The sequence below is a fragment of the Herpailurus yagouaroundi genome, unplaced genomic scaffold (genome assembly GCF_014898765.1).
Source record: "Herpailurus yagouaroundi ecotype Mexico unplaced genomic scaffold, PumYag 210, whole genome shotgun sequence".
Lineage (NCBI taxonomy): Eukaryota > Metazoa > Chordata > Mammalia > Carnivora > Felidae > Herpailurus > Herpailurus yagouaroundi.
Window position 1 is genome coordinate 27,083,754 of NW_024412441.1, and position 72,089 is coordinate 27,155,842.

Consider the following 72,089-nt stretch of genomic DNA (forward strand, 5'->3'; position numbering starts at 1 on the left):
AGAGCATGAGTGGAGGAAGGGTATAGAGAGAAGGAAACACAGAATCTGAAGCAGATTCCAGGCTCTGAGCTGTCAGCACAGAGCCCCATGTGGGGCTTGAACCCATGAACAGTGAGATCATGACCTGAGCTGAAGTTGGACGTTTGACTGAGCCATCCAGGCACCCCTAAAATGGGAAAAGGAATAAATTTAACCAAGGAACTTAAAGACCTTTACTCTGGATACTATAAGATATTGATGAAAGAAATTGAAGACAACACAAATGAATGGAAAGATATTCTGTTCCCACAGATTGGAAGAATTAATATTCTTAAAATGTCCATACTATCCAAAGCAACTTATATATTCAGTGAAATCCTTATTAAAATACCAATGGCACTTTTCACAGAACAGAACATATACTCCAAAAATTTCTATGGAACCGCAAAAGATCCCAAATAACCAAAGCAACGTTGAGAAAAAGAACAAAGCTGGAGATATCAAATCCTCTGATTTCAAACTATACTAGAAAGCAAGTAGTAAAACAATATGGTACTGGCCTAAAAACAGACATACAGATCAATGGAACAAAATAAAAAGCACAGAAATAAGCCCACACTTACATGATCAATTAATACATGACTAACGAGGCAAGAATACACAGTAGGAACAAGACCAGGGCATCTGGGTGGCTCAGTAGGTTAAGCATCCAACTCTTGATTTTGGCTCAGGTCATGATATCATATTTTGTGAGATCAAGCCCTACATCAGCACAGAAACTGCTTAGGATTCTCTCTCTCCATCCCCCCCCCCCCCCCTCTCCCCTCTGTGTCTCTCTCTCTCTCTCTCTCTCTTGCTTTCAAAATAAATAAATAAACATTTAAATATATATTTTTTAAAAAGGGAAAAATACCATCTCTTCAATAAATGGTGTTGGCAAAACTAGATAGCTACATGCTAAAAAATGACACTGGGGCCACTTTCTTACACCATATACAAAAATAAATACAAAGTTAATTAAAGACCTAAATGTAAGACCTGAAACCATAAAACTCCTCACAGAAAATATAGACAATAAACTCTTAAACACTGGTATTGGCAATATTTTTCTGGATCTGTCTCCACAAAGCAAAGGAAACAAAAGCAAAAAATAAGGAATTGGGACTACATCAAGCTAGAAAATTATTACATGGTGAAGGAAACCATCATCAAAATGAAAAAGCAACCAACAGAATGGGAAAAGATATTTGCAAATGATACATCAGATAAGAGGTTAATATTGAAAATATTTAAAGAACTCACAACTCAACACACATAAACACACACACACACACACACACACACACACACACACGCAAACTAAAAAGTGAAAAAAGGACCTGAAAAGACATTTTTCCAAAGAAGACATACAGATGACCAACAGGCACATGAAAATGTGCTCAACATCAGGGAAAATCCAAGTCCAAACCACAAAGAGATATCACCTGACTCAGTCAGAATGGCTAGGATCAAAAACACAAGTTAGGCCTCTACTCAAGATGGTAGCCCTGGAGAGCATGGCCACTGATTCAGAGGTCCCAAAGAGGTGCAGAATTAGGGTGGCCACTGATGAGAGGAGCTGGGAGGAGAAGGAAGAGGAAGAAGAAGAGGTAGAGAGTTGGTTTTGGTGGAATTGTCTGGAATTATTGATTCAGACTTTCTATCAAAATGTGAAAATAAATGCAAAGTTCTAGGAATTGACACTGAGAGGCCCATTCTTCAAGTGGACAGCTATGAAGAATAGTATGGAGAGTATGAAGACACTCTTGGGACCTGGATTGTATCTGAAGAAAATGTTGAATATGATGATACAGAGGGCAATAAAAAAAAAACAGTGCTAAGATAAAATGCCATACAATGAAGAAACTCAGCATGACAAGGACTCTTCTGACAGAAAAGAGAGAAGGAGAAGAAAACAGGTGATGTGGAATGGCTACAAATCAAGGACAACGATTTCTTCTATAGACCCAACATGATTTTAGCTTTCTGCATGAAAATGAAGATAATGAGCCTTCAGCCTCAGACAAACCTTTGGAAGTGGAAGAGGAAGAGATTAAAATGAAAGATAATTCAAACCTGAGTTATGAACAGGGGAAACCACTGAACTTGGAAATAGAGAAGCCTGGTCCTCTTATTGATATCCCTTCTTCTGAGACAGAGGTTCTGTTTTTATGGAAACTCATAAACTCATAAAACTCACTTCTATTGCCTTAGAAATCACTCCTAGAAGAAATGTTTCTTATAACAACTACTAATGAACTTTTTGGAGTTTTTATATAAAATTATCGTGTAACTTTCAGTTTTTTACTATTTTACTAGTTTTGTTGGCTATACACACATTTCCAATATAACACAGTTTAATATACCAGAATCATTAAGGATGAGATATGAGTTGAAAGTTTAAAATTTGGTATAAATGACTATAGGGACCCATCACTGATAAGTCCTTTAGATTGGAAGTTTTATTAAGGTAAGTGTAAAAGTTTTTTTGTTTTTGTTTTTGTTTTTGCTTTTGTTTTTCAGCCATCACAAATCACCATGAACTTAGTGGCTTAAAATGACAGAAGTGTATTATCTTGCAGCTTTGTAGGTCAGCCATCTGACATGGGCTGGGCTAAAATTAAAGTGTTGACAGGACTTCATTCTTTTTTGGAGGTTGGGAGTGGGGAATTATATTTCCTTGTTCATTCAGTTGCTGGCAGATTTCAATTCTTTTCAATTGAAGAATCCAGGTCCCATTTTCTTGCTGTCATCTGAGAACTGTGCCCAGCTTCTAGAGCCTGCCTACATTCCTTGGCTCTCTTCAAAACCACTAATGGTCAAGTCTCTCTCACTCTGACTGTCTCCTGTTTCTTCCATCATCCTATCTCTGACCCAACTTACTAATTACCTCACTCAATATCTGTTCTTTCTTTTTTGGGTTTGTAACAAAATCCCAGAATTATTCTGGTTAGCGATGTGTATATGTGGTCACATGGCTAAGTTCTGGCCAGTGACATGGAATTATAAGTATTGAGTGATAAATGCTTCTGGAAAGCTGCCTTAAACTTTAAGGCATGAAGGGAAATGGGCCAGTTCATCTTCTCTTTCTTCTTGCTGAAACATGAACATGGTGGCTAGATATTCAGGAGGCTTTTTGGACTATAAAGTAACCTTGGAAATAGAAGCTATGAATGGCAGAGCAATAGATAGAATATTGGACTCTGTAGTACTTGGATGGCTCAGTCAATTCAGGGTCCAATTTTGATTTCAGGTCAGGTCATGATCCCAGGGTCATGGTATTGAGACTCACGTCAGACTCTGCACTAAGTATTCTCTCTCTCCTTTTGCCCCTGACTTCACTCTGTATCTCTGAAATTAAAAATAATAATAACAATAATAATAATAGTAATTAATAATAATAATGGATCTTGATATGATAGTGTCCTGTACTGACAAGAATAAAGAAGGTTAATAATAACCTTTAATAGATTAATAATAATCTTTTTCTTCCTGGTAAAATGACTTCAAGATTACCTTTTGGCATTGTTTTCTCTGGAAATCTACTAGATAAAATAACAATAGAATGTCAACTGCGATGTCAGGCAATAGTGTTTATAATTAAAAATATCCCCTTATTGGTAAACTGTATCTAGACCAAGAAGGCTATGACAACTCTGCCTATTGGAAAATATGGACTTTGGGCTTCTTTAAGTGCTGTGTTTCTTATTACAAAATCCCTGGAAACTACACTCATGGATGTTACAAGAAATATTGGTTCTTGAGGAGACTGAAGTTTCTAAACCAGTGTGGCTTGTGCACCCACCCAAATCATCTTGTTCCCTTACACCTGAACTGACAATTGGGTGCCAGAGTAGAGCCTCCTATTGCAACAATCCTCAAGCTGCTGTGCTGGTTCCTATGAAATTAAGTGAGCCTGGTGCCGGGTTCAGTCCCATGAAGCCTATTGGGTACTGTAAGCGTGAATACCATTACAAACCTGTGACTACTGCTGCTGTTCAGGTAGATAAGGCACTGCAACTACCTACTTCTGGCCTTTTATGTAAGAGAGAAGTAACTTTTCTCTTCTTTAAGTCACTCTGTATTAGCCACACATAACCCTACTTAATTCATTATGCATTTTGAAAAATAGAGAAAAGTCCAAGGAAGTAGAATGGAAGATTCTTGAGATTTGTAATCTTGCAAAAGGAACTGATCTAGACTGCAGTGTAGTTCTACCTTATTGGGGAGTAAGGTTAGGAATTCCCTGAGCCTGCACCAATGGCTTAACACAGTTTAGGACGAAAGCGTCCAAGAATAGACAAACAGAGAAAAAGTGCCCCCAGCATAGAACAAAAGCAGAAAGCTGCTTCCACAGGATAAAAGCATCTGAGAAGTGGTAAACAGGGCAATAGACCACAGCAGACAGGGTGAAATTGCCTGGAGCTAATTAGCAAAAGAAAAGTGCCTTCTTGACCCTGAGGTAGCATGCTCTATCTATCTTACCCCCTAGGCAAGTTAAGATAAACAGACAGGATGCCTGGTGCCTGCCATAAACAGCCATCTGCTCAACACCAGGGTTTTGTTTTGTATTGACCCAAACCCTTAACACCACATATCTTCAAAACCCCCTTTCTCTCACACACTGGAGTTAATGATCATTGTTTTATTGACTCTTTCTGAACATCCATCACATTTGTAAGCCTTCTGATCCTAATAAATAGGGAGCAAGGACCCATACTCGGGGTTCTTGTCTCCTCCCAGACATTAGCCTCTCTTATATTTAATTCTGCATCCGCTGTCTTGCTGGACAAGAGAGAATTCCATACTCAAAGTCTTCAACATACCTTACATTGAAGAAGTTAATAAAGTCTTATATTCTGAAGAAGAAGAAAAAAAAAAAGACAAGATATAAGTGTTGGCAAAGATGTGGAGAAAAAAGAACAGTCATGCACTGTTGGTAGGAATGTAAATTGGTACAGCCACTGTGGGAAACAATGTGGAGGTTCCTTAACATATTAAAAATAGAGATACCATATGATCTAGTAATTCCACTTCTGGATGTTTATCCCAAGAAAAAAAAATGCTAATTTTAAAAGATATGTGCACCCCTGTGTTATTGCAGCATTATTTATAATATCCAGAGTATGGAAGAAATCTGTCTATTGATAGATGAATGGATAAAGAAGATTATATATATAAAGTATATAATGGGATGTGTATACACACATATATACACATTACATTATATATATTATATATATATATGTATTCTGTTTAAAAAAAAACAGAAATAAAATCATAAATACAGAGAACAACCTGGTATTGACAGAGGGAAGGAGGGTGGGATGATGAACCAAATAGGTGAAAAGGATGAAGAGGGACAAACTCTCAGTTATAAAACAAATAACTCACAGAGATGTAAAGTGCAGTATAGGGGATGTAGGTAATATTGTAATAACTTTGTATGGCAAAAATGGTAACTACACTTGTGGCGAACATTTTATAATGTATATAATTGCCAAATCACTATGTTGCACATCTGAAACATAATATTGTAAGCTAACTATACTTCAATTAAAATTTAAAAATATGTTTTAAAAACAGAGAGACAAGTCCAGTATTTGGATATGAAAGCATCATATATAGCAAAATTCTTTGGAAGAATATACCAAAATCCAAAATCTGTCATTCATATTATCCAAGATACAAACCAAACTACTCAACATAATTAATAATGAAAAAAAATGTGAAAAATTCCCAGTAGAAAAGATAGTAACAGGAAATAAACTGTAGGTGACCCAGATGCTGCCATTAGCAGACCAGGACACTAACATACCTATTTTTAACTATGTTTGACTACATAAAGAAAATATGTCATACTGGAAAGATAGGAAATTCAGCAGAGATAACAATTTAAAGGGAACAAGTAGAAATACCAGAACTATAAAATACAATGTGTGCATTTTAAAAAAAATATTGGATAGAGTAAAAGTACAATAGAGATGACCCCCCCCACACCAAAATTCCAAAAGTCAGTGAACTTAAATGTATCTCAATAAGAATGATCTATTCTGCAATACTAAGGGGATAAACTGAAAATACAACTAGAATCTTAAGAATCTGAGTAATAAATTTCAAAAATCTTTCATGGAGACACAGATGTGGAAAAAAGAGAGATTGGGGCAGAAAAAAATTTTAATAATGTAAAATTTCCTGATACCATACACAAAATTAATTTGAGATAGATTATAGAACTAAATGTAAAAGCTAAAATTGTAAAGCTTTTTAAAGAAAATATTAGAAAAGATTCTTTGGAGCTATAAAGTCTTAGAGGAACAAAAGAAACTAAACAAACTAGAAACTAAAAAAAACTACTCAACTACTTTAATAAAACTAAAGAGAAAAATTAGATTTGATCAGAATGAAAAACTCCTGATCTTCAATAAATAAATAGATATATAGGGGCACTTGGGTGGCTCAGTCTGTTAAGCATTTAACTCTTGATTTTGGCTCAGGTCATGATTTCACAGTTTGTGAGATCGAACCCAATGTCAAGCTCTGTGCTGACAGTGTGGAGCCTCCTTGGGATTTTCTTTCTCCCTGTCTCTCAGCCCTTCTCCCACTCATGCTCACGATCTTTCTCTATCTCTCTCAAAACAAATAAATAAACATTTTTAAAAAGGTAAAATAGATATATAAAGAAGGTCTACAACAAAATAATTTTTTTAAAAACAAGTAACTCATCACAAATGGAAACAAAATTGAATGTATATTGCACAAAAGAAGACATACTATTTTTTTTAAAAGATTTTCTTTTTTTAAAGTAATCTCTACCCCCAACATGGGACTGGAACTCACAACCCTGAGATCAAAAGTCACATTCTCTATTAACTGAGCCAGCAAGTACCCCAAAAGAAGACATACTATTAATCATTAAGCACATCAGCAAAATGAAAAATAAAGTCACAATGACACATCTCTACATAAAGCCAGAATGGCGAAAATTAAAAGGAAAAAAAAAAAATATATATATATATATATATATATGATATGAAGCAAAATCTTATACGTTGTTGGTGGGAGTGTAAAATGGTACCTCTACTTTGGGAAATGATCTGGCATTAAAACAAAATCTAAGTATACATTTTCTGTGACCCAGAAATACCACTTTTAGGCATTTACCCAAGAGGAATAAAAACCTGTACCCACAAAACTAGCTGTTCATAGCAGCTTTATCCATAATAATCAAAAATTGAACACACCCAGACGCCTATCAATAGATTATCAACTGTGATATATTCACACAATGGAAAATTACAGCAAAAAAGGAGCACATTGCTTATTCAGTCAGCAATGTTGATGAATCTCAAAAAAAAAAAATGCTGGGTGGAAGTACATACATTGTGGTTCCATTTACATGAAGTTTTAGAATAGGCAAAATTAATTCACAGTAGAAGAAAATTTAGAACTTCACTTGTCTTTTTGGAACAATGGCAAGGATTGATTCAGAAGGGGTATAAGAGACTTTCTGGGGTGCAAAGTAATGTTTTATATCTTGATCAGGGCCTGGTTACACTGGTCTTTGCTTTTACCAAAAATCAGCTAATACACTCTCAAGATTCATGAATTTCAGTGCATGTAAATTTTACCTCCATAGGAAAGGAAACAACTGTAAACAATTGGTGAAATCTAGTTAATGATATGTTTGTTCAGGGGGGATTGTACTTATGTCATTTATTTTCAAATGCATCAAACAAATGAGATAAATTGATGAATAGGTAGAAGATAGATATGATAAAAAGAAATGTTCTGAAAGAATCTAAATTGTGGCTATACAAGTATTAACTTTGATATGTGTTTCAACTTTAATGTTTTTTTGAATATTTTCATAATATAATGTTAGGAAAAAAACATAAGGAAAAATGTCTTCTGCTACTACCAAGAATAACAATGGTTTCACAGAATGACTTTGACACCACCAATAGAGGGTGACCCTAAAATACATTACTCATCACTGTTATACTTTTAAAAACTATGATGAGGCTATACAATTATATAATTCCCATATAACTTCTTGTTTCAAATATATGAAGATTTAGTCATCATGTGCCATTTATCATAAGGATAGAAGGAAAAAACTTGGCATTTGCTAGCAATTGCATTTGAATCTAATTGATTTGTTTCCAAGTGATTAATTTGAGTGTTATTGTCAGCACATGGAGGTCTATTCTAATGCACTCAGGTCTCCATTTACTTTGAGTCTCAATTTTCCTTCTGTAAAAGAATAAGGCAGTTCAGCTCAACTAAATTTTTGACTAGTAGTATTCCAGGCACAGTGCTAAGTGTGACTAGATAAAATTTATGGAATGTGATCTTTCCCTTCACAGAGTTGGCAGGCTAATAGAAAAATAAACATATGCTCTGTTGACCATCAGTAGGTAGCAGTAAGTGCCATGGGAAAACAGCCTGGAAGAGGGACATACCACTCTGGCTACATGTAGACAAAGGATCTTGGAAGTTTCTCTTGGATTCATGTCTGAGCTGGATCTAAATGAAAAGGGGTTAGCCTTATACAAGGTGACCAAGGTGAAGAGGGTTTCACTGAAAAGTTTCTGGGGACTGTTGGTGAGGACTGAGTGTCAGGAAGATGATGAAGTTGGATGTCTCTTCCACATGTATCTCTATGAAAGTGAATTTTTACCTGCCCTTCCAGCCCTACCTACAAAGGCATAAATTGGCTTTAGCTAAAAATGGATCAAGAAGTAGAATCTGCACCTTAGTCTGTGATGTAGTGAAAGGGTGGGCCTACGCCAGCCGACTCCATCTTGTTCTGTGTCCTTCACCTTGACCACACCTCCTCCCCTTGAGTAACCCCCCCTCACCTGCCTAACAGGACTCGGACCCTTCCCCAGGACCCTTCCCCAGCCAATCGGCTGAGGCCATAGCCATTACCTCACCAACTGCCCCCAGGCCCCAATAAAACCTTTGTCCTTTTGAAACTCGCTCTCTTTCCCTGGTATCTCACCGCTGCGTCGGTGCAGGTAGGGGATTGAGCTCGAGCTAGCTCGAATAAAGGCTCTTTGCTTTTGCATCGGACTCAGCTCCCTAGTGGTCTTTGGGGATCACGAATTCTGGGCATAACATTTGCGGGCTCTGCCCGGGATCCCCAAGACCCCCGAGGGACCCCCGACCCGGAGAGCCTGACTGGCCACGGTTAGTGTCTGTTTGTTCTGTCTTTTCTGTGTGAGCTCATTTCTGGAATTCTGGTAGTGCCCAACGCGGTCTAAGTGGACGCACTGGAGGACCACGGGCCGGGAGTTTCGGAAGACGATCCGATTCTCCTTTCTGGAGGGACGTGGAATCCCCTCAAAGGTCTGAGATGAGGCGGGTCGCTCCCGCTGGTTGGCATGAGGCCGTCGTCTTTGGAGGGACGTGGAATCCCCTCATCGGTTTTGGAGGGACATGGAATCCCCTCAAAGGTCTAAGCTAGCTTGCAGTTTTGCTTCCATGGAGTTGGAAGACTTTCTAGGGGCCCTCTGTTTGTCTGTTTTTGTGTTTCTCTGTTTTGTTCTGTGGACTTACTGGACGGACGTTATGGGACAGACTCAGACTACTCCTCTAAGTATTATGATTGATCACTTTAAGGATGTGAGGGGAAGAGCTAACAACCTCAGTGTGGAAGTCCGAAAGGGTCGGTTGCAGTTTTTTTGTTCTAGCGAGTGGCCAACTTTCAATGTCGGATGGCCACCAGAGGGGACCTTCGACCTCCCTACCATCCACCGAGTCAGGAGTATCATCTCTCAGCCTAAGGCGGGCCATCTTGATCAGCTCCCTTACATTATGGCAGGACCTTGTAGAAGACCCACCCTCTTGGCTTAAGCCCTTCCTAACCCTGCTCCCTCTGGAGCCAAAACCCATTCTTGCTTTGCAGGAGACAGAGAAGAGGAAAAGTCTTACCCAGCCTTCAGCACCCCTCTACCCTGTCCTACAGGGGGGTACTGAAGAAGAATTAATTTTTCCTCCCCCGTATAACCCCTCTAGGATGCTGGAAGAACACCATCCTCCCCCTCCGGGGGAGGCAGACGCTGTTCCGAGAGCGGGAGGCGGAAACGCTCCAGGGGGAAGCCCGCCCTTTACCAGACAAAGGGCTCAGAGGGGGCAATCCGCCTCTGCCGCGGACTCCACTATTCTGCCCCTGCGAGCCACCGGACCCCCAGACGCGGAGGGGAATCAGCCCCATCACTATTGGCCTTTCGCCACTAGTGACCTCTACAATTGGAAAGCTCAGAATCCTAAGTTTTCCGAGAAACCGGCAGGGCTTATTGATTTATTAGACTCTGTTCTTTTTACCCATCAGCCCACGTGGGATGATTGCCAGCAGCTTTTGCAGGTCCTATTCACGACTGAAGAAAGAGAAAGAATCCTCAGTGGGGCCCGAAAACTAGTTCCAGGCGCAGACGGGAATCCCACCACCAACCAGGCTCAGATAGATGCCTCCTTCCCCTTAACTCGGCCCCAGTGGGATTTCAACACAGCAGAAGGTAAGGAGAGGCTCCGGGTCTACCGCCAGACTCTAATGGGGGGTCTCCGAATGGCTGCTAGAAAGCCAACCAATTTGGCCAAGGTAGGAAATGTACAACAGGGAAAAGATGAATCTCCGGCGGCCTTTTTAGAACGGATCATGGAGGCATTCCGTACCTATACCCCCATGGATCCAGAGGTTACAGAAAGCAAGGCAGCTGTTATCATGGCCTTTGTAAACCAATCGGCCATAGACATTAGGAGAAAATTACAGAAAATAGATAGACTAGGAGAAAAAAGTCTGCAGGACTTACTGGTGGTAGCCGTAAAGGTATATAATAACCGGGAGCCTCCTGAGGACAAGCAGGCTTGCGCCATGGTGGCTGCCAGCAGTAAGCAGACTCGAGACCTGGCCAGAATACTACTAGCTACCACTGCTGACTTCCCCGAGGAACGAGACCGCCGTCTCCAGCAGCTGGCAGACGACACAAGAAAAGGTAAAAGCACCAAGGGGGGGAAGCAGAGGCTGCAGAAGGATCAGTGCGCATACTGCAAGGAGATAGGGCATTGGGCCCGAGATTGTCCAAAAAGAGCTGGCGGGAAGGGAAGCAAGACTGATCGAGTAAAAGTCCTAGAGCTGGATGAACTAAGTGATTAGGGGAGTCAGGGTTTGGACCCTCTCCCCGAACCCAGGGTAACTCTTAAAGTGGAGGGGACCCCTATTGACTTCCTTGTCGACACCGGAGCACAACATTCGGTCCTCCGCACCCCACAAGGAAAACTAGCTAGCAAGAAGTCCTGGGTACAAGGGGCAACTGGTATGAGCCAGTATTCATGGACTACCCGAAGAACAGTAGATTTGGGAATGGGCTGGGTATCCCACTCCTTTATGGTAATACCAGAATGCCCCTACCCGCTGTTAGGACGGGACTTACTGACCAAGATTGGAGCTCAGATAACTTTCAGACAAGGGGGGCCTCAGGTCACCGATGGCAAGGGCCACCCCATCCAGGTCCTGACCATGAAACTGGAGGATGAATACCTCCTCCACCAGGAGGCGCTCCCGAGAGAGAGAATAATATAGACAGATGGCTACAAGAATTCCCCTCGGTTTGGGCAGAGACGGGGGGGATGGGACTAGCCGCTCACAGGACCCCAGTCCTGGTAGAGCTCAAGCCAGGAGAGAGCCCGGTAAGGATCAAACAATACCCCATGTCTCATGAGGCCTGGAAGGGGATCCAGCCACACATCCGGAGACTACGAAGCCTAGGGGTACTAGTTCCTTGCCAGTCTGCCTGGAACACCCCCTTACTGCCGGTCAAAAAGCCTCACACAAATGACTACCGACCGGTACAAGACCTCCGGGAAGTAAATAAGAGGGTCGCGGACATACACCCAACTGTTCCCAACCCATATACTCTCTTGAGCTCCTTAGCGCCCTCCAGGGTCTGGTATACTGTACTAGATTTAAAGGACGCCTTCTTCAGTCTGCCGCTGGCACCCCAGAGCCAACCCTTGTTCGCCTTCGAGTGGCATGATCCGGAGGAGGGCTACAATGGGCAACTCACCTGGACACGGCTACCTCAGGGATTCAAAAATTCACCCACCATCTTCGACGAGGCACTACACAAGGACCTGGGTGAGTACAGAAGGGAGCACCCTGGCCTCACCCTTCTACAGTATGTAGATGACATCCTGATTGCTGCGGACACGGCCAAAGACTGTGAGTGAGGGACCCAGGACCTGCTGGCTACCCTGGGGGCCTTAGGATACTGGGCATCCACAAAGAAGGCTCAGATATGCAGGGAGAGGGTAAGTTACCTGGGATATATCCTGGAGGGCGGACAGCAGCGGTTATCAGAAGCCAGAAAAGAAACTGTCCTAAAGATCCCTACTCGCACCTCCCGAAGAGAAGTGAGGGAATTCCTAGGATCAGCCGGCTACTGCCGCCTCTGGGTTCCAGGTTTTGCTGAGATCGCCAGGCCCCTATATGAAGCTACCAAAGAGGGGAAAACATTTAAATGGGCTGAAAAAGAAGAAACTGCCTTTAATCAGTTAAAAAAGGCCCTCCTAAGTGCCCCAGCCCTGGGCCTACTAGACATTACAAAGCCCTTCCACCTCTTTGTAGATGAACATAAGGGAATAGCAAAAGGGGTTCTAACTCAAGCCTTAGTCCCCTGGAACCGTCCAGTGGCTTACCTGTCTAAGAAACTAGACCCAGTGGCTGCCGGCTGGCCGCCATGCCTAAGAATTATTGCAGTGACAGCACTCCTAGTCAAGGATGCAGACAAACTGACCCTAGGACAGGAGATCTGGATCACGACCCCACACGCCATTGAAGGTGTCCTGAAACAGCCTCCGGATAGATGGATGAGCAATACACGTATGACTCATTACCAGAGCCTCCTACTCAACCCTCCACGAGTGCGGTTCCACCCCAGTGCAGCCCTCAATCCTGCAACCCTGCTGCCCGACCCTGACCTAGGTGCTCCATTACATGACTGTGCGGGAATCCTGGAACAAAGTACATGGATTCCGGACGGACCTGACCGACCGGCCCCTCCCCGATGCTGAGGCTACTTGGTTCACTGATGGCAGCAGCTTTGTGCGAGATGGACACAGGTATGTGGGTGCAGCGGTGGTCACCGAAACAGACACCGTATGGGTGGAGGCTCTACCCTCTGGAACGTCAGCCCAGCGAGCAGAGCTCATAGCCCTCACCAAGGCGCTGATGCTGGGAGCTGGAAAACGGCTTAACATCTACACAGACAGCCGTTATGCATTTGCCACAGCTCATATTCATGGGGCAATTTATCAGGAGAAGGGGTTACTGATGGCAGAAGGACGGACTATAAAAAATAAGCAGGAGATACTTAACCTGCTTACAGCCTTATGGCTTCCTGCCAAGCTAGCCATTATCCACTGCCAAGGGCACCAAAAAGCTGATAACCCAGTAGCTAGAGGTAATCGAAAGGCTGACCAGGCAGCCAAGGCAGTAGCCCTTACTCCAGTCCCCACCATGACCATACAACTACCAGACCCAGGAGATCCAGTTTTACCAGACCAGCCCAAATACTCCCAGGAGGAGTTACAGCGGATCAAGAAACTCCCTATGGCCCAGGAGATAAAGGGATGGTGGTATACACCTAACAAGGAGCTCGTGTTGCCAGACCAGCTCGGAGTCTCAATATTAGAGCACATGCATCGGTCTACTCACATGGGGGCCCGAAAATTAAAAGACTTAATCCGACATGCTGGAATTAAGATTCACCAACAGGACACCAAAATAGAGCAAGTTGTATCTGCCTGCAAGACCTGCCAACTCACCAACGCGAGGGCCACATCAAATAAAAAAAGAACCAGGCTCAGAGGCACCAGACCGGGAGCCCAATGGGAAGTCGACTTCACTGAAGTCAAACCAGGAAAGTATGGTTTTAAATATCTTTTAGTATTTACAGACACCTTCTCTGGCTGGGTGGAGGCATACCCAACCAAGCATGAAACGGCTCAGACGGTGGCTAAGAAGCTACTAGAAGACATCTTACCCAGGTATGGTTTTCCTGCCATGGTAGGATCAGACAATCGACCAGCTTTTATCTCGCAGGTAACACAGGCAGTAGCCAAGGCGGTGGAGGCAAACTGGAAATTACATTGTGCTTATAGGCCCCAGAGCTCAGGACAGGTAGAAAGAATGAATAGAACCCTAAAAGAGACCCTTACCAAATTAACCATGGAGACTGGCGGGGACTGGGTGACTCTCCTACCGTACGCCCTTTACCGGGTTAGAAACACTCCTTACACTCTGGGTTTTACTCCCTACGAGATCATGTTTGGCAGGCCACCCCCTGTTATTCCCAGCCTTCGAGCTGAACTTATTGCTGAGTTTAAAGATCAAGAACTTTTTCTTTCCTTGAGTGGGCTCCAGAGGGCGCACGAGGACATTTGGCCGCGCCTCCGTGCCATCTACGAGGCTGGCCCGATCCTGACACCTCATCAGTACAGGCCGGGAGACTGGGTCTACGTCAAGAGGCACCACCGAGAGACTCTCGAGCCGCGCTGGAAGGGACCCTACATCGTGGTGTTGACAACCCCCACCGCTCTCAAGGTAGACGGCATCGCGACCTGGGTCCATCACACCCACGCTCAGCCAGCGGACCCCTCCTCGATCCGGAAGGATGTTGTCACGCGATGGGCCATCAGTCGGGACCAACACAACTCGCTCAAGCTCAAGCTACAGCGCATTTGACCTACCTAATATTGGTAACTCTGTTAACTCTGCTTGTCATTGCTCATGCTGCCAGGAGTCCCCACGCCCCCCAAAACATCACCTGGCAGATCATAGACACCAGCTCGGGGACAATACTTAATCAGATGTCCCAGAGCCACCCCAGGGACACTTGGTTCCCAGAACTTTGCGTAAACCTCCAAACTCTGTTCCCCTTGTCACCATAAATGCAGCCGGTCCCATGATTGGGTCCCTAAGCTACATGACAAGGGGGGAATGAAAGGGCGGGCCTACGCCAGCCGACTCCATCTTGTTCTGTGTCCTTCACCTTGACCACACCTCCTCCCCTTGAGTAACCCCCCCTCACCTGCCTAACAGGACTCTCGGACCCTTCCCCAGGACCCTTCCCCAGCCAATCGGCTGAGGCCACAGCCATTACCTCACCAACTGCCCCCAGGCCCAATAAAACCTTTGTCCTTTTGAAACTCGCTCTCTTTCCCTGGTATCTCACCGCTGCATCGGTGCAGGTAGGGGATTGAGCTCGAGCTAGCTCGAATAAAGGCTCTTTGCTTTTGCATCGGACTCGGCTCCCTAGTGGTCTTTGGGGATCACGAATTCTGGGCATAACAGTAGTTCATGTAATATATGAGCTTCTGAAGCAGCCCTGAGGTTATTAGCAAAACATTTCTTCAACATTAGGTAAGGAAATGGTCAGGAACATTTATCCACCACAATAGTTGTGTAATTAACTGCTATCAGAGGCTGGAACATCAGCAGTTCAACAGTGAATCAAGCAGCAATAACAGAAGTTACAGCTGAGGTAGCAATTACCTACTGTGTACTGATCACCAGTGGGAAAATATGTGTTGCACTTAGTGTTTTAAAAAATACTGTCCCAATCGTTACATTCCTATGAAATCAACAATAACCTTGCACATTTTTTATTTCCATTTTAGAGGAAAATAATTAAAACTCAAAAAAGGCAAAATAATTTTCTGAAGTTCCCATAACTAGCAAATATCATCTAAAGTTGTGTGGTTTGACTTCAAAACTTTTTCTATCCTGAAAAGCAGTAGGATCCCCAACTTAACTGATTATCAAAATCACCAGGAAGGCTTCAAAAAAAAAAATTCTGCTTTCCTATATTCCTATAAACACAATGAACAAGTGGAATCTGAAATTAAAATCACAATAACACATTAGTACCCCTAAAATAATACAGATATAATAAAAAAAAATGTACAAAATCTATGGGATAAAAACTGTATAACTGATGAAAGAAGTAAGTAAATGGAGAGATATCCTATGTTCATGGATAAGAAAAGAAGACTCAATATTGTCAAGATGTCAGTTCTTCTCAATTTGATCTATACAGTCAATATAATTCCAGTCAAAATCCCAGAAGTTATTTTTGGGGATGTTGAGAAACTGATTCTCAAGTTTATATGGAGAGGCAAAAGACCCAGAAAAGCCAACACAATATTGCAGGAGAGAAACAAAGTTGGAGGACCTACACTACTCAACTTTATGACTTACTATAAAGCTACAGCAATGAGACCAAATGGTATTGGTGAAAGAATAGATAAATACATTAATAGAAAAGAATAGGGAGCCCAGAAAAAGACCCACATAAATGTAATCAACTGATAAATGATCTTTGACAAAGGAGTAAAGGCAATGTAATTAAGCAAAGGTAGTCTTTTCAACAAATGGTCCTTGAACCCACTCCCCCCCCACACACACACATGAATTGTAGTCACAGACCTTACACTCTTCACAGAAATTAGCACAAAATGGATCCCAGGCCTATATGTAAGACACACAACTATAAAAGTCCTAGAAGATAACAGAGGAAATTTAGGTAACCTTGGCTATGAAGATGACTTTTTTATATACAACATCAAAGACACAATCCATGAAAGATATAATTGATAAGCTGTACTTTATTAAATTAAAATTTGCTGCCCTGCAAAAGACATTGTCTAGACAACTAAAAAAAAACACAGACTGGAAGAAAATTTTTATGAATATGTGGGGGGCCGGGCCCCGGTGCCAGGCTGAGACCGGGTCCAGCAATGTTCCCTGTTGACTCAAGCCAACCCGGTGGTTCCCCCTCCCATTCCCCCATTTTCAAGGGCATACGAAAGCCTTGTCAAGGCTGAGAAAGTTAATTCCTGAAGACTGTGGTCTGCAGGTGTTGGCAGTAATGCTACCTCCCTTTTTCTACCCCGAGTCAGATAGAAACAAACATGGGAATTGTGTTTTGCTAGCAATCTTATCAACAGGGTCTTGTGACCCATTTAGAAAATTCACAAGGAACAGAGAACTAAATGTTTTGGTTGGCAGCAATTATGTGAAACCTGTTTATTCTTAGAATGACCTAACCCATAAGAGTCTGGTTATAAAAGATTGTGTACAGCAACAATAAAGCCGTCACTTGGGCCATCAGCCCAGAGGACCCTCCTGTTCCCAAACTTCCTCTTCTCTCCTTTTTTTCTTGCATTCCCCTACCCTCAGGACCCTGACCTCAGTGTTTGTCGCGCCGGCCGCGACAGAATACATAGGTAATAAAGATACAGATACAGAGAACTCTTAAAATCCAGCAAAAGATACAGAGAACTCTTAAAATCCAACAAGAAAATAACATTTAAAAATGGGCTAAAATATCGCTTCTCGGCCTTTTGGCTAAGATCAAGTGTAAAAATGGGCTAAAAGTCTTAAACAACACCTCATAAAGGAAGATATACAGATGGAAAATGAGAATATGAAAAGATTATCTGTGTCATATGTATCAAGGTAAATGCAAATTAAAATAAAAATATAATAGTACACATCTATTAGAAGGGCTAAACTTCAGAACACTGACAACACCAAATACTGCTGGGAGTGTGGAGCAATAGGAACTCTCATTCATTGCTGATTGGAGTAAAAATTGGTGTAGACATTTTGGAAGATAGTTTAACAGTTTCTTACAAAACTGAACACACTCTTATCATGTGATCCTGCACTCATGCCCCTTGGTATTTACCCAAAGGAGTTGAAAACTTATGTCTACACAGAAAACTGCACATAGATGTTCATAGCAGCTTTACTCATAATTGCCCAAACTTGGAAGTAAAGAAGATGTTCTTCAGTAGGTTGATGGATAAAAAAAAAAACTGATACAACCAGACAATGGAATACTATTTAGCACTAAAAAGTAATGAGCTATCAACCTATTGAAAGGCATAGAGGAAACATAAATGCACGTTACTAAGTGAATGAAGCCAACTTGACAAGGCTACATACCATTTGATTTCAACTATATGACATTCTAAAAAAGCAAAACTATGAAGACAGCAAAAAGATTACTGGTTGCCACAGGTTAGTGAGGAAGGAATGAACCAGTAGAGTACACATTATTTTTAGGGCAGTGAAACTACTCTGTATGACACTATAATGGTGGATACATGTCATTGTACATTTATCCAAACCCATAGAAAGAACACCAAGAGTGAAATCTAACATAAACAATTGACTTTTGGTGATAATTATGTGTCAGTATAGGCCCATCTATTGTAACAAATGTACCACTGGGTTGTGGTAGTGCTGAGGATGGTATTGATAACAGTGGAAGGTATACATATCAGGGAGGGAGTATTTGGGAAATACCTTCTATTCAATTTTTCTGTGAACCTAAGATACTCTTAAAAAATAGTCCATTTAAAAAGAAATTTTTGAACTCTTACCCAAGATTTACTGAATCATAATTTTTGCTGTGGGGCCCTAGGATCCACAGTTTTTAAAGTACTCTGTGACTGTTGATGATCACCCTGGTTTGCAAATGACAGGGCAAAATTATAATTGAAGCTGACTGTAATCAATTAGAAATTATGAAAGGTTCAAGTAAAAATTGTATGAGGAAACTGAGACATGATGAAGGATAATGGCTTAAAGAAAATGGATCCCTCAAAATCTCATTATGCATTGTCATTCATATCTGACTGATGTTCAATGTGTTTATACCAAGTGATGTCCTTCTCAAATTACCAATGTTATAAAAACAAAAGAAAAAGAAATAGAGATGATGTTTGACACTGTTGTTTCATGGACCATACTTTGAGTAGAAAGGTCATAGACTATAAACTCAATGAGGACAGGGCTGTCTTCATTTCAGGCTATTCACCTCACACCTTTCATAATTCCTAGCACAGAGTAGGTCCTCACATTGTGTTTGTTGAATGTATAAATCTCCCCTTCTTCCAATAACAATACCCCAGTCTTATCAAAGCCTTTTTGTTTGTTTTCTCTAAAATCTGTGTGCGTAGATATGACATGTCTTTGCCAGTATTTATAATAGTATATTCAAGTAGAGCTTTTGCTTGTTTGTTCCTGCTTTCCTTTCACTAATGATAAATTGCTTGAGGGCAGGGACTATATAATTTTCCACATGCTTCTTAGTACTCAGAACAGTGCTTGGAACATAAAAGGCGCTTAGGAAATTTCTGTTAAATAAATAAAAGATTTGGAAAGGCAAAACCTTCTTTTTTTATTGTCCAAAGCTGAAGTTGAACTTCCATTGCCATGTACTTCACATATTCTTAGAAGAGCAGAAGAAGGGGTGCATATTAAAGACAAAAGAGGAGTGGGTGTCTGGAGCAGACATCCTACAGCAGAAAATCACAAGCAGCATCCCGATCAGATCAGAAGCAGGAGCTCAAAGGGCTCAGCAAATGAGGAAATGTCTACACAGAAGTGGACTCAATACATCAGCAATTGTTATTTTCAACTGGTGCTTTCTGTCATGAAAGATAGCTGCTCTGCCAGGTCAGAATTGTTTTGGCCACCTTCAAGGTCATCGTACCTTCCCAGATCTGGCACTGAATCTAGAAGCTGGCAAATCTCGCTTCTTAAAGTGGATTAGGTGGGCCCCACAGAGAGCTTTGTGTCCTGGCTGCCTTCCTGATTCTTGTAGCTGAAAGCCATGGTGATGTTTCTCTGAGGACAGCCACCTCTTTTGTCCCTCTTTGGATTTGAGTCTAGCCCTCAGGACCTTAGCCTTGTGCACTGTTTCAAACACTGTCACTGCCCACATATGCCCTGCTACAACCACAAGATTTTTATCATTTTGACCTGAAGTGTATTCTGGTAGGAAAGACAGAAGTTACCCTGTGGTCTAAGTCCAGAATCAGAAATTGACTTATACATAACTGTCAAATACAAAATCAAGAATGAATGAATGAATTTCTATTGAAAAGCACTTGAGGGGCCCCTGGGTGGCTCAGTCAGTTAAGCATTAGACTTCAGCTCAGGTCATGATCCTGCGGTCTGTGGGTTCAAGCCTGGCATCAGGCTCTGTGCTGACAGCTCAGAGCCTGGAACCTGCTTCAGATTCTGTGTCTCCCTCTCTCTGCCCCTCATCAATTCATATTCTGTCTCTCTCATTCTCAAAAATAAATAAACATTAAAAAAACTTAAAAAAAAGAAAAGCATTTGAGTAATAATATGAAATTCCATCTATGTTTTCCTTCTATCAGTTCCTTAAAATTGCTTAAATTCATAACCCCTCATGTAAAAAAAAAAAAAAAAATGGAGTGACATTGAAAGGTTATCTAAACCTTTTCCAGAAAAGCAGTGAGCTAATCATTCAAACTAAATGAGATAACTTTTCACGCAGACCCTTCTCCCTAGTCTTAATTTCAATTTGAATTCCATGGGACTTCTTATCTCAAACAAGGTGATCTGATGTAGTTAGTGTCTATACAGAGAACAAAGAAAAGGGGTAGTGACATAAATTTGAAAGTTAACTTTCAAATCCAGCATAAGAAAATGGGGGATGGTGTGAAATTTCACCTTGCAAGAAGTGGACAGTAGTTAAGAACTACTCTTACTTATTCTATCAGTTACTAGATTTTCATATTTCACTGGTTAATACATTGACATGTTTCAACGTGGAAAGAAAGAAAAACGTGGCCAGAGGGACTTGTTGCTATTCTATCTTTTTACATACACTCACAAATGTATATAAGGGGTATACAAGGTGTATATAAGGGGTAGCGGGAGGGTCGGCGGGGGGTTGGGTGTGGGGGTGCTTGGGGAGCCCCCAGGCTGGGCCCAAGAAAGAATGTATATAAATAAGCAGGTATTTATATCTACCAATCCATCTATATATCTAGATAAATAAATATAGCTCTATGCTATGCATGTGTAACTATATCCGTTCATATGTAAATAATCTAGGCATTAAATATAGCTATCTAGGGATGGATAGATAGATAGATAAATGATAGATAATATTAAACTTAACAGCAAAATTTTTTGTGACGCTAGAATAGGGGATTTGGGTGGGTAAACAACCTAGTTACATCTACAAGGAACGCTATCTTGTCTGGCTTGTGCGATACTTCATTGTTTTGGACAACTCTTAGAGTCTTTCATTTTAACCCCATTTTTAAGCGAAAGGGATATGAATTTAAAAATGACTTGGGGGGGGGGCGCCTGGGTGGCGCAGTCGGTTAAGCCTCCGACTTCAGCCAGGTCACGATCTCGCGGTCCGGGAGTTCGAGCCCCGCGTCAGGCTCTGGGCTGATGGCTCGGAGCCTGGAGCCTGTTTCCGATTCTGTGTCTCCCTCTCTCTCTGCCCCTCCCCCGTTCATGCTCTGTCTCTCTCTGTCCCAAAAATAAATAAACGTTGAAAAAAAAAATTTTTTTTTAAATAAAATAAATAAAAATGACTTCGGAAACTTTCCTGAAAAGTCTTCTTCAGAGAACCCCTCACCAGGGCAGCTGGAACCAGCCTCCACCCAAGGCCCATGGCACGCAGTGGGAGATAGCCGCTCTACTCCGTGAGAGGCACAAGAAATCACTTCGGGCCAGTCTGGGAAGACAAGAATTCTAGACCCTTCCTGTCTGTTGGACTTCCGCTGCTCCATCTGAAAACAAGAAGCCCTGGGACCCTCCCAGTTTCCCCATCCCCTGCTTCGAACCAGAGCCCAGGGAAGTCAGAATGAGAAATGACCCTCCGGAACACGCCCTCCTTTCCGGAGGAGGGGAGAGGGAGTGGCAGCCACTTGGTCCGCTCCGCCTGAGCTCGGGATCCCGCAGAGGAGCCACCCCAGAGCCCGGGCTCCCGCCCATCCCCTCAGCCCCCGCCCCTCCTCACCCCCACACCCATCCTGCGCGCGAGGGCACTTTCCCCGGCACCCGCCCCAGCACCACTTTGCTCTGACGTCCGCCTGCCCAGCTCTGACGATCGCCCCCGCCAGCCACCCTTATAAAGGGGACTTTTGCCAATACTGGCATCGATTGCCACCTCAGCCGCGTCGCGCGCTCTGCCGGGGCGCCCACACCTGTCAACTCCGCGCGGGTCCAGGTTCTGGGAGACCTGGGGCAGGAACCCAGCCGCCTGGCGCTACTCCTCGCCCCTTGGCACCCCGGACCCTCCCCCTCCCTCGGCAGCCTTGCAGCCCCCAACCACCAAGGTGCCTGGGCGGCGAGGAGCTCCAGCCGGCGGAGCACTTCTCCGCGCGGCGACGACTCCAGGTAGGAGCAGAGCAGGCATCCCGGGCGCGTCGGAGCCCGCTCCCTCGGGGACCCGGTGGCCGCCCAGCAGGCGTTTTAGGTCGGAAGGACTCGGCTTTTGTTGCCTCTTGGTGGGGATGCGCGGGCGGGTCCACTGTCTGGCACCCAAGGCTCTTAGGCTGCAGCGGCGGGAAGTCTGGGCGCAGGAGAAGGACCGAGGGGTAGCGGGAGGGTCGGCGGGGGTTGGGTGGAGGGTGCTGGGGAGCCCCCAGGCTGGGCCCAAGAAAGAACTTCCCAGCTCGGTTGCTCACAAAGGCGGAGCTCACCCAGCCCGCCCGCGCGTCTTTTGCTTCCCCTGAATCAAAGGGAAGCTAATTCTTTCACCCAAGGACTCATCACCCACCTGCGAACACAAATACCTGCATTTCCCCCCAGAAACGTGCTTGTGTGAACGCGAGTGCATGAAATAGCCATGGTCACGAGGGTTGAAAAATAACAGAGAACAAGAATTCCTGAAGGTGAAGGCGTTAGAATTTGACATATGTCTCTTAAGAAGTCTTGTTTTTAATACGTTTGACCCCCTCTTATATATTTAGGCAATACGTATTTTTAAATCGTTTTCTTGTACCTACCATTAAGTTCAGGAGGGGGGGAGATGAAAAGAGCAAAGAACAATGGAAGAGCCAGAAGAGCAGGCTAAAAGGTGCATTCTTTAAACAATGTGCCATCTATAGTTGCTACAGTAACTTGGACCACGGCACTTGTTGAAAATTAGAGTTGATGTGCTTTTGAAACTGGTTTTCCTAAAGTTTTTTTTCCCCCAGATATTTGTATGGCACATTACTTTTGGAACCATTCCCTACAATTGTTTGAAAGGAGAGATGGAAGAATGAATGGATGACTGAATGTAAGAATATGTTAGAATTTTCAGGGTAGTCTTACAATAATTCTAGATGGAATAGTAAGTTAGTTCCAAAAGCCAGATGCATCCTCTTTGTAAATGATCTTAACTGTGACTCAGTTATGATACAAGACAAGGTTAATTTTAAATTAAAAAAATTTATTAAGCACAAAAAGTGACCATGATTACATTTGGTAAACAGCCATTTCTATTTTTTTCCCCCCTTGGAGGCTCAAAACAATGTTAAACTGTTAAATACTAATTAGAATAAAATAGTGGACATGTGTTGTCAACTGCTAGTGTCATGCGATTTCAATGTGCTTTTTCTGTAAGTGGCACAGGATCTCTCATGAGCCAGCTGGTTTATTCCCAGCTGCTTATGCATGCTTGGCTGGTTTATAACGCATTACTGTGTTTTCTTCAGAAATCTTAATGAAGTAGCTCACTGTGGAAGAATCTGGACCCCTAGATAAAAATGGCTTTCCATGTGGAAGGACTGATTGCTATCATCGTGTTCTACCTTCTAATATTGCTGGTGGGAATATGGGCTGCCTGGAGAACCAAAAACAGTGGCAGCTCAGAAGAGCGCAGCGAGGCCATCATAGTTGGTGGCCGAGACATTGGTCTGCTGGTGGGTGGATTTACCATGACAGGTAGGTTCTGATGCCTCTGCTCCATGCTGCCCACCCCTCCTTGGCTTCTCAGAGTGACAAAGCAAACATTAGCCTTTGTCCTTTGGGGATTCTTTAAGTTCATTACTTACATATCCTAAAAATAATTTTACTTTTTGAAACAAAAATAAGTGGGTGTCCACTCAGTAGAACTTGAACAAAATGATTTTATAAAAATCGCTGGACACAATATCAATGAAACAAATCTGGAGGATCCGGACAGTTCAGTGGGTGGGAACAGAATAAAAACAAAGGAGAAAAGTGTCTTAGTCTTACAAGCTATGTGATAAAATCAGTGTCTCATCATGTTCATTAACACAGGTACAAAGTTGTGAATTTTTGTTGTCTTAAATGATGAATGTCAATGAACATTAACTCATGATAGTTTTCAACTGAATAAATCAATTAGGGGCAACACAATTCCATATTGAGAGATGCCCTGTTTTGAAACCTAATCCTCCCATTTAATAAACCAATTTCCTCAGAGGAAGATAATCACATGTTAAGAATCCACAGCCCTGGGGAAAAAAAAAAAAAAAAAAAAAAAAAAAAGATTTCCAGGAGGCTTGATATAAAAGGGGGAAAGCTAGGGCGTGTCCCAACTGAAATGCCTTAGCCTGCATCTGCAGCCCTTTCCTACTCAAAACCCTTTGGGCTCAGAGAAGCTGATATCTTTCCTCCTGTTCCCAAAGGTGGTTCTGTTTAAGTGGTAACTTGTTTCTCTTTTATATTCTTATTTGTTGTTGAAAATATTTCTGAAAAACAACAATTTAAAATTATATCTTTAATATTATTTGATATATATTCACTAACAATAACATTTCACTTCTGATTCTTACTAGGTTTTTAAACATTAGCAACATAATCCAGACTAACCAGAACTCTGAGGGCCCATTGGAAAATATCCCATGAGAAATCATATCCAAATGATGCCCAGTTTCCGTCCTGATGTGCTATTTAAATATGATTCATCTGTATATGAAATAGTTTAACAGAACAGTCTGTGAAGACTGCATCCCTGCTGGCCATCTGAAACCTACAATGTTCTAGAATAGTTTATGGACTATAGGTTTTATTTTTCAGACATGCTCATTTTATGTTCCTTTAATTCTTCTTCAACTGTATATAGTTTCTTATGATCATTATGAGGCTGTTTATATGTGACCACTCTGAAAGGTCTCTGGAAGTAAGGACTGGTCTTTTGGCAGCCACACCCTGGGACCCCTCCGCAATGCACCAAGTGCAGGCCTCTAGCTGGCTTTGCTTCCTTTCTAGAATATAAAGGCACAACATTTGTAAAAAGGTCCTTTCTTACCCCCGTGTCTCAATTTTTCTATATACTCACATATATAGAACAAATTGTATTGTGCAAAATATTTTCTGTGATATCTAATATACACAGATAAGTAGGAAAACATAAAGATTAAGAATCATCCATAACCCTACAACTTGCGTATGTTTACTGAAATGTTGGTATAGATTTTCAGATGTTGTTTCCTTATTATCCTGATGAACACCATACACAACTTTACATCTTAATTTTCATTTTTCATTATAGCAACAACACTTCTTTTTTACCCTAAAGATCCAGATGTGATACTGGCATCTGAAGTGAAGCAAAACATTGTGATTATATTCCCTTCAGGTTTCTCCTATACCAAGAAAATGAGAAGAAAAGTGAAATAAAACAATAGAAACTGATTTCACTCAAAAAATTGTTGAAAAGAATAAATGAGTTGCTGTACATCAAAGTTTTTATTCATTGAAAATTATTATAGTGTTCTATGACTCTAGTTTAATATTAGATCTATTGTGTTCATAAAGATAATATTGCAGAATTTGTTTTTATGATCTAGAATGATTATTTCAACCTAACAGTTTTTTAAAGTGTATAGAAGAATTTGAATCATGATTATTTCATATGAAGTTTCATAGTCTATCTCAATTTTTAAAGATTTTTTTCCAGTCTTTAAGAACTGAAAAGAACCTTGGTCAATATCATAACTCATTTAAAATCTGAACCATATTATCTACATCTTGTCAGATTCATTGATCATATATATTTGTTAAAGAATAAAGATTAAAAAATAAAAATGCATATAGTTTAAAAGAGTTATTGTTCTCACTGATAAATCTGACATGAAATATACAAACATGCAGAGCAAATTCTGGCATAGAAGGGACTAGAGTGATAAAAATGGATGGACTTTAACCAGGATAAGTAATCAAGTCTTCACTTCTATATGTTTACAATCATTCAGACACCAATTTTGTTTTTGGATAAGGGAGAGGACATCTACACAATGAAAAATGATCACTTATAAGCTTTGTGCTCATAAGACCATTTCCTTTATGCAATGAAACATTGCTAGTGTGTTCTTAGGGGTTCCAGTTTCCTAGTTTCCAGATTCTCCTAGAATGAGGATCAAGTCTGATTCTATGACTGTGAAAATAATTTCTTCAAGTCCTAGTTAGACACCAGTGGAGGGGGAAACCCTGTTTAAATTTACAGGAGGGCTTAAAATGGGAAAAACAAATAATAGTTTTTGTTATTTATTCACAGCCATGTAAAAGCTAGCAAGCAGATGAGAGGGGCTGATATATGCATATTTGTCCTAATTTAGGGTTTTTGTATTTCCATTTAAATGTGCTTAAGATTTTTTTTCTAGGGAGATCTTTTCATGTTAACCTTTTAAAAAAAATACTAACCTTAAAACATTCCCTTCTTTGCTTGGTATCTGGATTAAACGCCAGATAAATTTTGGAATGAACACAGTAGAAACACTTGTCTTTGATAGTTTCAAATACATGTTTACTTACATTCTAATTGTGAGATTTCAGAGACTTTTTCAGAGTCAAATTTTTTTCCCAGTTGGATGATATAGCCTAGAATTCAGACTCCTATCTGATAAGCCAGCCCATGTTCCTCATAATTTTACACGCATTCTACAAGGGATTCTTTTAGATATTTTGGCAATATTCTTAAAAGGAAATAAACTATAAAGCTTTGGGGCACCTGGATGGCTCAGTTCAGTGACCAACTTCAGTTCAGGTCATGATCGCGTGGTTCACGAGTTTGAGCCCTGTGTCAGGTTCTGTATTGACAGCTCAGAGCCTGGAGCCTGCTTCAAATTCTATGTCTCCCTCTATCTCTTTGCCCTCCCCCCCACCCCCCAGTTCTTTCTCTCTCGCTGTCTCTCAAAAGTAAATAAACATTAAGAAAAACTATAAGGATTTAAGTGTTCCATTAACTTTAGCTTTTCAGGAAGAAGCATATATGATACTACCTTCTCAGAGAAAATGGTAGAGTTTATAGATCCTTCTTTGCCCAAACTTGTTTACCCAACATGTGTTTTCTTTGGATCCTTGACCTCTTCCTTCAACTGTTATGCTACAGGAGTTCTATTAAATAACATCTGAAGAAGACATATTTCTTATTATTCTCTGTGAAATATCAAATATCTTACTAAAAGACCCAGATTAGAATGAAGAATGCAAGTGGGTGTGCAGTCAACATTCAAATTCTAATATCAGCCCAGGTCCTAAGCATATGTTAGGTACTTGGAAAGAAGGAGGAAAAACATAATTTAAAGTCACTTTAGGACACCTTGGAGTAAAAGTGTCATCTCTCCTTTAATAATTTAAGAAAGTAAGTAAAATGTTAGGATGCAGAACAGCTCTGCCAAAATCCTATGTACCCAGAGTGTTTAAGAAGTGCCCCTATTAATTAAAAATAAAATTTTTAAAAAGTACATACATCTACAACTGCGAATGCCTCTCCCTGCCCCCTCCTTGAGGAAGATAATCGTGATCCATGTGAAAAGATCAATACAATTAAAACAGAAAAACCTTAAAATAAAGAAACTTGACCTCAACAAACACAAGGCAACACTGTCCAATAGAAATACAATGTGAGTCACAGAGGTAATGTTAAATTTCCTACAAACCTTTTTTAAAGAACATTAAAAAGTAGAGGAATAAGTATAATGTAGAATAACGTAATAAAAAATAAAGTAGAATGTATTTAACTCAATACACTGAAAATGTTTCCATTTCACCATATAATTAATGCAAAAACAATTATTGAGACACCTTACATTCACCTTCACATATGAAGTCTTTGAAATCCAGTATATATTTTACACCCAGAACACTTCAATCCAGACTAGCCACATTTCGGGTGCTCAGCAGTCACCGGAGGCTACTGGCCACTGTGTCAACGTGAGCAGGTCTGGGGTATGAGGAGTTTGGCAGCGTCTTTCCCTCACTCTTCATTCTATTTCAGCCACCTGGGTCGGAGGAGGTTACATCAACGGGACAGCTGAAGCAGTGTATGTACCAGACTATGGTCTAGCTTGGGCTCAGGCACCAATTGGATATTCTCTTAGTCTGATTTTAGGTAAGTGAAAATTTAAACTTTAGTGACACACTCAGTAAAGCATAAAGAACAGGAGTACAAATAACAAATGAAATAACAAGTCAAACTGTAAATAACTATTGTGGGAAAAAAATGTTACCAGAATTCTCTCAAGTAGGTGTTACCAGAAATCAGTAACACTAATGCTTAGATTATTTGATCTCTTGATTATGGAATATGTTTTTAGTCCCTTGATCTGATGGCAAGAGAATAGTCAATTTCCTAATGTATGATTTTTTTTCTTTCAAAAATAGTGTAGAGATATCATTAACAATGAATCAACTTGAATTGTACCTGAATTTCTTTTTGTAAATAAAACTAAGAAAAGGTCAAGAATATTATATAACAGAGTTCCTAAATATTTTTTGCCCTTAAAATACTTTTATTGGATTTTGTGCTTAATCAGCGTCTAAATGTTATTCTGGGTGATACAAAGGCATTTTAGCGAATGCCACGCTGGCCCATGTTTTTAAATCCACATGCCTCGGATATACTATTCAATGGCCCTTTCAATGCATACAATGACAAAACGTATTAAGAAAGTCATGTTTTGTTACTAAGTATGTCTTGGTTCTGTATTCACAGTGTATTTTAGTCTGGTTCCTCCACACATATAAATGTTCTAAAAAATGTATTTCCCTTGAGAAATTATAACATAATAAAATGTTGGCAAAGACTATTATATTATGAATTTTTTATTTTCTCATAAACACTTTAATTTCTTTTAGGTGGTTTGTTCTTTGCAAAGCCTATGCGTTCCAAAGGATATGTGACTATGTTAGACCCGTTTCAGCAGATCTATGGAAAGCGCATGGGTGGGCTCCTATTTATTCCTGCGCTAATGGGAGAAATGTTTTGGGCTGCAGCCATTTTCTCTGCCTTAGGTAAGGACCTCTGCCTCTCTGGTTGATGAGTAGCACATACACAAATTTACTCCCTTCAGCCACAAGCCAGGCTACCTGCAGCTTCCCTCACCTGAATTAATGCAACCATCTCCCTGCTTATGGTTCAGCCCTCTTCCTCTAGTCTACATATGGTAGCCAGACTCATCCTTCTAAAACACAAATCTGATCATGTCCCTTTACTGTCCCTTTCTAAACTTTAAATGGACCCATAAAGCTTTTTATGACTTAGGCTCTTGTTTCTTTCATCATCCTCCCCCCCACTCCTCCTTACTTTTCTAGAACTCTAGACCTCCTGTCTTGCCTCTGACACTGTGCAAGCCCAGGTGCCCTCTGCTTTGGACTCCTTTCCCCCCCTACAATTTTGCACATCTGCCTAGAAAACCAGGAATGTCCTTCAATCTTCTTATAGATGTCATTTCCTTGGGCCAGACATCCTGACCTTGCCAGATGCCTTTCCCATGGGCTTCCTTAGATACCTAGAGTTTTATTTTCATTGGACTTGTCACTTTGTATTATTATGTGTCTGTTTATCTATATCATGCCCAAATCCAACCTCACAAAGGGAGTTCTAAAGTTCTTGAAGATAGGGCTTGTATCTTGTTAACAGTTATAATCTTCTCACAAATGAATGAAAGAATGAATGAATGAATGAGTGAATCATCTATGGCTATACTTTCTTCAAAAGAGGAGAAGAAAAACATTATTTCCTTTCTCAGTGTAATCCCAGTACATCCTAAAGTACTGGGTTGTATATATGTTTAGGGATCTAGAAAATGAATGGAGACTTCTTAGGGTCTAACTTACTACCAAGACCAATTAATGCTAAGAACAACTTATCCTTGGCCCATCAGTTCTCAGCCCACTTGTAAGGTTTAGAAAACAAGATGGTGGAAGATCGGTCAGGCTCAATAATTTGCCTTTTCATCAAGGGGAAATTTCACTGAGTGCTGAGTTCCTTCTTGAAGATTAATAGACTTGGAAGTTCCATAACCTTCCTCAGTGAGCTGTGTCCGTGTTTGATATCCAGGCATCCATGTATGTTTCTCTCCATCTCTTCTTACAAATGAAGATAAAAGGCTTATGTCTATAGCTAGACCCTAAGTGGTCAAAGCAAAAGTAAGATAAGATGAATTTCCTTCTATGGTGTATATTCTATACTACAAACTTACCTTCTGGCTTCAGTATTATCATCAGATCTGACCTCTGTAATGTCAGACATTAGTTTATACTTCCTTTCATGACATTATTTTTTAAACTCCCATATAATCTTATCTTGTTGGTCTCCAACTATAAAATGAAGGGATGATTTGATGTAGAAAAGAAAAAAGTTTGATAGCTATAAAATATTGTAATAACTCAGTGGAAAATGTTGCACTTTCTAGGTACTATATAATAATTCTCCACAACTACCACTGCACCTATAGCCTAATGAAATTATGTGTAAAAATACATCTCCTTTCCCGCCTCGCTGTCATTAGCCAAGAAGCAATGGTACTTTGTCATTGGTTTTAACACTAGAAAATGTTGGTTTTAAGAACAGCCTGCTGAGATATTTAAAAAGGAGTGGGCTCAGTAGCTAACAGAATGAATACAAAATGTTCACTTTCATGGAATACAGATCAATTTATGTAACAGAGCCCTGAAGGGAGAGTTAAAATAATAAACTAATATTTCTAAAGTATTTTTGAAATATAAACTTGAACCAAACTCTAAACTTCGCTCAGTTAGTTATTATTGTATATGTGTGTGTATCTACATCTGTGTGTTATGTCACTATATATGTAAAATGTGTTGATATCTATATATCCCTCTCTACACAGATGCACACACATATCAAAAACATGTATAAAAAACATTGCTGCTATTGTTTGGAATATATGCTTTTGTAAAGAGAATGTGTCTTTCTAAATTAACACATATTTTCTTCAAAAATAATAGTGGGACATAATTCGAAATTAGTGTTTATTAGAAGTAAGTTGGAACACTTAAGAATAGACAAATATAACATTATCACCTTCTTGTGAATGTGCTGAAACTTAGGAGAATTTTAAACTATCTTCTTGGCATAAATGGACAACATCCTTTACATACATTTTTTTTAAAAATGTGTACTTATACTTCTCACAGCTCAAATTCGGTGAATTTTTATAACTTTATTTTATGTTTATTTTTATGGCTTCATGATTAAACTAATATTTCACAGCAGATCTGGAAATGTAACTTCAATTTTAGTCGCTATAAATGATGGAATTATTTAGAAAATATTTTAGAGAAAAAATTAACCCCAATCTTAATAGTGATAGAAAAATGGGTGATTTCTTTAAAACCACTGAGTTACAACCAAATGGCAGTATTTACCAGGACCCAAGTCTTTAAAATCCTAGTCCAATGATCTTTTTTTCTGTAGCATACAGCCTCCCTCCCTACCTTTTGGAGGTATGGAATTAATAAAAACGTCACAATGGGTAGAAAGTTAAACAGCAGCCCAAAGAGGCAGGTAATAATTGGAATTTTCATTCCTGAGATATGACTTAGAAATGTTATTAAAGTCAAGAACCAGACCAAAAGAAGATTGGCAAAGAATCACAACTAAGGTTTCAACATGAAGCAAAAACTCAGTCCGCTATCCAAAGTCACCACCTTTGCACTGATCCAAATTGACCACCTTCCTTCATCTTCATTCTCCAATACCAGACTTTTCTTTTTACTAATTCATTTTTACTTATAAAAATAATTTAATTTTGTTACCAAAGCCAAATCACTCAGAAAAAAATTCTTGAAAAATATTTTATATTGTTATCTTAGATCAAAATAGTTTACACTGCTCCTTGAGAAAATGGATTTTCGTCTCTGGTGGTTTGCATATGCTATTAGCATGCATTTGAGGAGTGGTAGCAGAACATAAGATTGAAATTAATGATACAAAAAAAATCACAGATTTGTTGCACGTATGTTGGGGTTCCTATAATTGCTGTGTTTAACAATATGAAACATAAACTATGTAACTTTTGAAAACGGTGGAGAAAGGATTTGTAAAGCAGCAGGTGAATTCTGAACTGGAAGTCCAAGAACCATAGTGGTCCAGTGTCCCTATCCTCATATTCTCATTGGAAATATAGACATCAAAAACACATAAGCAGTCAGAAGATAAGAAAAACATAAATTTTATTTCTAAGGGAGGTTTAAAATTCTGATAAGGAAAATTACTTAAAAATATGATGTTGAAATCTAGGGTTCTTCAATACGTTTGTGTCCTAGCAGTAGGACTGGATTAAATTTACCAGTTTTATTACTTTCTCCTACAATGTTGTCTTAAACCTTGGCACTTTATACCATCTGTCATCTAAGAAAAGCTAGCAGGGGTCAGAGTTAATGCAAAATGGAAAATGAACATTAATTGTAAAATGTGGAAGTGGGTGATTGTGCTTATCTCATGAATATGAGTAAATACATTGCATATATTTAATTAAAGTCTGTTTCGCATAGCTAGTAAAATTATTGTAAGTTCTTTTTCTTTTAAGTCTATTTATTTTGAGAGAGACAGAGATAGTGCAAGCAGGGGAGGGGCACAGAGAGAGAGAGAAAGAGACAGAGAATCCCAAGCAGGCTCCACACTGCCAGCCCACGCAGGGCTTGAACTCACCAACCATGAGATCATGACCTGAACTGAAACCAAAAGTTGGATGGTTAACCAACTGAGCCACCCAGGTGCCCTTGAAAGTTCTTATAATGGTATTAAATTTAATATATTTCATGGAATTCTGAGGTCATATCATCAATTTTGGGTGCTCCCACCTATATAAGTTACCAAAGTGCCAATTTCAGGAAGGAAGAATATATTATAGATTTTAAGATTTTGATATGACAATTCACTTTGGCTGTTATCATCCAATACATTTCACATGACACAGAGGCACTACCTGCTGGTACTGAACATTCAATGTATCCTTGAACAGAAAGTGGAATCCATTTGAGTACCTTGACCAAAGCATTCTCTTGTCTGCTTTCTTCAGGAGCCACCATCAGCGTGATCATTGACGTTGATGTGCAAGCTTCTGTCATTGTTTCTGCGCTCATTGCCACTCTCTACACACTGGTGGGTGGTCTGTACTCCGTGGCCTACACGGATGTAGTTCAGCTTTTCTGCATCTTCATAGGCCTGGTAAGTGGGGCCATTAACAGACTTTCTTCCTTCCTTTCCTTTCCTTCTTCTTTCTAAAAGAATGTGGTATTTTATACTAACTCAGCAAAATGGAATAGAAACGTTGTTTTCCATCATGAGCAATACATAGTAAGTTGTGTATGATTTGAGACTTTAAATTTCTCAATTAATTAATTGGATGAAAAACTGTAGTCATTTAGTTGGATTTTGACAGAAAATATGCCCTCAGTTTAATTCTTAGCAAGGTCTAGGACTTGCTTTGCTTCATGCCCACATTTGATGGAAACTTATGTATGCTCTCCCTTGAGTTTGAAAGCAAAAAACACTTCACTCAGAGTTAAAATGTCAATGTTGGTGCTTACCTGCATTAGTCTTTTAACCTTCCCCTGTATTAGTTTTAATTCCCTAAGACTGCTCATAAGACAGAAACTATCCCATTGGAAAAACTGTGGGTTTCAATATTTATCATCACTATTTGGGGTCTCAAAACAAAGAAAGGGCACAAGATTTATTATGTATTGTTTGTAAGTTCTAGATTAAATTAGGTAGTATATGTGTGTTTATTCAGTAAAAAATACTGAATTATGGAGACGTGAATATTGTTGGTATTATATTAAAAGTGCTTTTGTGTTTTACATGCACATTTTAGTCAATGTTGAGCCTTTGCAAACTCAACATCTTAAAATGTCAAGACTGTATTATTATCCATATAATATCCAATGCCTAAGACAATTCTAAGGTAGTATAAAGAAAATGGTGTGACCACTCCGTGCTGGGCACTGTATTGAGTTCAGACATGTGTATGTTATCTCAGCTGTGTGTCCTGTAGGGGTGGTGCCCTCGTAGAAAGGCCACGGACAGAGCACATTGAGACTGCACATCATGACTCACTTTCCACAGACGATTAAAGCACCCTTGAGCCTCCTCTTTTTTCCTTATTTTTCTCATAATGAAAAGCTCTTCACCCTATGCTAGTGTTCACACTAGACAGTCAGAAAAATTTAAGTTGAATCTCAGACTCATTTTTTGTTTTTGTTTTTGTTTTGTTTGTTTTCTAGCATAATTAATAATGGAGGAAAAAATTTGAAAGAACTGACTACAACTAAAGTTACAGTTCAGCCTTAAATTAACATATGCTAGCAATGATCATAATATTTCCTCTTTTTCCCCTAGAATTGATGTGCATTTCATGGAATTTCATTCACTTATATTTTAATTGAATTCAAGTATATTTAATTTGCTTAATGACTCCTACTTTTTTAATTTTTAAATTGTCAAAAGCAAGTGGGCAGTGCTGAAATTCACAATTCTCCTTAGCATCATCATACACTTCCAGAAATAAATCTCTGTTCAGAATCTTGGAGGCATGGTTGGTTTGGCAATGACAGCTCTCATGATGCACTGGTATTCTAACAAACACAACCTCAGGGGATGAAGCTATTTATTGACAATAAATGTAATTTCTCATTGCTTTTCATGAGACCAGAACTTAAAATGCACAGGTGCATAAATCAAGCATGCCAGTACAAAGATGGTAGGGCAAATATATGTGGGTATAAATGTTAGAGTGCTTTTATGCTACAAAATGTAACTAAACTGATAAGGAATCAAGTTGTCTTGGTTATAAGTTAAGGGTCTATTGATTTGACTGAATAAAAGGCCAAGAATGGTTTGTTTTCCAACCTTCAAATGGCTATACATGGATGCATAATTAATGTATCAACTCACACCTTACCATTTCCTTTTCTCAAATTCTCCAATTCTGTTGATTTTATCACCATCCTTGGAGCTCCACAACTGTAAACATGAGGTTCATCTGCTCATTTTCCCTCTCTGAACTCTCTTCCCACTCTAATGTAAGGACTGTTGAATCTCTCTTCATAATCCTTTTTAGTACCAATATCTTTCTATTTCCAATATCATCACTCTATTTCGGGCCTTTACCTGAGTCATATCAGTGTACCTACTGCTTTTTCTGACTTATTCTTCTCCTAAGGTCACTGTTCACATCTAGAAATTAAAATGCAGAAGAAATATACTAAACTCTTTTTAAAACTCAGAAGAAACAACAGGTGTTGGTGAGGATGTGGAGAAAGGGGAATCTTCTTACACTGATGGTGGGAAAGCAACAGGTGCAGCCACTCTGGAAGACATTATGGAGGTTCCTGAAAAAGTTAAAAATAGAACTACCCTGCATTCTAGCAATCATACTACTAGGTATTTACTCAAAGAATACAAAAATACTAATTCAAAAGCATGCATGTACCCTGATGTTTACAGAAGCATTATATACAATAGCCAAATTATGGAAGGAGCCCAAATGTCCACCAACTGATGAATAGATAAAGAAGATATGGCTCATATACACAATGGAATATTAGTCGTAAAAAAGGAGTGAAATCTTGCCATTTGCAATGACATGGATGGAGCTAGGGAGTATTATGTTAAGCAAAATAAGTCAGTTGGAGAAAGACAGATACCATATGATTTCACTCATATGTGGAATTTATGAAATAAAACAAACAAGCATACGGAAACAGAGGTGAGCCAAGAAACAGACTCTTAACTATACAGAACAAACTGATGGTTACCAGAGGGGAGGTCAGTGGGGGAATGGATGAAATAGGTGATGGGCATTATGGAGGGCACTTGCCATGATGAACACCTGGTGTTGTAAGTATTTAACTGCACACCTGAAACTAATATTACACTGTATGTTAACTAATTGGAATTTAAATAAAAACTTAAAAAAAAAACTTAGAAGAAATGCCACTAGCTTCTAGTTGCCTGCAAAACAAAACACCAACCCTCAGCTTACAATTCAAATTTCTCTCCATATATTTATGTTTATCTGCCCCATTTCGCTTAGCCACTTGTAGCCCAAAAGATGTGTGTGCACACCCTGTGTGTTCTCCTCTTTGCCTTGTTCCATATAGATGGTCTCCCCATTCACTGCCTTCTTTTTGTATTAGCACTGGACTCACGCCTGAAGGTTTGTGACACCCACCAAGTTCTCAATCAGGTCTTTCCTTGTCATGTTAAAAATTGGACATCTTTATCTAATTCAAAGAAAACAATAAGTGTTTATATATCAATATACTCAATGTTCTCAAACTTAACATTCTCTTCCCAAAGATTTGTTGACTGCTCTTATATTTGATATGATATGGTGTAATTAAGCACAGGTATAGATAATATGTTAGTCTAATTTTTGTAAATAAGTATTTCATGGCATCCCGCAGAGAACTTAATTCCAAGTTCTCCTCCGTCTGAACAAGAGGAACAACCGAGCTATGTGGTCTGTGAGGAAACAAAATATGTGGCGAAACCTTGCATATGTTAAACAGGTAAAAAAATTGTAGCTTAACAGTCTCATGTCCCTCTTTGGTTGTAGTGGATCAGCGTCCCCTTCGCCCTGTCACATTCTGCAGTTGCTGACATTGGGTACACTGCTCTGCACACCAAATACCAAAAGCCTTGGCTGGGGACCATTGAATCATTTGAAATCTACACTTGGCTTGATAGTTTTCTGTTGTTGGTAAGTAATGCCCTTACCTGAGGAATGCAGTCTCATTTTTCCTAAAATCGAACATATTTTTAAGATTTTAAGACTTATATGTATATGTCACCTACTGGCTCATGTATGTTTCTGCACTGACTACTTCCTGTTGGAAGGCTGGAGCCACTTACTGACTGTGGTAGCTGATTAGTGTCAAAGTGGAGAGAGAGTGAAGCCTTCACGGGACAATGTCAATGGGGTAATATATGGTGTGTACCCATTTCTGCTGTGCTATAAGTGAAGAACACCATGCCCTACCCCCAGGTACCTCCCCAATCTGAAGCCAAGCCTTCTAAAAGCTTTAATTTGTATTTTTGGTTTAGGCATTACAACCCACTTCTTCTGAAAATAAGTAATCCATTCAGTCTCTAATTACTAAGTAAGTTAGTCGTGCCATAAGACCTTTAGTGCAGACAGAAATTGGAAAAAGAGGTGTCCCTCAGGAAAGATACCAAGAAAGAAGTCTTGGGAAGTCAGAGATAGCTTGGGAACTTGGCAGGACTTTGGGGTGAAGGTGGGGCACAGAAGAAATAAAGGCAGATCACAGATTGAGGAAAGATGGGAAAACCAAAAGAAACTGCCAGATATTGTGATTTTGCTACCTGGAATGGTTACTTACAAAAATAAAACACTTATTTTGATTTCAAAGTAAGAAACAGATTAACATTTATATCAAAATTAAAGGGAAATTGTTTATTTTTTTTTCCTTTTTAGAGGGTTCACAATAGTTTGTAATTTCACTTTGTCATTATGTCACTTTGGTAAATTTCAGCCCTGAAGGCAGATTTGTCTGTCCCAATAAGGAATTTCCTGGTAAGAAGACAGGAAAACAAGAAAACAAGTTGTTTCTAGTGGTGCTGAGGAGAGCTTCTTTCCCAAAGATTGTAAATGTATTGGCCAACATTTTTCTAGATTGGATTATAATTATGAATTCAATGGATAATGGGGTTAAATATTATGTGTGTTTGAACTTATATCTGCATAGCAGATATATTTATGGTTACATAGGAGAAGATTATGACAGAGAAGATAGGCAGTTTGTTCATAATCACACCATTGTCTGAGTGAAGGATTAAAATAGAGAATCAAGACCCAAAACTTATTTCTCCTACACGACACTTTAGTCCTCAGATTTACAGATCTTGAAGATAAGGCTATATATCCAATGACTGCTAAGGTTTCTTCCACCTCAAAAAATTATATGACTAAGTTATGTTCATTCTTCAAAATGCAACACAAGTGAAAGTGGAATAATAGATAAGGAATGAATAGATGAACTACAGAAGGAAGCCTCCAAATGTTTCACGAGTGGTCTCCAGCCTTCCAGTTGTCTCTCTGAACTTCCACTTGTCATAAATTTATCATTTATGGACTCCTGCTCTGGATACCTTTAAGGTATCACCCTGAACCTGCTCACTGACAACATTCCTCACCTGGCCCATTGTAATGGCCCTTCACGGTCTCCCTGCAGCAGCTCAACCAAATCTCACTTCTCCAGACCCATCTTCCACCTCACCATCAGAGCTTCTGTTTGTCTGTGGCAGTCAGATTTCACCTCACTTACAAAGCTCTGGTGACTTAAATATCCAGAGAGATTGGCATGTAAATTATGGTGTAGAGATTCATATAAGCATCTAAATTGTTGATGAATGTTCATTGGCATAGAAAATGTTAGTGATATACATACATTCCTGACTTATCACGGTTTGACTTAACAAGTTCTCAACTTTATGATAGTGCAAAAGCAATAGAATTCAGTAGAAACCATACTTTGAATTTTGATCTTTTCCTGGGCTGGCAGTATGCGGTACTATCCTGTCTCTTGTGATGCTGGGCAGCGGCAACCAGCCACAGCTCCCAGCCAGCCACGAAGAGTAAACAACACACACTGACAAACATTCTGCACCCATACACCGTGTTGTTTTCCACTTTCAGTCTAGTAATCAATAAATTATATAAAATATTCAATGCTTTATTATGAAGTAGGCTTTGTGTTAGATGACTTGTCCAACTGTAGGCTAATATCAGTGTTCAGAGCACCTTTAAGGTAGGCTAGGGTGAGCTATGATGTTCAGTAGATTAGATGTATTAAATGCATTTTTGATTTTGACTTCAGATATTTTCAACATATGACAGATTTATTAGGATGTAATCCCACTGTAAGTCAGAGAAGATCTGTATTGACTTACAGGTTGCAAACCAAAGGAAAAGTTTTGGAAAAATATAGACTTGAGACATGGATTATGTATTTTAGAATTTATTATTTTACTTTTTTTTTTAACTTTGAACATGTATAGCTTTTATAAGGAGGAGATTGTTTTGGAATCAATATGTAACAAGCACTCTCATTGGCACAGGTGTGACAATAATAAACAATACATTCCAGAGGCAATTAAAGAAACAACTTCAATACATTGTGATATGGGGAATTCATTCACCAGTTCACTCATGAGCAGTGACTGTATGAGAGTCAGAGGACCATGGCAGTAATCAAGGGGAAGGTATTCCCTTGCCTCCTGTCTCCCACACACCCTGACCTTTAATTAAGCCAAAGACATGGTGGTCTCATAGCTGTTTCATTGTTTTTGTTTGTTTGTTTCTTCTTCTGTTTTCACATTAGATTCTTTGCCAGGTGCTGCTGTCTTCTCTCTCCATCTCCACCTAGTGACGCCTTCTCAGTGCTTCAGAACTGACTCCCTGTCATTTCTGCAGGTGTTCCTGATTGCCATGCAGCTGTATATACTTCTTTATAGCAGGCAACAAATTACATTATAGTTCACTGTATCCAAAATGTTTATGATTGTGTATCCTCAGTAAGAATTTTAAGTACATCCCCCAGGCACCTGGTGGCTCAGTCATTGAGTGACCTACTCTTGGTGTCAGCTCAAGTCATGATCTCATGGTTCATGAGATCAAGTCCCACTTCAGGTTCGGGGCTGACAGCATGGAACCTGCTTTGGATTCTCCCTCTCTCTACCCCTCCCCCATGCTTGTTCTCTCTCTCTCTCTCTCTCTCTCTCTCTCTCTCTGTCTCAAAATATATAAATAAACCTTAACAAAAAGAACCTCCAGATGAAAACAAAGCTAAGGCTTCTGGGCTTCTGGGTAGTTGTAATGCAGCTTAAAGTAGGGAAACCAAAGAATAGAAAAGATTGTGTGATATAATTATGAAGGAAAAAACTTGAAGAAATTCTTTGCAGTTGAAAATGTGATGATTGCAGTTGAGATGTTTGGCATGTATGAGAGCCATACAAATGACTACTGTGCATGTAACTGTACAACTTCTTATTTAAAAAATACCTAATAGATGTTATTTGCCTCTAATTTATTCTGAGTCCCTGCTGTTCCCATGCAGATGCTGGGTGGAATCCCATGGCAAGCCTACTTCCAGAGGGTCCTCTCTTCATCCTCAGCCACCTATGCTCAAGTGTTGTCATTCCTGGCAGCTTTTGGGTGCCTGGTGATGGCTTTACCAGCCATACTCATTGGGGCCATTGGAGCATCAACAGGTATATCTCTTGTAACTTCACTAATGGACCCACTGAGGCTTCACTGAAGTGACCAATTACCACCCAGCCGGCCTCCCTCCCCCATTTTCCCTCTTATCCACACATAGTTGATTGTTTCTCATCATATTCATATACAGACATTTGTTATAGCACTCAAACAATTGTATTTTAGCTCCATGCCTCCAAAAAGCATTTGATTGCTCTCCCCACCAATAAACATTTGTGAGCATGCCCTTCCCCCCCCCCCCGCCCCCCTTGCTGGTATACTTATCAATTGTGTCTATGTAATCCTGTTAGCAATGTTTCTCAACCAAGGTGCACATAGACATCATCTGGGGAGGGGAAGGGACTCTTGAAAAAAATACCCATTTCTATCCTACCCCACAGGGATTTTATTTTAATAATCTAAGATGGATCCTGAGAGCAGTGGTTTCTAAAGCTGCTTGGTGGCTCAAAGTGCAGCCCAAGTTGAGAGCCACTGGCTTAGAAATTTACCTGACACCTGCAGACCACTTTGAACTTGAGATTCCTGATTTACATTTTTTATATTTTGCTAATTACAAGTTTTCTTTCTTGGAGAAATCAATAAGTAAGTTTTCAAGATAAAGATAAACTCAAGGCACTAAGTAACTTAGAGAATAATTTACTCAAAATCAGTAAAAAAAAAAAAAAAAAAAAGCATAATGAAATGCTTATCTCCCAGTAGCCTCTATCTAGAACATTTTTAAAATCTCACCCTTAATTTTACTGAACTTGTTAATTACTCTTGATGCATATATATCTATGCTATGCAGCTTCCAAGGGTATTTCATGAAAATACAACACAATAATCCAAATTCAAAGGGGTCCTGTAGGTAAAGGTCATTAAAACAGATTAAAGAAGCTTACCTTTTACTCTGCTGTGTTTGTAAAGTTGATACAGGGTAATACTCATGTGGCTACTTTTATTTTCAATTAGTACAGCTGTTTATTAGATTATTTAACTTTTACAAGAAGTAGTCATGATTCATAATGTACACTCTTCATTCCAATTGTTCATCCATGACATAAATGAACACTTAACAAGATGACTGACAAAGGTGATTATATGCCTTTGAATAAAAGATAGCATTTATGTCACAATCAGAAAACAGATCCGGCCATCAGGAGCACTCATGCATATGTGCATGTATGTGTGCGTGTGTGTATGTGTGTGTATTGTAGGGCAACACACTGAAAAACACAATGTCAGCTATTTTTTTGGAATAGGTTCATATTCTTGGTTGTTGTTTCTGGTACCATAATATCTCAAGGAATGCTGTAAAATTGGCTTCAACAAAGCATGGCTTTGAACTGTAGTGGAAAATGGGGGAATAAAAAAATAGTAGGATCCAAGGGAAACCACTCTTATTCAGTCCTGTACTTATGCCATCAAAGAAGTTCAGCAAATAAAAAAGGAGCTATAGTAATGTACATTTAAAGATTCCATTTTATTCTTCAGCACATAATGGTACAAACAGTAAAGAACTATATATTCAAAGATAAACTTTTTTTGTTTGTTTTTCACCACTATTTTCTCCATCTTGTGTGGTGCACAACAGGATATTTTTTGTAACCCTTACAATGAAGCCTTCATAGCCATTCTGTAAATAATATGCAAAAGCATATTAGCACAATGCAGAATTACCTTTGTTAAAAAATAAATTTAAAGATGTAATTCCTTCTATGAATTCTAGACTTCAGCAGGCAAACATATCATAAAATTTAAATGATCTTATAACATATTTTACTAGTGGTTCACCTGAGATTCTGTTGGAGAAGCATAGTATTAATGTTGGTGAGTCTTAGACTGCTAATTGATAGGTTTGTATAATTCAAAACACTCAGTTGTATGAAAAATTAATGGTTCATGAAATCAAGCCCTGCATTGGGCTCTGCTCTGACAGCACAGAGCCTGCTTGGGATTCTCTCTCCTCTCTCTCTGCCCCTCCCCAGTTCATGCATGCACACTCTCTCTTTCTCTCTCTAAATAAACTTTAATTCATAGATACATGCATAAATAATGGAAAATTTTGGAAATGATGCTGACCGTGTTGAATTGATCATGCAATTCCTTCAATTATGGTAAAAAACTTAAATTTTCTGAAATAAAAAAAATACAGTGTTTTATTTTATTTATAGTATCAATATCAGGAATAATTTCCAAGTTTCAAATTTTAAAACTTAAAAGCACATTTACCATTTTATTTTTTCAAAAAACCTTTTATATATTTCAAGAAACTTCATGTTGCCTACTTTAGCTTTTTAAAACATGTTTCGAACATTTACATACATTCTTCTCTGTATGAAAATGTACAGTTGTATAATTTATGTATGTAGTTTTTCTTCTTTTTTCTTTTTTTAATGTTTATTTATTTTTCAGAGGGGGGGGCAGAGAGAGAGGGGGACAGAGGATCTGAAGCAGGCTCTGTGCTGACAACAGATAACCTGATGCAGGGCTTGCTTGAACTCATGAACTGTGAGATCATGATCTGAGCCGAAGTCTGATGCTTAACCGACTGAGCCACCCAGGTGCCCCATGTATGTAGTTTTTCTAAGTCAGCTTCACAGTGTTATTTTGTGAAGATCACATAAATTGATAGTATTCTGTAATTAAATTTTACTCCAAAGGTCAATCTATCGAATTAACTATAATTTGGTGAATTCCCAGATTTGGCTGAATATTATCATCATTCAGACATATGCAATCAGAATATTTCAGGATAGGGATGTAGGACTCTGCATTTTAAAGGCATGCATGAGAGATCCCAATGTTCATTCAGGTTTGCAAAACACTGGATTAATCCAATGGTGATTCTTCCTTTTATTTCTTGCTTTAACAAGATAAGGCGCTTGCCATCCTCTGCCCATTTTTTTCCTTATCCTCACAACTATCAAACTGATTCATTGCTTTTAATAGCCTGGCCCACAGACTTAACCAGAGATGTGCTGCAAAACATTGCCTGTATACCTCTGATGCACATGCCCTCCTGCTTCCTCAGGAGTCCTTTTGCCTTTTATGTTTTGAGTTCTGTTACATGGAGTTCAAAAACCTCCTGAAAATGTCAGCCTCATACCTGCACTTTCTACTCAATAAAACAAGGACTTTGCTTTATCTATCATGCCTCCTATTTCAAGTAAGTGGAATTCAATGCAAGAAGAGATTTAGTTGGGAGAAAGACAATGCTGAGGGAGCTCCAAAACCAAGTTTATATACAGGAAAAGGATGCATGAGAATAACCTCACTATTGTCTATCCATTAATGCTTCTATGACTAAAGACTTAGGACTGAAACAGTACTTGTCCCCTCATACCTCCAACTGGCTGAAGAAATAATCTATGCTTTTGTTTTATAACATTTTTTCTATGTTTCTGTACAATTTGATGTCACAACTGCAGAAAAGAAATAGATAATAGGCAGGTAGTAGATAAATGAATAGATAGATGATAGATAGCTGGTGATAGATAGATGATAGATGATAGATAGATAGATAGAGAGATAACAGGTCTTGTGAATAGGGCTAAGTGTAACCAAAACCCATTAGAAGCCAGAGTTGAATATAAGACCATTTCACTTGACCAGTACATGGATTTCCTACCTACTTAGACCAACGTACCTTATTATACTAATTACACTTCTCTGATCAGACTAATTCATACATTCTGAATTTATTTCAAAAGCTCCCAGAGAATAAGATGACCCCCAAATGGATAAAGAGCATGTGGTTCTTTAGTTATTATTATATTTGTCATTTCTATTCAACAGACTGGAACCAGACTACATATAAGCCTCTAGATCCCAAGGACAACGATGAAGCAGACATGATTTTACCAATTGTTCTGAAGTACCTCTGCCCTGTGTACATCTCTTTCTTTGGTCTTGGTGCAGTTTCTGCTGCTGTTATGTCATCAGCAGATTCTTCTATCTTGTCAGCAAGTTCCATGTTTGCCCGGAACATCTATCAGCTTTCATTCAGACAAAATGTAAGAACAGTCTTTTCCAGTGTAGCATTATTGCTTTTGTCATCATTGCATTTATTTTATCTGTAATATTATATATTTACTAATATCCTATATTAAAATCTGACCCTACTCTGATTAAGCACACAAGATTAAATAATGCTGAATTTTATTTATGCTGTATATGAATATTTTTAATGCATCTTACTATTCATGTTAGTATGTAAGGGAACAAACCAACGCAAGCATTTTTCAAGAGGTACAGTCATATTGCTACAATTCACATTTCTTGTCTTTCTAATGAAAGTAATGAAACCCAAAACATCTTAGAAAAACTTTGAGTTTAATCATGTACTATAAGAAACTTGAAGCAGAGCATGGTGAGTACGTTATTTTGTGGTCATTTGTGTAGCATCTGCCCCACCCTTCACTTAAACTCCCAAGTCCATGTTCATGAGAAAATAGCCTCTCAGTGTGATTGTCCTTAATGAATCAAGTGGGTGCAGAACAGGGCTATTGTGTCACTGAGCGGCCAGGAGTTCCTGCCCACCTTCTTCCTTCACTAAGGCTTTGTTCTTTGTTTTTCCCTAGTTTTCTAGGTCATAGTTAACAAAATGGCGCCACATGTTTTTAAGGTGGCTGGCCTTAAAGATGGTAGGACTCCTAGAAGAGAGGAAAGAAGGGTGGGCCATGCATCCTCCTGGCCACATAAGAACTATTCCTTAATATGAAAAGTACATGAAATCTTCTCTTCATTATTTTTTTAAAAATTTTTAATGTTTATTTCTTTTTGAGAGAGAGAGAGACAGAGCATGAGCCGGGGAGGGCCAGAGAGGGAGACACAGAATCTGTAACGGGCTCCAGGCTTTGAGCTGTCAGCACAGAGCCCGATGCGGGGCTTGAACTCATGAACCATGAGGTCATGACCTGAGTCGAAGTCAGTCGCTTAACCAGCTGAGCCACCCAGGCACCCCATCTCTTGCATTATTCCCCTGTGACAGCACAGAAGCTCCTCTCACCTCTCCCCCTGCATATTCAGAGAAAAGTGCAGCTGACCTGTGCTTCCTGCACAAGACACACAGAAACCTCTCCCAAAGGCCCGCTAGGGAAGCCACCTGGATTGCTTGCTTCCTATACTGTCGTTTAGGTTGGTTTTGCCTGCAATGAGCTATTTGAACCAGGGGAATTGTTTAGACCTGCTTTAAAGCACAGAAATGCATTTCATTCTTCACTTAAATGAGCCAGTGCACTGTATGAAAAGCTGTCACTGTGGCATTTTCTTGCAGGCATCAGACAAGGAAATCATCTGGGTTATGCGAATCACAGTGTTTGTATTTGGAGCTTCTGCCACAGCCATGGCCTTGCTGACGAAGACTGTGTATGGGCTCTGGTACCTCAGCTCAGACCTCGTTTACATCATCATCTTCCCGCAGCTGCTCTGTGTGCTCTTCGTCAAGGGAACCAACACGTATGGGGCTGTGGCAGGTTATGTGTCTGGCCTTTTCTTGAGAATAACTGGCGGGGAGCCATATCTGTACCTGCAGCCCTTGATCTTTTATCCTGGTTATTACCCTGATAAGAATGGCATATATAATCAGAGATTCCCATTTAAAACCCTTTCCATGGTTACCTCATTCTTATCCAACATTTGCATCTCCTATCTAGCCAAATATCTATTTGAGAGTGGAACCTTGCCACCCAAATTAGATGTGTTTGATGCTGTTGTTGCAAGGCACAGTGAAGAAAACATGGATAAGACAATTCTGGTCAAAAATGAAAATATTAAATTAGATGAACTTGCACCTGTGAAGCCCCGACAGAGCATAACTCTCAGCTCAACTTTTACCAATAAGGAGGCCTTCCTCAACATTGATTCAAGTCCAGAAGGGTCTGGGACTGAAGATAACTCCTAATGACCCCATCCACATAAAATACTGCTTTCACAAACAGAGTGTTATAGCAGGCTAGTCCAGGAAAGATGGGTTGCATCATATAAAAAATATACTTAAAAAATAAACAGCATTCAGGTGGATAAAAATCCATATAAAAGTGCAGTTGCACAAATGCAAGCCAAGTTAGAAGGAATCATGTATGAAAGCAACAGATTGCTTTCTCATCGGTATTTCTCATCCTCGTTTGACTCTGACTCTAGATATTTTTGTTAAATATTCAAAAGTGAATCAAGCCCCACTCAAAGAACAGAGGGTTAGAGTATTTATCTTTATTCAGAAAAAAGAAGTAGGTATGAAACAGCCAAGGAAATTCAGTAGACTTGCTCTAGACCTTGTCTGCTAATGCACTAGTGGGTCTGGTTTATTTTCATGATGAAGTTCAGAGAGTAACTTGCCATCACTCAAATGAATGGTGCAAGAAATTAATGGGTGATTGTCCTGGTGTCCTGATGGTTAACCTATTCTTGCATCTTCTGAACTAGAACATTTGCTGAATATGCAATTTGTTTCTCTTTGTAGTGACACACATTATTCTGAGCACAGGCAAAGCAAACACATATGCAAAATACTGTGTCGTGGAATTTCTTTATGCACAAGGTAATAGGAAAAGTAGAATCCATCTTTGTAGAGGACCACTGGCTCCTCTGAGTGTGCCTAACAGCTACCATGTGTATTGAGAAGCATACCTAGAGTATGGAAGGCATGATTATTAGACAACCTTAAAGCAATAAATCAAGAAGGCCATTAAGCAGAAAGTGACAAGAGCAGGTTTTTGTCTTCATCTGAAGTTTATAAAGTTTTGCTTCATGATAAAAGAAGTAGTGTCCCATATTACTATCTAAATTGGTACTGGAAGTGAAATTGAGCCTTATCTAAGGTGAGATAACAGTATAGCGCCAATTAAGATTAGTGAGAGACAAATGGCACCTCCTGATAAAACTAGAAAAATAAAACCCTCTCAATTTTGGATATTCATTAGTGAAGATGATTTAATGTTAAGAGAGTGACTCTGTGGCACTTTTTGCAAAAGCCAGTCTTAGGTACTAGACAAATCATCACTACAAAAAGTAGACAGTGAATTTTAAGATGCAGATGAAAGAAGAAAATAAAAATAAGTCCTAAAGGGAAAAAGCCATCAATTTTAACATTTGGTGTCCACATAACTTTCATGAGGTTGGTCATTAAATATTATCTTGCTCCTTTTCTGGAGTTAAAAAATATGTATGTGTGTGTGTGTGCGTGTATATATATGTGTGTATATATATATACACACGCACACACATGTATATGTATATATTTATATTTATATTTATTTATTTATTTATTTAATGGTTTGTACCATTTTAGAATTTTAAATGCTTTCCCCGTAGCCACATTATAGAAATAACCAGGGCTATGTCTACAAAAGCAGAGTGAATTGATGAGCTAAAAAATAATCTGAGCATTTGATCAAATAAAGAAAGGCACCATGACTTATTTAAACTAAAACATTTTGTCCAAAAATGTTTCTGTTTTGCAATTCATAGACAAAATGAAGTTAATTCAGTGTTCAACGTTAAGTATGAAAGTGTTGTTCAGGAAGTTACAATTCCTTTTTTAAAAAATTTTAATTGCCTAAAAGCATCAAATGACACATGAGATAAATTCACAGGTGATTCTTAGAATATGAATTAGATAATTCTACCTGTTGTAATATCCCATATTTTAATGCTTTATCAAAACTTGATGGAGAATATGATGTCGCATTCAGAATGTTTATAGAACATCATCTATACTTTGGGGCATCTGGGTGACTCAGTCGGTTAAATGTCCAATTCTTGATTTCAGCTCAAGTCATGATCTCACAGTTGTGAGATCAAGCCCTACATGGAGATCCACATTGGACATGAAGCCTGCTTGCTTAAGATTCTCCCTCTCTCTGTCTCTCTGTCTCTGTCTCTGTCTCTGTCTCTATCTCTATCTCCATCTCCCTCTGCCCCTCCCCAGGTCACACACACTCTCTCTCTCATAAATAAAAACATCATCTATACTTAAATAAAAAGAGAATTCTTTTTACTCATCTATTTGCTCATAATCTACTCCATGCCTTTTACCCAATAGAGCACTTGGAAGGAGCACATTTTTGGAAGCAGTGTGGGAATCCCAAGGTTCTCAGACATGGATGGAGAGAACTGGGCATGAATCTCACTAAGGACAAAGTGCAATGATGGAAACATTTGGCATGGAAAAGTGATTAATTGTTGGGGACTACAATTCCTGACGCATCTAGTCTTTCCAATGTACCATGCTCTCCAGCACACTGCCTGAATAATTATTTTTATGCATTCCATCACCCTAAGTTTTTGTACAACTTATTTATGGATCAGCTTCCATAGAAGACATCACCCATATTATAATAGAGTAAGCAGGCATGTAGAGTCTCTTTGAAGATGTTATAGTTCATAATTTTGTTAGGCAACAGTTGTCCAAATATGCTCAATATGTGCAATAACCATATTTAAATCCAGTGAAAAAGAATAAATATTAACAGTGAAAATTTCTTCCACTCCATTTATTTTGTAATAGCAGAAAGATAAAAAGGGAAAAAAGTTTAACTCATCTAAAACATTAAAAACTAGGCAACTTAAAATGATATAAGCCAATAAAAAATGTTCTTTTTAAAAAATTTTTTAGTGTTTACTTATTTTTGAGAGAAAGAGGCAGAGACACAGAGTGTGAGTGGGGAAGGGGCAGAGAGAGACACAGAATCTGAAGCAGGCTCCAGGCTCTGAGCTGTCAGCACAGAGCCCGACTAGAGGCTAGAACTAACGAACCATGAGATCAAGCTTAACTGACTCAGCCACCCAGGCACCCTGACAATGTTCTATTTTTATTTGACACATTATTTCATACCTACTCTCAAACTAGATTTATAAAAATCTAATTTAGTATAAAATACACTTACAAATGTGCTAAATATTAACAAGATGATTTTTTAAAAGGACAAAAAAAATGTTGACGATCAAAAAGAATGAAACAGCAATCACAGGATGTTTACTTAGGCTCATTTGCATGCATATTTCTCCATGTCCAAGGAAGAAACAAAGTTGTGACATGCAGAAGACAATACCTTATGCTCATCCCTCGCTCTGTGTTGACATCATGGGCAGTGCTGGAGGCTTTGTATACTTCCAGCTTTGCTCAGTGGACTTAATTTTCAAAAATCCATCCTCCATGAAAATAAAACGACAGGAACATTTTAGACACTGGCTATATATTAACCTCTGGAGGCAATACCTGTGGATAAAGCATTAGAATAAAGCATATATTTTATTTTCATACTTCTACAATAATTGTAACATGTTTCTTGGATGATTTTAATGTGTTTTTTTCACACATATTTTCTAAAACATCAAGCTTGGACTGAAATGTCAATAAGCCTTCAAACTCTCAGTGTCAAAGTTCAACATCACTGCTACAGTTAATAGTAATGAATTTTATGTGAATGTAAAATGAATGTAAGCCGGAAATAAGTGAATTTAGTGGAATGGCTATTAGGTTTTTTAATTTAGAAATAATGAATTAACATTGTACTTTAAATATAAAGTGTAACATTTTCTTTTTAGTCTTCGAGAAAATTTACCCTGGCATAATGTATAATTTATTATAAGTTTGCTCCTGAGCAGACAGATATGTATAATGGTTCTAAATATATATTTTTGTCTGTCACAATACTATATAAACTATGCTTAAATTAAGTAGATTTTCAGCTATACATGTAAATGTTTTCAATGTAATGATATTGTATTAAATTGTCCTGGTGAGATTCAGGAGATCATTGTCTAGGCTTGGCTTTTTGGGGCCCTCTCTTAAAACAAATATGAGTGGTGCTTCCAGGCAACTATGCAATGGAATTGAAATAAACCATCTCATTGCTGGAACCTGTATAAATATGAAATGGAAATGTTGCACCTTGTATAAATCTTAGGGCAATATATGAATATCATGTCTCAAAACAATGTGAATTATTTTTCCTGGAAAAGAAGTTCTGCCACCGTACACAGTACTTTCTTTGAATCAAAGAAATCAGTAGACAGAATATCTCTTCCACTAATACCAAGAAATCTGCATCTTAAAAATCAAATAGCTGTTTGATAATTATTGACCTGGGATACACAACCAATCACTAAGAACTGGTTCTCATTATTCTCTATACTTTAATATCTCTCACCTAATTCTATCAAAGTGTCTTTAAACGTGTAACTATATATACCCTCAGAAGAACCTTGGCCCCTTAAGCCTAAATCATAAGCATGTGTGCCTCTGGGTATATAGAGAGAAGAGGTCTAGGATGAGCTTAAGGATGAATGGAGGAAAATAATAAATAGGTATAGGAGGAAATATACCAATTTGTCTGCTATCATGGACCCACTACTGGAGAGTCTGTGTTTTGCTTTATCACAAATCTATACTACAGAAAATTAGGAGCTAGAAAAGACAATGCATATTGGAGCCTATGTATGCTTTCTTCATTTTACTCCTGTATTAAGAGAGTTTAATTTGATCATGAGCATTCTCTTAAGGCAGATATTCCAAGAGATCCAAAGAGCTACAAAGCTCTTTGTAAGACAAAGATAAGGACAAATTATTACTTCTTCATTTTTTTGTATAGTGACCCAAAGAAGAACCCCCAAATGGTAAAAAATATCCATCTCCTATTATTTAATACTTTGGAAAGTTTATTTATTTATTTTGAGAGACAGTGAGAGACAGAGCATGCAGGCGATGGGCAGAGAGAGGGAGAGAGAGATCCCAAGCAGGCTCTGCACTGAGTGCAGATGTGGGGCTCAAACTCGTGAACCGTGGGATCATGACCTGAGCTGAAACCAAGAGTCAGATGCTTAACTGACTGAGCCACCCAGGCATCCCTCCTATTATTTAAATTCTCTATAACCAAAAAGCATATGGTAAATTTGTTTTTATTTTTGGTTGAAAAGCTATGGTTATATATTTAAAATAAGTACTGCCCTATGTACTTTGAAGCTAAGATGCTGTGTTGGTTTATTAATTTTGAACTAGAAGCAGTTAAAAACAAAAACCAGGTAGGACCCAAAGCCTAATAAGAGTAGTGGATACTAATGAGAGGAATAAGTGAAAACCCCCCTGGTGTTGCTACAAAATTCAGCTGGAGTGAGTGAGCCATAGCACTAGAATGGCTCAGACTCCATGGCTTTTGGTCTTATTGTGGCATAACCTGGAAGACAGTAGGTGAGAGTGGAAAGGCAAAGTAAGACACATATAGCTCCCACTAGCTACTTTGCCTTAGACTGAGGATCTCAATGGTATGACCAAGCCACTTAACCTCTGCAGCCTGATTCCCAAATGAAGATTGCATTTATCTGTTATTAGGCTGAAGTTATATGATACCTAAATGGTTAGGTGGTTAGATAGAACACAAACAATGTAAAAATATGGAAATATAAACATAGCACTCCAACTGAGAAAATTGGACAAAACCTATCTAGCTATTTGGGAAATTATTTTGCCTATGAATCTTGTTATATTCAACTAGTTTTAAACCTGGATTCTAAATTAGGGATGAAGAAAGAAGAGTCATGTTTTGAAATATATTGAGCTATAGGTTATATTTGCTTTATGTGGCTTTTCAAGGACCTAATGTAACAGAATTTTAGTGCTGTCCTGCATGCACTTAAATTATGGTCCATGGATGAATACAAAGTTAACAAGGAGTGACTAAATCTATGGGAAGTTTATCTCATTATTCATGTGGGAATTTTCAGGCAATACCACCTACCAAGAGTCCTTTGTGCTCAGAGTAAGGAATGGAAAGTCTATAGGAGGTTTGTAGGCTTGGAAGAGTCAATAAAAAATTTCTTTAATTTAGTTATTTTATATATTTCTGATCATTCCATTTAAAAGCATCACATAACTCAATCATTTTTTAAGATAAGAAAAATGAAAGAAGATTGAAAAAACAAATTGTGTTTTTTTTTTAAAAACTACTCAAAGCTGGCCTTCGAAGCTCATAAATGTTAATCCTTGGGCAGGAATGGAAATATGCTGGCGGATACCAATAGAAATTAACATGAAGTTTAAAAGCATCAGAATCCAGAAAGTATTGCAAACCATATTACTCTATATAGGTTAAAATGTCCCAAGAACAGATGGCCACGGGCATAAAGTGTGAGCTATGACTTAAGTGCAGGGAACAATCTGGGCTGAATCCATGCAAAGCAATTGCAGCCCAGACCACATTTGTCTGTGTTCACAGAGCGTGAATAGATACAATGGATGCCGCATGATTTATTTTCTGTTACTTAAGGTTGAATCAACATTTATCCTTCAGAAAAAATCTAACCCACATTGGCTTCCATTTCATAACAACTTACTTTTCATTTTATTTCAGTTTTTAGAATAAAATTTCTATTAAATAACACTAAGTTTAGTATTTCCTACATTTCACTTTTTGGAGAGAACTATAAAGCTCCAGTAAACCACTTGCTACTAGAGATTTTAAAACATAACATAAAATAAACCCATCTATCTGACAATGGCCTTATGAATATTTGATTCAGTCTTCTGTTTTTACATCTATTATTTTCAAAATAATTCTGAGATCACTGTTTTTAGAAAGATGGCTAAAAGGAAAAAGTTAAAATTAATTTTAGTTCACTTTACTTTCTAATTTAAGAAAAACTTTAGAGAATTTTAAACAACATAAGCTAAAGTAAAACAAGTTTTCAACATTCATGTTGATGACCTATTAGAAATTCTACTTTCTTACCTTCATCCCAGTTGAACCAAGGAGTTAGGAGATGGTACCCTTCATTCTTGGTTTAATCTTGAATGAGCTAATTGACCCTTCATCGTGCCAAGTAATTTTTTGTACATGATGATCTTTAGAGTATAACTCTAACTTGGAATTTAACAACTACATGAGTCTACATCTGACACAATTAAATAGAACAATGGGATTCCAAGAGTTCTCTGGATATCTTAGTATTCCTGTGAGCGCCCAAGCTTTCTGTGACTCTAAATACCATGAGAATTATCTCTGAGGCCATTTTTCTAGTTAATTGATAAGACCCAAAGTATAAGAAAACTTCTATATTATAATGACTGTTGCCCACAGTAGGGCCCTGGATTACACCCGAAGATGTTGGGAAGACTGGAGTGTTTTCTTGATATATATTTACATTTCAGGAGAAACAAAGCTCAGATCTTGGAAGAGCTAGATCATAAAAGCCAAATTTTGAGTTTTTCTGAATTTTGGAGATTTTATTTAAATACCAAAAGGTTTGGAATTAGATGCCCATTATCCTTCCAAGGAGACTACAAGGTAAGAGGGACAACTGTGTTCTTCACCTCTCTAAGCAAAGAAAAATCATTTGTTTTCATCTCTCATCTGTAGTGTTCACTGCTCAGGAACACTGTGTGCCATACACCATCGTCATACATACCTTTCTATGTGTCATGCCCCCTTAACCCAATCTTGTTCCCTATTAAAATAATTATATCTCCTGACTTACTATGATTGAGTACCTCCATTTTGACTCTACTGTTTTGAGGTCCTATCTCCTGTCACCCTGACCGCTATCAATGAGCCCCTGCTACTATTGGCCTTGGCCTACAAAAGAAAACACCACTGAATTTCCATCATTATTGTGTATTCCACTCCAGTAAAGCACACTTCCCAGAATGTTTTAATCCCTTCCTCTACTATCTAATATGGTAATTCTGGTATTTCAACTTCACTGAGCTAGGCCAAAACATTTTTATGTTTCTGGGAACCATGCCAGGAGTGAGTTTATACTATCTCCAGTGGTCCTTGCCAGGATGTTAAATCCCGTACCTCAGGCAAGTGTTCCCATCAAAAAATTTCTCATCTGGAAGAAGCACCAATGATTTAGCATACAAGACACCACCAGCCCTTGTCACTGAACACTCAAGTGCTGACAAGATGACCACATGAGTGAAGTGGCCATGGTGGCAGGGATAGAAGTTATAGATGGTACTGGCAACACAGGCTCCTTTTTACCAAGTTGATCTAGATACTGCTACCCCAAGTGTCTAGTCTACAGAGACCAGCACTGAGTCCTGATATGGCATTTTTTAGCAAAACCAACGGGCCATGTGGTGGCAAGTTGATTTTACTGGGTTTCTTCTGCTCTGGAAGAGTAAGCAGTTAATTCTGAAAAGGATAGGATATATATATATATATATATATGTGTGTGTGTGTGTATATGTATATATGTATAATATATGTATACATATATATGTATGTATATATATATATACATATGCATATATATATATATATATACAGTTTTTTTTTTTCTGGATGTTGGCTGACTTTCTTGACAGTGCTCCCATCTAAGAGTTTATAGAGTATCGCTTCTCCAATACTGGATTCCTCATAACTTCACATCAAACCAAGGGACCTACGTATAGCAAAGGAGGTGTGCAAAGTAAGCCTATATCCATGGGATTCTTTGGTCATATTTTGCAACATATTACCCCGAAGTTGCCTGCCTATCAGAGTGTAACAACCTGGTGAAGGTACAGGTGAAACACTGCTTCAGAGGAAAGACTTTATGATAATAGAGTGCCATTTTCTAGAATGCAGTATATACCTTGGAATGACCTTTATCTGGTACTGTGTGCCCAGTAGGAAAAATAAATGGGAACCAAGGAAGGGGGAAGCATAACTGAGCCTACTAACCAACACCCCTACTGACCCAATGGGGAATTTGTGCTACCTATCCCTGTGACTGTGAGCTCTGCATAGTTGAAAATACTGACTCCAAAGGGGAAACACTTCTGCCAATGAAATCAGCAAGAATCCCATTGTATTAAAAGCTACCCCTATCTCCTGGGCACTTCAAGCTCATTAACTGAGGCTCTATCAGGCAAGAAGAAAAGTCACCATCTTAATGGGGATATTGACCCTGATCATCAAAGGGAGCTAGAACTGTTGTTGTCCCCTGAGAGTAGGGAGGCATGCATTTAGCATTCAAGAGATTACTTTGTGCCTTTGTTATTCCATTTCTTACTTGTGAGGATAAAGGGAAAATTTCAGCAAATATACTTGAAAAGGGGCAAGGTGGCCCACCCTTATATCTGTCAGGGATGAGGCTTGCATGAGTCACCAAGTTTGTCATCAAAACCTCAGACTTGCTAGTGAGGGTAAAGGGAATTTAAGATGGCTAGCAAAGAAAGGAGACCATGTGTCCTGGTCATGGCCCTGAAAGCAGATACACTGGTAGAGGTTATAGTTGGTATAATTTTCTTTCCTTTTTCAAGTTTTTCCAGGAAAAGAGATCCACTGGAATCTTGAAAGAGTTGGTTAAAGTTCTGGACCCCTAAAGTAATGTTTGCCTACTCCCTCCTTCCAGGTGGTCCTTTAATCCATGTTGGAACATACTGGTGAAGGATTGTCACCTATTTCTGAGTCAGCTTACTCAAATACTAGAAAGTTCCCCATATTCAACATGTATTCATTTTATTGAGCAAAATCTGCATTTCCCTAGAACTTGAAACAAAATTTTATCTATATGAAAAAGTGCAAATTAACCTTTTCCCACAATTTTGATTGAAAAAATATAACATGTAACATAAGAGTCCCACTCTTGCCACTCAAACATCAAAGATAATGTCATATGGGCAGTAGCAAATAATCTGATTAATATGTGAACTTCTGTCACCTTTTGTCCTCATGTGGAAAAAATGTAGCTAAGGTAGTAGAGAGATGATAGACTGTAAGATGGCAATTCAGAAGAAATCTGTCATATGTTCCATTCAGAAGAAATACAAATTATAGTCTAATATACTGTAATATAATTTGCCATCTTGAAGAGGCAACAAAAGGAAATTTCTACCAGTCCACAAACAGTCATAAGTTCTCCACATAAGTCCAAAATTCCGCCATGTCTGGCCCTGCCCTGTCTTCTTTCTCTGTCTTTCGCTCCCAAAACTTCTGGCCAGGATTTCTTTGCGACCCTCTCTTGCTTTTTCTTCCTCCTGGAGGAAGGGATTTACCCATTTTTGTCTTCCTCAGCCCTATATCTTTACTCTGTACTTTGACTAGCAGAACAAAGGCCGTCCTTTTCAAAGCATGAGAAAGTAGGAGCTATGCACACTTCCATTTTTATAAAAATGTATTTTTTCAATATTTGAGCATGTCAACTCTGTTAATATTTTAAGAGCACAACTTCTTCATGGTTTCTAAAACAATATTTAGGTGTCCACAAAACCTAGAGCTTAATAAAATAAAACAACAGAAAAAAATGAGAATGCTTGGAAAATCTACTGCCTATCAAAGGCCACTGTCATAATGCACCTGGTTATAAGATATCATATTCTGTGGATTAATCTCTCCCTCTTCACTGAAGGAATAACTTCCATGAGAGCATGAAATGATCCATCCTTTATCTAGAAGTTATTTATCTTGTCTGGCCTCTTGCTTATAGATAATGGTTGTTGGTTTCAGACATATCTTATAAAGGACTTCAGATAATTCAGGGTAAGTGTCCTAATTTATGATCATTATAAATATGTCAAAAATTGAATTGAATAGAGAGGAAGCAAACCATAGGATTCCCTGCCTTTGCCCTTTGTAGTTCCCTTACTAGGAATATTTCAGCTAATTAGGGGTACCAAAGAAACAAAATTGTACACATATTCCATTCTGGTTTTTCCCCCTTTCTGGTTTTTATTATAGTATGTGAACAGAAACCAATCCAATACCCTAAAAATATTATTCTGTCCATATTAATCCATTGGTTACACAAATAAAACATGCAAATACTTAGAGAATTATGGAACTCAGATCTCTTTCCTCTGAGAATATTAGTAAATCCACAGGTCAGAAGTATAATTCCAGGTATTACCTAGTACACACATATTATTGTTGGTTAGCCAACAAGAAGGCCCTGAGGTTCTGAAGAGTGTTTCTGAGGTGGGAATAGAATCATTTATTCAATTTTATGAGATAAGGCAACAATTTTATTAGGTACTAGTAGAAATCAAAGATCAAGCAATCATAAAACTTCTAACTTTATTTATTAGGAAGCAGATGATTCATATTTTTAGAAACCACATTCTGACTTCATTTAATAAACCATATTACAAAAAGACTCCAGGACATCACCCAGGTGGCCAAGTAGGAGACCCCAGCCTCCATCTCCCCACAAAGATCAACAATCGGGCAGCTATCTATGAACAAAAACATCCTTGGGAGATCTCAGGACTGCACTTAAGAAACTTCAGGAACACAGTGGGAAACCGTGAGAATAAGTGCACAAAAAGGTAAAGAAGAACAATTTCATTTTGCTTGCATCATCCCATCCCCCAGACCAGCACTGATGAGCACCACATGGGAATTCCTCAGCTAGAAAGAGGACCCCTCAATATGAAAGACAGACCAAGGTGAGGAAACAGCCTGCCTAGGTTTTAGGGTACCACATGAAGGACTCACTTCAAATTCACCTCACTCAGATACTTGTAAAGCTAAGATGAGTAGAGACAGCCTGGATCAAGGAATAAAAGCAGAGGACACTGGTACCAACCATGCTGAATGACTGAGGTTCCCTGTAACCTGCTCTGCAAAGGACCCCAGCAGCTTTCATCTCTGAAGAAACCTATGACCAGGAAAGCAGCCTTTTTGCTAGGTGTTCACCCCATGGGTATTTGTATTCACAGACTCCAGCTGCCTGAGTCCCTCCCTACTCCCTTCTACTCCCACCATGCCGGAGTCCAAGAGCTGCACCAACTGAGGCCTCTGCAGCTACAAGACACCAGCCTTGACCTCTGCATGTGACCCCCCATCTCAATGTATATGCTTAATACTAACCCCTCCAGCTGTGCATTTACAAATCACTAGCCTCTACCATCATGTATGTGTCCATGGAAAGGTCTTACAGACACAGAAGTGAACCCCAAAACCTAGGTTCTAACAGATTCTTGTGGCCCATATCTGGTCCTATCTCCAGTCACCATCCTGCACCACTGGCTCTTTGGCAACTAGCCCACACAGTTGCTTGTAAGCTTGGCTCCATCCCTAGCTCCTTTCACGGGCCTGCACCACTGGGTCTGCCTGTAGCAAGCCCCTCCAGCTATGCACCTTCATGCCAGTGGCCCAGCTCCCTTCATCACCTTCCACTGTCATACATGCACCCATGAGGAGACTCTGAAGTCCAAGGAGTACATGCTGACATGCAGGGTTCCCACAGCTTCCAGCACACCCACACTTGACCCAGACCCTTGCTGATGGCTGTGGCCCTCACTACTGTGTTTGCCATTAACCACTACTACTGCACAGGTATCTCCAGCTGGCCCCCTCAACTAAGTATGTACAGAACACCACCTCTAGTCAACAATGCTGTCTGCCATTGTTCCTAGCCACTGGACTGGAGGTGACACTAAAGATCCCTATAGGCTTTACAGCCACTGCAGACTCTTGCCATGTTCATGAGAACCATTCAGTTGTTGATAGTGTGGATTCCAGAGGCTTGGGCCAAGGAGACATCATGCCACCCCAGACTTAGAGCCACACATGGCCCTGCACAACTAGACTCAGTGTGACAGTACATTGCAGGATTATTACACCTACAGGTGAAGAACTTTCTTTATAGAAGTCAGATCATGAGGTCTGGAAGAGGTAATGACTTCTTCAAATGTGCAGACACCTGAAAAAGGTTATGGGGATCATGAAGAATCAGGGAAACATGATATCAACAAAGGAACACTTTAAACTTCCACTTATGGACCCCAAAGAGATGGAGATACATGAATTGCCTGGCAAAGAATTAAAAATAATTCTTCTGTGGGAGCCTGGGTGGCTCAGTTGGTTAAGCATCCAAATTTTGATTTTGGCTCAGGTCATGATCTCACAGTTGTGAGATCCTCCCCCACTGTGCTCTCTCTCAAAAGAAATAAATAAACATTAATACTAATAATAATAATTCTGAAGATGCTCAGAGAGCTACAAGGGAACATAGATAAAGATTTAACAAAATCAGGAAAACAATATAACGAAGTGATAAGTTCAACAAAAATATAGAAAATATAAAAAAGAACCAAACACAATTTTGGATCTGAAGAATACAATGACTAAAATGAAGAATGTAATAGAGCGTCAACAACCCACAGCACCAAGCAGAAGAAAGAATTGATGAGCTCAAAGATAGATCATTTGCAGCTGTCCAGTCAGAGAAGCAAACAGAAAAAAAAAAGGATGAAAAAGAATGAAGAAAGCCTGTGGCACTTATAGGAAGATAAACAAGAGAAATAAGAGAAAGGATTTACACTAGAGTCCTAAGAGGAGAAGAAAGTAATAAAGAGAAAGTTTACATAAAGAAATAATAGCTGAAAGCTTCCCAAACCTAGAGAGAGTTTTGGACATCAAAGTTTAATAAGCTAATAGATCACCCCATAATTTCAATTCAAAATGATTTTTGACAACAAGTATTATAATAAAACTATCTAAAATCAAAGACCAAAAAAAACTTTATAAAGTAACAAAAGAAAAACATATTCTCTCCTATAAGAAAGTCATAGAAGGTTATAAACAGATTTTTAAGCAGAAAAGTTGGATGATACATACAATGAGTTTAAAGAATAAACTACTAACCAAGAATATTTTATCCAGCAAAGTTGTCCTTCAGAAATGAAGGCAAGATACTTAACCAAACAAACAAACGCTGAGGTAGTTCATCAACACTGGACCTATATGACAAGAAATGAGCTCTTCAAGGTGAAAGAAAAGGATGCTAATTAATAACATGAAAATGAAAATATATAGCACTCTGGTAAAGCATAGCATATAGTCAGATTTAGAACACTTTAATATTGTAGTATGGAAGAGAATTAACCACTTAACTCTGATATAAAAGTTAAAATATAAAAGCATTAAAAATAGCGTTGAATTGGAGGAGCATGGGCAGTTCAGTCATTTGAATAGCAGACTCTTGATTTCAGCTCGGGACATGACCCCAGGGTCATGGGATAAAACCTTGCATCAGGCTGTGCACTGAACATGTAGCCTGCTTAGGATTCTCTCTCTCTCTCCCCCACCCCTCTCCTGCACTCATGCTCTCTCTCCCTCTCTAAAATAAATTTTTATAAATGAATATATAAATAAAACTTAAAAGACAAAAATAGCTATGCAATAACTTGTTAAACAATACACAATATAAAGAGATGCAAAATGTCACATCCAAAACATAAAATGGGGACAGGACAATAAGAGTGAAGAGTTTTTTATGCAACCAAATTTAAGTTGTTAGCTTAAATACACTGTTATATTAGTAAGGTGTGCCAAGTAAACCTCAGGGAAACCACAAAACAAAAACCCATAGTAAATATGTACAAGATAAAGAGAAGGTAATCAAAGTATATGACTACAGAAAATCAAAAATTCTTACAGGAAGACAGCTAGACAGATAAAAAAAGAACAAAGAAACTATAAGACAGGGAAAAAAATTAACAAAATAGTATAGTAAGTCTTTACCTATCAGTAATTACATCAAGTGTGAATGGATTAATTCTTTAATCAGAATTTTCTAACACAGAGTGGTAAAATGGATAAAAAAAACACCCACAAGACTTAACTATATGTTGTCCACAAAAGACTCACTTCAGCTTCAAGAATATATGTAGGCTCAAAGAAAAAGGATGGAAAAAGATGGAAACCAAAAGAAAGCCAGGGGAACTACATTTATAAGAGAAGAAATATACATTAAGTCAAAAACTGTAAGAAGAGACAAAGAAAGTCATTAGATAACGATAAAGTGGTCAATTCATCAAGAACTATACACACACACACACACACACACACACACACATATCTCCAAAATAAGAGCATCTAAATATATTAAGTGAATACTAATAGACCCGAAGAGAGTAATAAATGATAATACAATAGTAGGCAATTTCAAAATTTAAAAAAAATTTTTTTAATGTTTATTTATTTTTGAGACAGACAGAGAGAGAGTGAAACAGAGCATGAACAGGGGAGGGTGAGACAGAAGGAGACACAGAATCTGAAGCAGGCTACAGGCTCTAAGCTGTCAGGACAGAGCCCGACGCAGGGCTTGAACTCATGGACTGTGAGATCATGACATGAGCTGAAGTCAGATGCTTAACTGACTGAGCCATCCAGGCACCCCAGTAGTATGCAATTTCAATACCCCACCTTGAACAATAGATAGGTCATCCAGATAGAAAACCAAAAAGGAAACAATGGATTTGATGTGTAATATACTCCAAAGGAAACTAACAGACCGAATAGAGCCTAACTAACAGAACCTAACAAAACATCCCATCCCATGAAAGAATACAGGCATACCTTGTTTTATTGTACTTCACAGATACTGTGAAATCTGAAAAATGAAGGTTTTTGGCAACCCTGCATTGAGCAAATTCATCAGCACTGTTTTTGCAACAGCATTTTCTGACTTCATTTCTATATGTCTCATTTTGGCAATTCTCACAATGTTTCAAACATTTTCATCATTATTATATTTGTTATGATGATCTGTGATCAGTGATTACAACTTGTTGAAAGTTCAGATAATGGTGAGCATTCTTTAGCAATGTTTTTTTTAAATTAAAGTACATACATTGTTTTTTTTTTTAAACATAATGCTGCTGCACACTTAATAGACCACAGTATAGTAGTAATTTTACATGCACTGGAAATCAAAAAATTCACTTGACTTGCTTTATTGCAATATTCACTTTATTGTGGTGGTCTAGAACCAAACCCTTAATATCTCCTAGGTGTGTATGTACATAATCTTCTGAAGGCAGAAGGAACATGTTCCAGGATAGATCATATGTTAGTTCACTTAAAATGTCTTAGCAAATTTAAGAAGATTGAAATCATATGAAGTATCTTTTCTGACCACAATGACATGACACTGGCAATCAGTGACAAGAAGAAAAGCTGAAAAATACCTAAGTATGTGATTAAACAGTATACTACTAAACAACCAGTGGATCAAAGATGAAATCAAAAGAGAAATTCAAAAAGTAGTTTGAAACAAATGAAAATGGAAGCACAGCATACTAAATGTCTGGGATGCAACAAAAGCAGTTCTGGTTTTCTCTGAGGGGGCGGCAGGCAGAGGAAGAGGGAGAGAGAATTTTAAGCAGGCTCTACATCAAGAGCAGAGCCCAATGTGAGGCTTCATCTCACAACCATAAGATCATGACCAGAGCTGAAATCAAGAGTTGGACACTTACCTGACTGAGCCACCCAGGCACCCCAGCAAAAGCAGTTCTAATATAGAAGTTCATAATGATAAATGCCTACCTCAAGAAACAAGAGAAATCTCAAACAAATAACCTAACCTTGTACCTCAAGGAACTATAGAAAGAAAAATAAAACCCAAAGTTAGTGGAAGAAAAGAAATAACAAAGATAAGAGTGGAAATAAGTGAAATAGAGACTAAAAAGACAATAGAAAAGATCAATGAAACTAAGAGTTGGGTTTTTTAATGTTTTTCAGCTTTTTTTGATAATATAAACAAAATTGACAAAGTTTTATTAGACTCAGCAAGAAAAAAAGATAAAGGATTTAAATATAAAAAAATAAGAAATGAAAGAGGAGATTTCAAAACTGAAAGCACAGAAATGCAGATCACAAGAGACAACTATAAACAATTATATACCCACAAATTCGACAATCTAAAATAAATGGATAAAATAATAGAATCATAAAACCTACCATGACTTAATCATGAATAAATAGAAATCTGAACAGACCAATTACATGTAAGGTGATTAAATCAGCAGTCAAAAACCTTCAAACAAACAAAAGCACAAGACCAGATGGCTTCACTAGTGAGTTCTACTAATCACTCAAAAAATAATTCATACCAATCCTACTCAAACTCTTGCAAAAATAAAAGAGGTGTAAACACTTCCAAACACGTTTTATGAGGCCAGCATTACCCTGGATACCAAAAGTAGACAAGGATGTGTCAAGAAAAGAAAGTTACAGATCAATATCCCTGATTTACATAAATGCCAAAATCCTCAACAAAATATAAGAAAAATTAATTCAATAATACATTTAAATAATCACATACCATTATCAGTTGTGATTGAGATACAAGGATGGTTCAATATTTGCAAATAAATTATAAGGAAACACCATAACAAAATGGAGGATAATAGTAATATGATCACCACAATTGATACAGAAAAAGCATTTCACAAAATTCATGATAAAACTTGCAACTAAGTGTAGAGGGAATACATCCCAAAATAATAAAGACCATATATGACAAGTCCACACCTGAAGCTGAAACTTTTTCTCAAAGATCAAAACAATAAAAGGATGCCCACTCTCACCACTTTTATTCAACAGAGTATTGGAAGTCTTAACCAGAGACATTAGGCAAGAAAAAAATAAATAAAATGCATCCAAATCAGAAAAGAACGATTAAAATGTCACCATTTGCAGAATGACATAATATTATATATACAAACCCCTAAAGACTCCATCAAAAAACTGTTAGAACTAATAACTGAATTCAGTAGAGTTGTAAGATACAAAATCAGCCTACAAAATTCTGTTACATTTATACACACTAATAATTCTCTATCAGAGAGAGGAAATGTAAATCAATCTCATTTACAATTGCATCAAAAAAAAAAACAAACAAACAAACAAAATACCTAGCAATAAATTTAATCAAGGGGGTGAAACACCTGTACATTTAAAACTATAAGACACTGATGAAAGAAATTGAGGAAGACACAAATAAATGAAAAAATATTCCATGCTCATGGATTGGAAGAATTTATATTGTTTAAATGTACATACTAATCAAAGCAATCTACAGATTCAGTGCTATCTCTATCAAAGTCCCAATGGCATTTTTCTCAGAAACAGAACAAAAAAATCCTAAAATTTGTATAGAACCGCAGAAGTTCCTAAATAGCTAAGGCCATCTTGAGAAAGAAAAACAAAGCTGGAGACATCACATTGTCTTATTTCAAACTATATCACAGATCTATAGTAATCAAAATTGTGTGGTATTGGGGCACCTGGGTGGTTCAGTTGGTTAAGTGTTCAACTCTTTATTTCAGTTCAAGTCATGATCTCAGTTTGTGGGATCCATCCATGCATCAGGCTCTGCACTGACACTGTGGAGCCTGCCTGGGATTCTCTCTTTGCCTCTCTTTCTCTGCCCTTTCCCTGCTCGTGCTCATGCATTCTCTCTCCCCTTCTCTAGATAGGTAGATGATAGATAGATGATAGATAATAATAATAATAATAATAATAGGTAGATATATGATAGATAGATGATAGATAGATAGATAGATAGATATAGATGATAGACGATAGACAGACACATATATCAATAGAATAGAGAGTCCAGAAACAAGCCCATACAAATATGGCCAATTATATTTGACAAAACAGCCCAGAATATACAATTGGAAAAGACAGTCTTTTCAATAAATGGTGGTGGGAAAACTAGCAGTTACATGGAAAAAAAATGAAACTTGATCACTCTTATATAACACACAAAAACTTACTCAAAATAGGGGATGCCTGTGTGGCTCAATTGGTTAAATTTCTGCTTTGACTCAAGTCATAACCTTGTGGTTTGTTAGTTCAAGCCCCATGTTAGGCTCTGTGCTGACAGCTCAAAGCCTGGAGCCTGCTTCAGATTCTGTGTCTCCCTCTCTCTCTGCCCCTCCCCTTCTCTCTCTTTCTCTCTCTCTCTCAAAAATAAATAAATATTGAAAAATTAAAAAAAAAAAAACCTCAAAATATATTGAAACTTGAACATAAATACCTGAAACCACAAAACTGCTAGAAGAAATCATAGGGGTTTACCTCCTCAGTATTGATCTTAGTAATGATTTTTGGGATATGACACCAAAATCAAAAGGAACAAAAACAAAATTAACAAATGGATCTAAATCAAACTAAAAAAGCTTCTGCATTGGAATGGAAACCATGAACAAAATGAAAAGACAACTTACTAAATGGGACAAAATATTTGAGGTTAATATCCAAAGTACACAAAGAGTTCATACAACTCAATAGCAAGACAAAAACAAAAAACCCAATGTGATTTAAAAATGGCTACAGGATCTGAATAGACATTTTTCTAAAGATGGCAGATGACCAAGAATTACATTATAAGATGTGCAACACCCCTAATCTCCACTGAAAAGCAAATAAAAATCACAATGAGGGGCTCATGGGTGCCTCAGTTGGTTAAGTGTCTGACTTGATTTCAGCTGAGGTCATGATCTCACAGTTCATGGGATCCATCTTTGTGTTGGGCTCTGCACTGACAGCACAGAGCCTGCTTGGGATTCTTTCTTTCTCCCTCTCTCTCTGCCCTTCCCCTGCCCACACACTCTTTTTCTCTCTCAAAATAAATAAATAAACTTAAAAAAAATCACAATGAGGTTTTATCTCATTCCTGATAGAATGGCTTCTCACATATATGGACTCTAAAACAATAAGGAAAAAATCAAGCTCATTGATACAAAGAAAAGACTGGTGATTGCCAGAGTCTGAGGGGAGGGGGACAAGTGGAATAGGTGAAGGTTTTGAAAAGGCACAGACTTCCAGATATAAAATAAGTCATTCACCAAGATACAATGTACAGCTTGGTAACTCTAGTTAATAATACTGTGTTGTTGGGGCCATCCGAAGTTCCCTTGTCTCTCAAACAAAGCAGTGTTGATGCTATAGGACTTTGAACTCCAATAGTTCAGGTGGCAAAGAGACACAGAAACTTCCAGGGACCCACCAGGACAGCCTAACAGGCCACAGGTGCATGATTGTGAGCTTGGAGAGATAAAAATAATGGAGGGGAGTGATCCCCTTCTGCGGAGAGACAAAGGGAAGAGAAAGAGAAGCTGGGGAAGCATAGCACCGTATCTGGACAAGAGGGAAAAAAAAAAAAAAAACCACAGAGCAGGATGGAGAAAGATCCAATCTCTAACTGTGGGCTTTCCCTGGACTGGGGCCAGCTTCCTGGATCGCACACCTGGGTAGGAGGGCAGCCAGCCTTGGGCTTGGTAACTAGCTCAGAGGCGCAGTCTACAGAGGGAGAAAGCAATTCCCTCCCTGGAGTGCTGTGGGAAGAAGGTATATATCCACTCAAGGAGTGGCACTTCCCCGAAACTGGGTGGACTAAGTGGGAACCTTAATGTCATCGGGGTTTAAGTCCCAGCAGAGAGGCATGGGAGTCAGCGGAGTGGGACAAACCATGTGCTTAGCACTGTGTGGTGGCAGAGCAGCTCTTCCCTGGAACCCGGATGCACAGAGCAGGAATCTTTAAGACATTGGGGTTTAAATCCAAGCTGAGTGCCAGGGAGGCCCAGGAGTTGGCAAAGTGGGACAAACCGCCTCACTGGCACCTGTGGCACAGCGAAGACAGCTTGAACAGAGTGGTTTGGGACACCTGGCCCATGGAAGGGCGACTGTGGTGTCACCATTTTTCTCCCCAACACCAGCGAGGTGGAGCTTCAGGGAATGGACAGAGGTCCCACGGTGGAGGCGGACCCACCTGCACCAAACTACTCCCCTCCATGCCTGGTAATTGCAAATCTACCAGAATGGGATTGACACTGATGAACCAGACAACCCCTCCTCCAGACCACCTCAGTTGCATTGCCTGATTTAATTCTCTGACAATGCTTATTATTATATAGATATATTCTTCCTTTCTTTTCTCCTTCTTATCTCTTCCCTCCTGTAGTCTGGTTACTCTGGTTGTTGGTTTGTTTAAGCAGACATATTTCATCCATTCTCTTGATACATATTCCACACCTCCTTCTTTATTTTCCCTTCTCTCTCTCTGGATTAAGCCATATACTTTCTCTGGTCAATTTTTATTTTATCTTCTTTTCCCCTGCTCTTGTCATTTCTCTTTGTATGGGATAAGACCTCTTCCATCAGAACTGCCTCCACCCTGTTGTTTAGTGTAGCTGGTGTTTCTGGTTTTTGTTTTTTCTTTGTGTGTTTGTTTGTTTGTTATCCTTTCCAGGGATACTTCAACAAACAAATCCAAGCACACGTGGTGCAGGACCCAAAATATCACTACAAGTAGAGAGATTAACCAAAGTCACAAAAACAGAGAGCAAGTAACACTCTCCAAAAACTGCCTGAAGGGCCAGGCCCTGGACAGTGTATGACCCCTTTTTAATATAGTAGTGCTCACAGGTGCAGGGCACATAACAAGCTTTTAAAACACATAAGAGACAGAAAACTAGCCAAAATGATGAAACAGAAGAATTCTCCTCAAAAGAAATTCCAGGAAGAAATTACACCTAAAAATTGTTCAAAACAGATATAAACAATATAACTGAGCAAGAATTTAGAATAATAGTTATAAGATTAATCGCTGGACTTGAAAAAAGCATAGAAGACAGCAGAGAACCTATTGTTGCAGAGATAAAGGAACTAAAAAATAGTCATGATGAATTAAAAAATGATGGAAATGAGGTGTAAAATAAACTAGAGGTGGTGACAGCGAGGATTGAAGAGGCAGAGGGGAGATTACGTGAAGTAGAAGATAAAATTATGGAAAAAGAGGAAGCTGAGAAAAGAGATATAAAAAAATTCTGGATCACAAGGAAAGAATTAGAGAACTAAGGGAATTCAATGAAATGGAACAATATCCATATCATAGGAGTTCCAGAAGAAGAAGACAGAAAGGGGCCAAAGGTGTACTTGAACAAATCATAGCTAAGAACTTCCCCAATCTGGGGAAGGAAACAGACATTGCAATCCAGGAGGCACAGAGAACTCCCTTCAGATGTAACTTGAATCAGTCTTCTGCATGACATATTGTACTGAAACTGGCAAAATACAAAGATAAAGAGAGAATTCTGAAAGCACCTAGGGATAAACAGGCCTTAACCTACAAGGGTAGACACATAGGATAGTAGGAGACCTATCTGCTGAACCTTGGCAGGCCAGAAAGGAGTAGCAGGAAATTTTCAATGTGCTGAAGAGGAAAAATATGCAGCCAAGAATCCTTTATCCAGCAAGCCTGTCATCTAGAATAGAAGGAGAGATCAACATTTCCCAGACAAACAAAAACTGAAGGAATTCATCACCACTAAACCAGCCCTACAAGAGATCCTGAGGGTGAACTCTGTGAGTGGAATGTTGCAAAGACCACAAAGGACCAGAGACATCACTACAAGCATGAAACCTACAGATAACACAATGACTCTAAACCCATATCTTTCAATAATAAAACCGAATGTAAATGGACTAAAGGCTCCAATCAAAAGATATAAGGTATCATAATGGATAAAAAAAAGACCCATCTATTTGCTGTCTACAAAAGACCCATTTTAGACCTTTGGACACCTTCTGATTGAAAGTGAAGAGATGGAGAAACATCTATTATACTACTGGAAGCCAAAAGAAAGCTGAAGTAGCCATACTTATATCAGACAAATTAGATTTTAAACTAAAGATTGTAACAAGAGATGAAGAAGGGCATTATTTCATAATTACAGGGTCCATCCATCAAGAAGAGCTAAAAATTATAAATGTTTACACATGGAATTCAGAACATCCAAATATATAAAACAATCACAAACATAAGCAATCTTATTTGTAAGAATGTGGTAATTGCAGGAGACTTTAATACTCCACTTACAACAAAGGACAGATCATCTAGACAGAAAATCATTAAAGAAACAATAGCCTGAATGATACACTAGACCAGATGTACTTGACAGATATATTTAGAACTTTTCATCCTAAAGTAGGGGAATACACATTCTTCTAGAGTGCACATGAAACATTCTCCAAGATAGATCACATACTGGGTCACAAAACAGCCCTCAATAAATACAGAATTGAGATCATACATGCACACTTTCAGATCACAATGCTATGAAACTTGAAATCAACCACAGGAAAAAGTCTAGAAAACCTCCAAATACACAGAAGTTAAAGAACATCTTACTAAAGAATGAATAGGTCAACCAGACAATTAGAGAAGAAGTTAAAAAACATATGGAAACAAATGAAAATGAAAACACTACAGTCCAAACCCTTTGGGATGCAGCAAAGACAGTCCTAAGACGAAAATACATTGCAATCCAACCCTATCTCAAGAAACAGGAAAAATCCTGAATATGAAATCTAACTGCACAACTTAAGGAATAGAAGCAGTACAAAGAAATCCCAAATCCAGCAGGAGAAGAGAAATAATAAAGATCAGAGCAGAAATAAACAATACAGAATCTAAAAAAAAATAATAGAACAGATCAATGAAACTTAGAGTTGGTTTTTTGAAAAAATAAACAAAATTGATAAACCCCTAGCTAGACTTTCAAAAAGAAAAGAGAGAGGACCCAAATGGATAAAGTCACAAATGAAAATGGATTTATCACAACCAATGCTTCAGAAGCAATTACCAGAGAATACTATGAAAAATTATATGCCAACAAACTGGACAACCTGGAATAAGTAGACAAATTCCTAGACACCTGCACACTACCAAACTCAAACAAGAAGAAATGGAAATTTGAACAGACACATAACTAGTGAAGAAATTGAATTAGTTATCAAAAATCTCCCAACAAATAAGAGTCCTGGGCCAGATGGCTTCCCAGGGGAATTCTACCAACATGTAAAGCAGAGTTCATACCCATCCTTCTCAAGCTGTTCCAAAAAATAGAAATGGAAGGAAAAAAATTTGGACTCATTCTATGAAACCAGCATGACCTTGATTCCCAAACCACACAGAAACCCCACACAAAAGGAGAACTACAGGTCAATATCCCTGATGAACATGGATGCAAAAATTCTCAACCGGATACCAGCAAATTGAATTAAACATCATATCAAAAGAATTATTCACCGTGATCAAGTGGGATTCATTCCTGGGCTGCAGGGCTGGTTCAATATTCACAAATCAATCAGTATGACACATCACATTAATAAAAGAAAGGATAAGAACCATATGATCCTGTCAATAGATGCAGAAAAAACATTTGACAGACTACAGCATCCTTTCTTAATAAAAACCCTCAAGAAAGTCAGGATAGAAGAAACATATTAAACAGTGAAAAGCCATATATGAAAAGCCCACAGCTAATATCATCCTCAATGGAGGAAACCTGAAAGATTTCCCCCTGAGATCAGGAACACATCAGGATGTCCACTCTCACCACTGTTGTTTAACATACTGTTGGAAGTCCCAGTATCAGTAGTCAGACAACCAAATGAAATAAACTGCATCAAAATTGGCAAAGAAGAAGTCAAACTTTCACTTTTCACAGACGACATGATACTCTACACGGAAAACCCGAAATACTCCACTAAAAGACTGCTAGAACTGATATATGATTTCAGCAGTCACAGGGTACAAAATCGGTTGCATTTTTATACACAAAAAATGAAGCAACAGAAAAAAGAAATCAAGAAATTGATCCATTTACAATTGCACCAAGAACCATAAAATATCTAGGAATAAACCTAATCAAAGGCGTAAAAATCTGTATGCTGAAACAATAGAAAATTATGAAGGAAATTGAAGAAGACATAAAGAAATGGAAAAACATTCCATGCTCATAAATTGGGAGAATAATTATTGTTAAAATGTCAACACTTCCCAAAGCAATCTACACATTGAATGCAATCCCATTCAAAATTGCATCAACATTCTTCTCAAAGCTAGAACAAACAATCCTAAAATGTGTATGGAACCACAAAAGACCCTGAATAGCCAAAGTAATATTGAAGAAGAAAACCAAAGAGAAGGCATCACAATCCCAGATGTTAGCCCATACTACAAAGCTGTAATCATCAATACAGTATGGTATTGGCACAAAAGCCAACACATAGACCAACTGGATAGAATAGAGAACCAAGAATTGGACCCATAAATATATGGCTAACTAATCTTTGACAAAGCAGGAAAGAATATCCAATGGAAAAAAGACAGTATCTTTAGCAAATGGTGCTGGAAGAACTGGACAGCAACATGCAGAAGAATGAAACTAGACCACTTTCTTACACCATACACAAAAATAAACTCAAAATAGATTAAAGATTAAAAAGTTTCTGTGCTGCAAAGGAAGTATCAACAAAAGTAAAAGGCAACCGATAGAATAGGAAAAGATATTTGCAAATGACATATAGGATAAATAGTTAGTATCCAAAATCTATAAAGAATTTACCAAGCTCAACACCCAAAAAACAAATAACCCAGTGAAGAAATGGCAGAAGACATGAATAGACACTTTTCCAAAGAAGACATCCAGATGGCAAACATAAAAAGACACATAAAAAGATGTTCAACGTCACTCATCATCAGGGAAATACACATCAAAACCACACTGAGATACCACCTCACACCTGTCAAAGTGGCTTAAATGAACAACTCAGGAAACTACAGATGCTGGTGATAATGTGGAGAAATGGGAACCCTCTTGCACAGTTGGTGGGAATGCAAACTGGTGCAGCCACTGTGGAAAACAGTTTGGAGGTTCCTCAAAAAATTAAAAATAGAACTACCCTACCACCTAGCAATAGCACTACTAGGAGATTATCCAAGGGATACAAGAATGCTGATGCATAGGGGAGCATGTACCCCAATATTTCTAGCAGCACTTTCAACAATAGCCAAATTATGGAAAGAGCCTAAATGTCCATCAACTGATGAATGGATAAAGAAGTTGTGTGTGTGTGTGTATATATATATATATATATATATATATATATACACACACACACAGTGGAATACTAGTTGACAGTGAGAAAGAATGAAATCATGCC

General features: G+C 38.6%; 2 protein-coding genes, 1 long non-coding RNA gene and 1 pseudogene across 4 annotated transcripts; 3 read left to right on the forward strand and 1 right to left on the reverse strand.

Moving 5' to 3' along the window:
- Nucleotides 1-1,517: 1,517 nt before the first annotated feature.
- On the forward strand, nt 1,518-2,273 carry LOC121016238 (general transcription factor 3C polypeptide 6-like; annotated as a pseudogene).
- A 7,321-nt stretch (nt 2,274-9,594) lies between these two features.
- LOC121016214 (uncharacterized) lies at nt 9,595-14,668 on the forward strand (the record flags this gene model as incomplete). Its single annotated transcript, XM_040453622.1, is given in 4 exon segments — nt 9,595-9,839; nt 9,841-11,584; nt 11,587-13,050; nt 13,052-14,668. Coding segments are annotated over 4 exon segments (5,070 nt in total), but the record flags the coding sequence as incomplete, so codon positions are not given.
- Nucleotides 14,669-21,818: 7,150 nt separating this feature from the next.
- On the forward strand, nt 21,819-46,866 carry SLC5A7 (solute carrier family 5 member 7). Of its 2 annotated transcripts, XM_040454142.1 has the most exons (9): nt 21,819-22,267; nt 23,572-23,800; nt 28,104-28,217; nt 28,964-29,119; nt 33,154-33,302; nt 36,697-36,840; nt 40,217-40,370; nt 44,155-44,372; nt 45,635-46,866. In XM_040454142.1, the coding sequence occupies exons 2-9, from the start codon at nt 23,623-23,625 to the stop codon at nt 46,259-46,261; spliced, it is 1,740 nt and encodes a 579-aa protein (XP_040310076.1). In that variant the 5' UTR covers nt 21,819-22,267; nt 23,572-23,622; the 3' UTR covers nt 46,262-46,866. The 2 variants fall into 2 exon arrangements, with proteins under 2 accessions (XP_040310076.1, XP_040310077.1); XM_040454143.1 differs by lacking the exon at nt 21,819-22,267 and having other exon boundaries at nt 23,495-23,800.
- A 2,445-nt stretch (nt 46,867-49,311) lies between these two features.
- LOC121016477 (uncharacterized) lies at nt 49,312-53,194 on the reverse strand. The gene is made up of 2 exons (XR_005784307.1): nt 53,085-53,194; nt 49,312-49,576 (listed from the first exon to the last, which is right to left on the reverse strand). It is a non-coding gene; the product is annotated as an uncharacterized LOC121016477 (long non-coding RNA).
- Nucleotides 53,195-72,089: the final 18,895 nt, after the last annotated feature.

What these genes read in the sequence shown, in the direction of transcription:
- SLC5A7 (XM_040454142.1), top strand. Translation starts at nt 23,623, where the DNA reads ATGGCTTTCCATGTGGAAGGACTGATTGCTATCATCGTGTTCTACCTT. An exon ending in TCTGCATCTTCATAGGCCTG is followed by an intron (nt 33,303 to 36,696) that starts GTAAGTGGGGCC and finishes CTTTGGTTGTAG; the next exon opens with TGGATCAGCGTCCCCTTCGC. An exon ending in TTGATAGTTTTCTGTTGTTG is followed by an intron (nt 36,841 to 40,216) that starts GTAAGTAATGCC and finishes GTTCCCATGCAG; the next exon opens with ATGCTGGGTGGAATCCCATG.